This window comes from Ursus arctos, unplaced genomic scaffold (genome assembly GCF_023065955.2).
Source record: "Ursus arctos isolate Adak ecotype North America unplaced genomic scaffold, UrsArc2.0 scaffold_18, whole genome shotgun sequence".
Classification (NCBI taxonomy): Eukaryota; Metazoa; Chordata; class Mammalia; order Carnivora; family Ursidae; genus Ursus; species Ursus arctos.
The window spans coordinates 34,981,857-35,053,945 of NW_026622852.1; the positions used below are offsets into that span (position 1 = coordinate 34,981,857).

General features: G+C 35.9%; 1 protein-coding gene across 2 annotated transcripts; it reads left to right on the forward strand.

The window, feature by feature from the left end:
* Positions 1-3,627: 3,627 nt before the first annotated feature.
* Positions 3,628-51,807, forward strand: TMEM38B (transmembrane protein 38B). 2 transcript variants are annotated; one of them, XM_057313644.1, is made up of 7 exons: positions 3,826-3,910; positions 12,351-12,498; positions 16,221-16,377; positions 28,943-29,127; positions 29,923-30,010; positions 33,836-33,953; positions 49,851-51,807. In XM_057313644.1, exons 3-7 carry the CDS (start codon positions 16,271-16,273, stop codon positions 50,064-50,066), a joined length of 714 nt encoding a protein of 237 aa, XP_057169627.1. In that variant the 5' UTR covers positions 3,826-3,910; positions 12,351-12,498; positions 16,221-16,270; the 3' UTR covers positions 50,067-51,807. The 2 variants fall into 2 exon arrangements, with proteins under 2 accessions (XP_026361854.1, XP_057169627.1); XM_026506069.4 differs by lacking the exon at positions 12,351-12,498 and having other exon boundaries at positions 3,628-3,910.
* Positions 51,808-72,089: the final 20,282 nt, after the last annotated feature.

The window sequence follows — 72,089 nt, forward strand, 5'->3', positions numbered from 1 at the left end:
CATGCCCTCAGAGGGGAGGGAGGTGGGGGAATGGGATAGACCGGTGATGGATAGTAAGGAGGGCACGTATTGCATGGTGCACTGGGTGTTATACACAACTAATGAATCATTGAGCCTTACATCGGAAACCGGGGATGTACTGTATGGTGACTAACATAATATAATAAAAAATCATTAAAAAAATACAAAAAAACCCCAATAATATTTCAAATGAAAAAAAAATTAGTGGCATCCCCATAATGTTTGTACAAACAGAGGCACAGACGGCAAAAAAATTATTTATTTATAATGGTAGTTCTGAAGGAGGGGCATTTTCGCCCCAACCTTCCACTGGACATTTGGCAATATCTGGAGACATTTTTGCTGTATGTGTGTTACTGGCATCTATTGGGTAGAGGCTAGGAATGGTGTTAAACATCCTATAATGTATAAGACAGTCCCCACAAGAAAGAACTGTCAATAGTAGTGGTGTTGAGAAAGCTGGTTTATAAAAATTAGTTTCACGTGTTTTTGAACTCAGATGCTTGCTTTTTAGTCAAACTCTTCTAGATGTTCATACGAGACCAGCTTTACTTTCTAATAGATAAGCAATATTTTATAATACAGATTTGTTTTTATCTGCAATGATTATGGAACTTTGTAAACTGCTGCCAAAAGTCAGGAAAAGTTTGAATTTTCACACGTAATGCCCCCCAGTCTTGCCTTTCTCTATTACCAGTTCAAAGCCTTTCTTCCTTTCATTGCTCATTTTCTTCTATTCTGGATTTTTTTATTAGACTAAATAACTGAAGCACTGACCAGAAGCAAATACAGTGCCCATATTTATGGATAGAATTTGTCTTTTTTTAAGATTATAATTTCATTTCCCTTAGATTAAAAAAATTTTTTTTCTTTAGACTCTAGGCAGATGGAGACCCAGCTTTTTCTCAGTTTTTGAAATGAAACAAGTTTCAGATTATCAGGAGAGCCTGAAGTGATTCATTTCTTTCTGTTGGAATTAGTCTGCTTAGGGTAAGTAAAATGTTTGATTTATCTGCTTTTAAAAAAAATCTCTGATGCTTTTTATGTTGTCCTATTGGTATTAATAATTAATTTAATTATACTGCAGAATGATAGTGGCATAAACTATCATTGGAGATGTTGTAAAGATTACTTCACATATACTACTTTTGAAGTCCAAGGACAAAACACATTATTTTATGACATTTAAGATTGTCAAATGTAAAACCTTTTGGGAAATAATATCCAAGTTCTGCCCCTAAATTCATAACACTACAATTCCAAAGATAAAGGAATGTACAAAAAGTATGGAAAGAATCAACTGAAACATGGAAGTATAAATAATCACAGGTATTGCTTTTTTCCTTTAGTTTTGCTAAAGATCTAAAGACCTTTCTCTATGGAAAGTACTTGCTTAGAAAACCACGTAATGAAAAGTTTTTTTTAGCAAGTCTGTTCTTTCTTTTTTCTTTCTTTCTTTTTTAAAATAAGATCTTTCATTTATTCATTTGAGAGAGTGAGAAAGAGAGAGAGAGGGAGGACGAGCAGGGGGGAGGGTCAGAGGGAGAGGGAGAAGTAGATTCCTCCTGAGCAGGGACCCAGATAGGATGTGGGGCTTGATCCCGGGATCATGACCTGAGCTTAAGGCAGATGCTTAACCAACTGAGCCACCCAGGTGCCCCATGTTCTTTCTTTTCTTTCTTTCTTTTTTTTTTTTAAAGATTTTTTATTTATTTATTTGACAGAGATAGAGACAGCCAGCGAGAGAGGGAACACAAGCAGGAGGAGTGGGAGAGGAAGAAGCAGGCTCATAGCAGAGGAGCCTGATGTGGGGCTCGATCCCATAACGCCGGGATCACGCCCTGAGCCCAAGGCAGACGCTTAACCGCTGTGCCACCCAGGCGCCCCCCCATGTTCTTTCTTGATAAGTAGTAAAATATAGAGATTTACTACAATTTTCCCACCTTTTGAACACTTAGTGTTTAGGAAGGGGCCTCTCACATCCAGCAAAATGCCTGGTCCATAGCCGACACCCAAAAAACATTTGTTAAATGAATTAAAACAGACAAAATCTCAGATTTTTAAAAAATTAGTTTAAGTCTCCTGTGGCGGTGCACACTCCCACAAGGCTCTAACCCATCTAGCTGCTCATCATGTATTTCCAGTTTCCTGGTGCCAGCATGACCCGTTGACACATCAAATAAAAAAATGTGCCAAACTCGACTTGTGTTTTTCTTACCCAAGCCTGCTCCTCCTTGTTTCCTATTTCTTTGAATGTAACTATAATCCTCCTACTCACCCACTCTCCATATCCTTTGGCAGGTTGAGTTAACATCTAGCTTATTCTGCTTCTTTTTTATTTAAGGTTTTATTTATTTATTTGACAGAGAGAGACAGCCAGCGAGAGAGGGAACACAAGCAGGGGGAGTGGGAGAGGAAGAAGCAGGCTCCTAGCAGAGAAGCCCGATGTGGGGCTCGATCCCAGAACATTGGCATCACGCCTTGAGCCGAAGGCAGACGCTTAACGACTGTGTCACCCAGGAGCCCCCAGCTTATTCTGCTTCTATTGTATGTTTCCCCATCTCAGTCCCGGCTCCTGTTGTCCTCAACCTCTACTACCTTTTGCTGGGACCAGTGAATACCCTTTGGTTTTCCTTGTCTCTAGCCTCTTCTCACCAATTTATTCCTAAACTTATTGGTTGATTGCACATTACCACCCCTCGCCCCCCATCAAAAAGGGAAAAACCCAGTTTAGTATAACGGTTAAGATAATGGATTCTGGCTTTGATTTTGTCTGAGCATAATGTAGTGAGCAAGAGCTTAGACTCTGAAGCCAAACCGCATAGTTTATGGTATGCCATTCAAGGATTTTTTTTTTTCCAACCTCATTTCTCACTTTGTAGTACAGCCAAAATACCTCCGTCTATCACTTCTAGCCTGTAAAGGCCAGTTCGCCTTACCGCTTCCCTGAAATAGTCTTCCTCTTCTAGGAACTGCCCTAGCATGGCACCTACCCTACTCACTAACAGCTTTGTACAAATTACCTGTGACCTCAAACTTTTTTTTAATCTCTTGGGAAAACACACGCTTATTAAGGGCAGGATATGCTTGTATTCTTTTTTATACCGCCATTAAATCACGGTGTCACTTGCACATTACGGTTGCTTGAGAAATGTTAGGTGAATCAATTTGAAGACATTAATCCCACTCTGAACCTCTACCTTTCTGGACTGCATAGGTTCATCCGAAATCATGGAACTTTATATTTAAAAGGGTGAATAAAACATGTAAATTAAACCCTTAAAGCTGACGTAAGAAATTTCTTGAGGACCCAAAAAGAGTCCTCAAGACTTTACATGGGTTACATTATCATTAGTTAGTATATTAGAAGTTTTAACAGAAAATTTTAAAATAGTTCTTTACGTACTCGCTTTAAAACAATAAATGTGCTAATGTTAACATAAGTAATGTATTTTTAAATTCATTATGGATGTTATATTCATCTGCCCATTCTCCTGGATCTGGCACAGCTTCCAGCACAAAGATGCCAGACCCTTATTTGGAGAACCAGACCCGGCCCTGTGGGAACATCTGGGAAGCCGCTCGCTCCGCCCATTCCCCCGGACACGCGGCCCCGCCCCAAAGCGCGCCGGCTCCGGGTCCCAGGGCGCACGCGCAGAGCTCCTCCAGGACGCGCGGAAGGGCGCGCGACCACGGTGGCCCCCTCCCCCACATTTCGCCGCGCACGGCAGGAACCCGTCGCCCGGGCTGCTTCGCCTGTGGGGGTCCGTCGTCGTCATGGATTCTCCGTGGGATGAGCTGACCCTTGCCTTTTCGCGCACGTCTATGTTCCCCTTTTTTGACATCGCCCACTACCTGGTGTCCGTGATGGCGCTGAAGCGTCAGCCGGGTGAGTGCGGGGAGCCGCAGACTGGCCCCCTCGGGGTACCTCTCACGGAAAGGACGGTCTGAGTCGCCTGAACGGCCGAGCTGCCTCTGTCCCAGAGTCCTGTAGTAGAGCTGGAGGGGAGCCGCGAGCCGACCCTTCCGGCCCCTCGAGCGCAGGTGGGGAAACTGAGGCAGGGAAGGGAGGTGGCCCCGGTACTCGTCAGAGGAGGCACGACCTCGGGTCCGCGACGTCGCGTAAGGGGCAGGTGACAGAGAAGCCTCTGCGGCATTTCGGAGCCCGGGTCCTGCTTGCGCCCGCCCAGGATGTGCTTGGTCTCCCGGTGGTGCCACCACTTCCTTGGAAAGTACAGTATTTAAAAGTCACCTGGGGACAGAACTCCCGGGGACAGCAAGTGGGACTTGGTCACTTGGAACAGTGAGTAGTTCTGGACTGTTCTGCAGTCCTGAAAGTTGTATCAACACTAAAAAGCCTCAAGCAGGCACGCCACTATTACTCATAACGCAGCGCTTTGTCACCTTGCTTAGCATGCTGGATAAAGTGATTGTTGGAAGAGAGTGGATCCCCGTTTTCCGTCTTATGAGTGACACAGTCCAGAAGTCACTATCTGTAGACTGGTGCTAGAGTCTGAATACAGCGTTTTGAGTTTTTTTTTAGTATATGGCCAAGGAGCTATATTTGTATTTTCTTGTATTTTACATTTAGGATATGTTTACTCCTGTATTGCTTTATTTTTGCAGTTACTCTGTTTGCCTTTGGTTTTATGGATCTCTTCTTTCTTTGAGTTCAGGCATTTATTTTCTTTTCCTACTTTCTCCCTGTTCATGCTGCCTGGTCCTATAGAGAGAGTTAATGAGTGAGGGCTTGAGGAGGTGCCATACCTCTTATGGACTGTTTTTTGTTTTTGTTTTTTTTAAACTGTTTGGTCTCGGAAATATTTTTCATTTACATTGATGTTTGTAGCTCCGTCTAAAGCATTGTTTGGTAGAAGTTTTGACCTGGAAAAGGTGAATATTGTATTAAATCAGGACAAGTAATCTGCGTAACAAAGTGTTTCCCTGATTTGAAAAGAAGTACATTGTCATGCCATAGTCAGTATTTGAAATTTTCTTGTATAGACTACATCAGGTTCTCAAAGTGTGGTCCAGGAACCCTTGGGGTTCCTGACACTTACAGGTCAAAGTTATTTTCATAATAATATGCAGATGTTATTTGTCTTTTTTACACTAATTTTCTCACAAGTGTACAGTGGAGTTTTCCAGAGGCTACATGACCTGTGATACTGTAACAGATTGAATACAGAAGCAAATTAAGATTCCAGCTCTTTTCTCTTTGAAGCCAGATATTAAAAGAGATTTGCTAACATATAAAACAGTGGGACTTTTCTCATGAAATGTTTTTTACTTTGGAAAACAGTTATTTTTCATAAAGAATACATAACTTATGTTAACATGTAGTACAGTTATTATTTTTAAAATGAAAACATAAGTACTACTTTAAAATTTTCTCAGTTAATAATTTCTAATATGCTAAATATTGATACCTGTAACTCAAATAAAAGCTCTTTGGGGTCTTCAAGAATTTTTTTTTCAGGTCTGACTTTTTAAAGGTTTAATTTGCATATATTATATTCACCCTTTTTATTAATAAAGTTTATGATTTTGGAAAACACAGACATGTGATTACCACTACTATGAAGATATGCAATAATTGTTTCATCACTCATCCCAGATTCCCTCCTGCCCCTTTGTAGTCAGCCCTCTCCCAGGTCCTGCAACCATTCATCTACTCACTAATTTTTAGGGGTGCAAGGACTCCTGAGACCAAAACATTTGGGAAGCACTGGACTAATTGAATGCTAAAACAGTATTACACATGGTGTGAAAAATATTTTATATTCCAGTACCAGTGCTTATAAACAGGTAAAAATGATAGAATTCATACAAAGGAGTATACCTGTTTAAGCTTTTAAAAGAAATGTGTTGGACTGCCTGTTTCTTCCACAGTATTTGCTTTTTTCCCCCCTGCTGTTATAATTCTTAAATATTTTGTCATCCTAATGATCAGAAAAATAGTTTTCATTTGCATCTGTCATGGTTGCTGAGTGTGTGCTGCTTTAAGTTTAATGGCTGTTTGTATTTCTACTTCTTATTGAGTTGATCATATTGTTTTTCCTATTTAAATTATAATGTAATACATTTTTTAAAATGATAAATCAGGGGTGCTTGACTGGCTCAGTCAGAAGAGCATGCGACTCTTGATCTCAGGGTTGTGAATTCAAGCCCCATGTTGGGTGTAGAGATTACTAAAAAAATAAATAAAAATTAAAACTTAAAAAAATGATGAATCATCCTTACATTCTTGGGATAAACTCTATTTGTTTGAGGTATCATTTTTGTTTGAGGTATTATTTTAATTCATTAGGGATTTTGATTTGCTAATTCCTTACATAAATTTTTACTTAATTGGCAACTTTTCTTGTCCCCCATTGACTGATTCTCTAGAACTTAGACCAGTAGTACAATAAAACTACTATTCATCCATGTAGTACCAGGATTCTTCTTTTTGTTCTCTCAAGCGTTACTCCTTGAGACTCTTGACTTTTGGAATGTGCTCTACCACTGCCAATACCTCACTCTTCACTTTCCTACTATTTACATCTTATATGTCTCTACCTAGATCTTAAAAAATGCTAGTGGAGACAAGAGGGTAAAGGGGATTAACTCTTTCTTTCTGTGGTGTGAATAAGGACAGCATCCTTTTTTTGTTTGGTTTAGGTCGTAGGCCTTCAAATCCAAGGAAAGATGATGGTTTTCCCTTCATTTACTTTTCCACATGACTTGTGCTTCAAGCAAAGACATCAGGGTATTTAATAAATTGGATTGTTTTCTTTCTTTCCCTCCCTTCCTCCCTTCCTCCCTTCCTCCCTTCCTCCCTTCCTTCCTTCCTTATTTGACAGAGCACAAGTAGGCAGAGTGGCAAGCAGAGGGAGAGGGAGAGCCAGGCTCCCAGCTGAGCAGGGAGCCGGATGTGGAGCTTGATTCCAGGACTCTAGGATCGTGACCTGAGCCCTAAGGCAGATGCCTAACCGACTGAGCCACCCAGGAGCCCCTGTTTTTTTATTTCTTAATTTACCTTCATTTGTAAATAATCAACTTTAGTTCCTCCTAAACCCTGGCATCTGATTATCTATGGTTTTTAGTTTCGGTTAGTAGGATAGGTTTTGCTTGTTTTCCATTTTCCTGGGTATTTTATTAGGAAGTTGGAAAATGCTGCCTTGAGGGGTATTAGTCAGAAATCATTTAACAAAAAGTTTACATCATCAACTGTAATCTCTCTTCCATTTTTAATCTGCCTTCTCTCTTTTCTTATTTAAATCTTCATTAAAATGAACATATTTCTTCAATCATGCATTCATATCCAGTTGCTATTTTCTGTAAGACTTTCTGAAAATTTAATCTACAATTATTTCTACTTGATTTTTACACACAAAATCTATTTTTCCCCTTAATTCTCCTATCACTATTTTGCTAACCTCTCTTGAATCCCAGGGACTTCGGTTAAGCAAATATTTATTGAAACTCCACTGCATTTCAGGCACTATATTAGATATTGAGCATACCAAGATGAAAGATGTTGTTGTAGCCCTAAAGGAACTCATCTGTGCTATTGTCTTCTTTTTTTGATAGTATCCATAGGTTTTGCTACCTTTCCTATACAATAATAATATTCATTTCAGATACATGCAAAAACATTGTAGTATCTTAATTCTTATCCTCACATCACTTTATGATAGGTATTATTGAGCTCATTTTACAGATGAGGAATAGCCTTACAGGAATAAAATAACTGTATTATGTCACATTAGTTAATAAATTATGGAGCTAGGTCTTCGGCTAATTCCAAAGTTCTCAAATATTCTGTGCTCTCTTTTTGCAGGTCCATTTAATGTTTCTGGTTTCTCAATATTTAGCAATTTCTCATTAAGCTTTCATTTGACATGGTTTTATTCTCCCATGATTTCTGTCATTTCCTTTTTTTTTTTTTTAAGATTTTATTTATTTATTTGACAGAGAGAGAGAGCACAAGCAGGGGGAATGGGAGAGGGAGAAGCAGGCTCCCCCCACTGAGCAGTGAGCCCAATGTGGGACTCGATCCCAGGACCCTGGAATCATGACCTGAGCCAAAGGCAGATGCTCAGCCAAATGAGCTATTTGCATATCACCAAAGAGTTTTTCCTTTGCTTTTAGGAATTAAATCCAGGAATAAAGCTTATTATTGTGTCCCGTTCTAATTTGTGGGAAATGAAAGGATTAATATGTCAAGAATTTGTCCGTTCTGATGATTCTGTTTTGCTGTCTTTATGAATCCACACATAACAGCGTACAGAAAAGTACAAAAATTGTAAATGTATAGCTCAATGAATTTTAAAAATGAGCACATCTATTTAATCAACATCTGGAAAAAAATAGAACATTCATGAAACCCCAAAAGCCCCTTTTGTTATGTGATGTTATAAAAAGTGACAGTTTGTTCTGCCCAGTGACGGTTGGAAAAGGATGTCTCAGAAATGGCAGTTCACAGTTTGCTTCTGTTTGTTTAGAGAATCTTACTTAAATATCTTTAATTTATAAGTGAAAGAGTATTTGATTGACATGACATAAAATAGTGGTCAGGGAGTGTGGTTTGGTAGAAAGAACTCATAAAATCAGGAGACCAGTGTTAAAACACTATCACTAACTGTAGTTTGGGATAAGAGCTTTAAACCCAGTATTTTATTTGTAGAGTGAACAGCTAAGCAGTGTCCCCTCCTTAGGAGTCTCAGTTTTGTTTCTAAAGAGATGTTTTTTCAAGTTTCTAAGTTTAAATAATTTCAACCAATCCTTTGTTTCCTCAGCAGTGGTAAACTGCTTTCTGTAGTTGATACCTCTGTGATACCATAGTATTTACTTTTTACCTTTTCAACAATCTAGTTAACAATCTTATACTTAATGTGTTTATAGTAAATTCCCCCTATTAAAATAACCGTGTATTTTCTCTTTCCTAAGTAGACTCTGACTGGTACCGAATCCTAGCAGTGGAGTTTAGCTTCCTACTTTCTGGTTTGCATATGTCATGTTAGGATATCTAAAGTACTGGCTACTTCCTGCCCATAGATCCAGTCAGTGAAATGTCATCAGTGTAGTGGGCCAGTGTGATGTATGGATTCCCAATATGATCAAAATCTCTGTGGATTTTGTTGTAGAGCAGGAGAGTTGACATAGACCTAAGGCAAGACCCACAGTTGTGTACTGTTTGCCTAGCCAGGTAAAAGCAAAGTGTTTCTGGGGTTCCTTGCAAATTAATATGGAGAAAAACAATTTGCTTACCAGGTTATAGGGGTTATGTTGTTTTGTTCCAGTAAAAGTACTGCATCTTGAATACCAGCTGCAGTTGGAGTCACTACCTGTCTACATTTATGATAATCCCCAGTCATTTTCCAAGATCCATCTGCTTTACATATAGACCAAATAAGTAAGTTCAGTGGGATATGATAGCTATCACCACCTTTTCATCTTTGGTGTTTTTGGTTATGGCACCCATCTCTGTGGTATTGCTTTTTAAAAATACCTTGAGAAGGAGAAGAAACTCTAGGAGCTTCTACTTGAGTGTTTCTACCATACTGATCCTTACTCCATAGATCAGAGAATCGATACGGGCTTTGTGTCAGTTGCTGCCTCTGTCTGTTCTAGTTATACATTGAGGAACTGGGGAAATAACCACAAGGTGGGTCTATGGATTTACTTGGCCCACTATGATTCAAACTTGATCCAAAACTGGAAGGAGAATATGACTTTATTTTCTAGCTTTCATTTCATAATGAAAATATTTTGATGTTAAAGTCCATAGGTGATTATGAGTGCTTCAAAACTCATATACTTTGAATTAGAGTAAGGCCTCAATGTGACAAATATTGCTAAGAGCTTTGGGGAAAATAATTCTATTTCTAGCATAGCACAGATATCATAAATCAAGGTAGGACAGAGAGTTTTTTGTCTTTTAAATATCAGCATGTTAAAAATAAAATAACACAACTTAATTAACACAGTTTGTTAGCTAAAGGAATACATCTTTGTTTTAAAACTGAGAAAAAGATTAAAGCTATCATATTAACTTTTTTCCTACTGAAAATTATTTACATGCTGGAAAGATATACAAGCTGTTTCTGGTTAACTTTCTGTATTTTCACAGTTTAACTTCACTATAAACTAATTCTGGTACTGGTATGATATATACAAAGGAACATAACACCTAAAGAAATTTGTCATAAGATTGCCTTATACTGTAAAATGTGTTACCATAGTGTGTGTACCGAAGAGAGCTTTATAGAAAAGCCAATTTGAGTTAGGGAAATTTTTCTAGCTGACATAATTTTGAAAATTAGGCAAAAAAGATTGATGTGAGGGGGACCCTTTAATTCTGTTCTTTTCCTTTCTTTTTTCCTCTAATAAAATCTTAATATCACTGATTTAAGTCTCTTAGGGTTATGAGTAGTCTTTTAGAGCTGTGATGTTTTTTCATCCCAGCAATAAGAACTCAAAAGAATTAGGTCTTGGGCTCAGAGAATAAAAGCAGCCCAAGGGTCACATTTTGCCTGCTTTCTCTGTGGGTCGTGATCAGTCCATTCAGTAGATAAATCAACAAAGTGTCTGCCGTGTACTAGGTAGTAAGTGTGTTTTTATGTTTATTTCCTTATTTTAATCTTTATAAGTTATGTATTATTCTAATTTTATGAAAGTTGAAAGTTAAGCCAAGAGGGTTTAGTGGTCCTACAAAGACATCACAAAACTGGTGTGTAATTACAGATGCTTCTTTGATTTGTGACAATACAAAGGGAAATTCATGGTAGTAAAACCGTAATATTTGAGCGCTTGAAATACTTCAAATACATTTTTCTGTCATTCAGTACATTTATAGAGCCCTACTCTGTACTAAAGTCTCTTAGAATTTTAATAGGTAAGAACTTTGTAATGGAACTAACACTTAAAAACAAAATCTAGAATGTGATGTCCTAAGAGGAAAGAATAAAATGTGCAAGTTGAGGAAAAAGGAAAGTTATTTTGATAAACTTAATCAGAAATGAATTTTACATGAGCACATCATTTATATGAAATCATTTAGTAAATTTGATTCGGATTGTTTTAATGGTCAAAGGAAAACCTGGGTACATTTGAATTTGGCTGAGTCAGTGACTGGTATCAGATGGGTGAAGGTAATGCTAAATCTCCATTAGAGTAATACCAAGCAACACAGAGGACAGACCCCAGTGAGTATTCCTGACTGTCTGTTTATTCAGAGCAATCAGTTACCTTAGAATGTGTTCTTCACAGTGACTGTGCTGTGATGGGCCCGTTATGGCTCTCATGCAGTTAGAACTCCCATTTCCAGAACGCTTTCCCACGGCTAACCAGTAGGCCTGAGAGAGAGAGAGAAAGAGAGAGACATACATGCACGGTAGGTTTGGGAGAGAGTTAAGAGTAAGGGGGGAAAAGGGGTGTGTGTGTGTAAACAAGCATAGGAAAAAAGTTTGAAAGTTGTCTCAGACAACTCAGAATAGGAGTGTGATGGAATGGCAGAAATGGGAGAGAGTAATTTTGCTTTTTATTTTTATTTACTTATGTAATAATAGTGATAAGCTAATATTTAGTTGCTTACTATGTGGTAGGCCCCCATTCTAAGTGATTTCAAAGTACTCACTTGTAGTTGATCCTTAGTTAATCCTTACAACAACCAAGTGGTGTAGTTACTTTTTTCTTTACCTCTTCTGTGTGTGTGTGTGTGTGTTTTAAGATGTGGGAAAGCAAACAATTGTTGAATTCACACAAGTGCTGGTGCCAGGATTTATATCTGAGCAGTTAAACTCTAGAGTCTGTACCCTTAAGCACTCTATATTGCTTTTTTTAAAAAAAATATTTTATTTATTTATTAGAGAGAGGGACAGGTGCAGGCAAGTGGGGGGAGGGGCAGAGGGAGAGGGAGAAGCAGACTCCCCACTGAGCAGGGAGCCAACCCTGGGCTGTATCCCAGGACCCTGGGATCATGACCTTAGCTGAAGGCTGACAGATGCTTAACTGACTGAGCCATCCATGTACCCCTCTATATTGCTTTTCAACACGAAGATGGTGCAGGATGGGAGCTAATGACCCTTACCTAAAAAAAAGGTTATACTCATTTATTAGGCTGACTGACCAATGTTATAATCGGTTACCACCGTGTGCTGCTGTATTGCCCATACACATATTGAGGTAGGTCATAATCTTATGTGGGGGGTTGGCTTTAAAGATAGCATGATCGTGTATTATCAAAATAATTCTTGAAAATTCTTAGGTTTAGGGGAAATTGCTACACTGAAGATTGATGTCCTGTCTTTTAGTACATTTCTTATAGCTGATTTTTCTTCCAGATTGGAACAGGTCACCATTTCTTGAATTATCTCCAGATGCATATCATTAAACCTTGGCATCACTTCACTTGACAGGATATGTACACCACAGAAAATGCACATCTGCCAACTCATGTTCACTCCTGGGCACATTTTGTTGTGTGAAATGGTGGGTTGCACTATTTGACTTTTATCTCCTTCTTTTTTTTCCTGAGCACATACAGATGAATTCCTATATTAATACAAGTATGATGATGTTACTGTACTGAGCTCACACATACATTTATGTAGTTTGTTTTGTTTTTGCATAAGTGGGCCTTTTCCTAAGAGATAACAACAATTAATAGTTTGGTTATATATTCTTGCAGACTTTCTTTTATGTATTACTTATATATGTACTGATAGAAATACATGGTTTTCTGTTTTCCCCCTGTAAATTATTTCTTACTGTACATATTGTTTATATACATGATTTTTGTTTCACATCAGTGCATGTGAAACTGCTACATTCTTTTAAATAGACGCATTATATTCCACAGAGTGGGTGTGACATAATTTGCTAAAATTTTGTTTATACAATTAGTAAATGAACATTTTATTTAAAAGAATTCAAATATGATTAAATAATATAATCAGTAATTAAATAAATTTAAATCCTTTTTGACCATCCTCCCAAATCCTAGGCTTTCTCAAGAGATAATAACAGTTAACATTTTTGTGTATTGCAAATCCTTTTCTGTGCATTCCATGTATATGCATGTACCTATAGAAATGTATAGTGTTTGCATTTTTGCTCATAAATGATTCCAAAAAATAAAAAATAAAAAAATAAATGATTCCATGCTGTCATATTGGTGTTCAACATGATTGTATTTGGTTGTTTTTACTCAGTAGCATGTTTTAGGGATCTTCCCATGTTGATATGGCTTTATCACACTCTTGATTGTTCCTGTATAGTATTCCATAGCACAGATGATCATGGTTAACTGTTCTCTGATGATGGTTGTTTAGATTGTTTTCATTTTTATCACAGCATTATAAACAACACTGCTTTAGTATTCTTGTATGAAATTTCTTGAGCACTTGAGTCAGTTTTAAATTAAAAATTTTGATTTATACTCCCAAATTATTCCTCAAAATGACTTTTTAATACTCTTACAGTAGTATATGAATTTCTTCACACCTTTTCCAACTAATAAGTTAATATTAATAAATATTAAGCTGTAAATTTTTCTGCCAATTGGATGTGTGAGAAATATAACATCTTTTTAAATTTTGTTTTTCCTTGATTACAGACGACTTGAGGGAGGACTTTGTTTCTTCGTGTGTTTATTAGTCATTTATATTTCCCACTTTGTGACTTGCTCATTTTTCTCGTGTTTGTTGTCTTTTTCTGTTGATTTATTGGAATTTGCCTTATACACTATTCCAGACTTTTGTCATATAGAAGTTTTAAATTTTAGTGAGGTCAAAAAATCTTTTCTCTTATAGCTTTATTCAGGTTAAATACTTTTCTTTCTGTTCTTAGATTGCTAGATTTTTTTTTAAAATCAGGAATATTGAATTTTTAAGTCTTTAACTGTCTAAAGGGGAGATAATAATTTGTTAGTATAGTGAATGTTTTAAATGAATTTTTAAATATTGAATCCTTTTTAGTTCTTTGGATAAAATATACTTGGTCATGTTTTATTATCTTTTCAAAAAACGACTGATTTCAATTTGTTATTAATATATTTGTCCATTATACTCAGAGTTAGAATTACTGTGTCTTCTTCCTTTCCTTCTTCCCTCCCTTCCTCTTTCCCTTCCTCCTTCCTCTCTCTCTTTTTTTCGTTATTTATAATTTTTGATGTTGGGATTATGTTGTTTCACAGAATGATTTAAGTTTTTCTCCTTTGCTATATTCCATAATGGTTATATAGCATAAAAATGAGTAATCCAAAAATATTTGGTATATGTTTTCCATTAATTTATCGGGGTTAGCACCTTTCTTAAGATAGATCTTCGCCCTGTAGCTTTTTTTTCCCATAGTTATATGTATGTTCAAGTTTCTATTCTTAAGGGAATTTTGCTAATTTATATTGTCCGTTTCAACTGCATTTTCACATTTATTAGATTAAGTGCATGTTGTTTTCCTATAATTAAAAAACTCTATAAATAAACGATTTCCTTATTTTTCCTTCTAATGTTTTGCATTATTTTTGTTTCTTCCCCTGCCCCTTTCTCAGACTTGTTGAACAATGGTCTGTTTTATCGGTCTTTTCCAAGAACAGCTTTGGGTTGGCTTTATTGATTGCTCATCTCCCTCTCCCATTCTAGCTTCTGTTTAATGGATTTCTACTTTTATTTTTATAAACTGCTTCTATTTCTCTGGCTGACTTTATTATTATTATTGTTATTTTTTGTACTTTCCCTTTGATATTTCATACTTAAAGAAAAGTTGCCAGAATAGGCCAAGGAATTCTTGGATACTTTGCTCGGATTCACCAACCATTTACATTTTGCTCCATTTATTTTATTTTTTTCCAGCTTTAATTAGGTGTAATTGACAAAATTATATATATTTAAAGTATACAATTTGATGGTTTGATATGCATGTGAATTGTTAAATAATTATCACAATCAAGTTAATTAGTATATCCATTATCTCACGTAGTTACCTTTTTTTTTTTTTTTTTGGTGGTGGTGGTGACTTAAGACCGACTGTCTTAGCAAATTTCAAGTGTACAATACGGTCTGAATAACTGTAGTCACTATGCTGTACATTAGATCCCCAGAACTTATTCATTTTATAACTAGAAGTTTGTACTTTAACATCTCTTTGAATGTTTTCATTCATATTATTTTTTCAGAACCACTTGAATGTAAATTGGAAGCATTTGCCCAGTTACTTCAAATTACTTAAGTGTGTTAATATTTAAGAAGCACAGAACAGTTACTAAAATCAGAAAGTTTAACAGTGATACAACACTGTTATTAAGCCAGGGTCCATATTTAGATTTCATCAGTTGTCCAAAAAGTTCATGTATAAATATTCTTTGCGCCCTCCAGGATATGATCCAGAATATACATTGCATGTAGTTTTTGTTTCTTCAATGTTATTTAATCTGGAGCATTTCATCAGCCTTTTTTTTTTTTTTTTTTTTTTTTGGTATTTCTTGACTTTGACATTGCTAAAGTATAGGCCAGGTGTTTTTTCCAGAAGCGCCCTCAATTTGGGTATATCTGATTAGATTAGTTCAGGTTATGTATTTTTGGTAGCACTACTGTAGAAGTAAAGATGTGTTCTTAATCATAACAGGAGTCACCTGATGTTGTTTGTTTACAGTGATGTCTGCAAGGTTTCTCCACTCTAAAATTATTTCCCTCTGTAAATAATAAGTAACTTGTTAGGAGGCATTTTAAGATTATGTATATATCTGTTCCTCATCAACCTTTCACCTCTGGGTTTATTTTGTTATTCTGTTTCTAGCCTGTCATGTTAAAAGCTTTATTTATTTCAGCTTTTATTTTCTCAAGTACTTAAGATAATAAGTTTTTCTTAAAATTTGCTTTGACGTATCAACTGGAAGTACTTAAAATAGGAGGGCTGGGAATAAAAGGAGAGAGTAGGTAGGGAGATTGTTTATAATAACGTGTGCTATTAGGAAACTGGTAGTAAGAGCCTGGACAGAGTATTTTAAAGGTGCCCCAAATCCCCTAAGTCTTAAAATGTTTCCAGCCTTGCTTTAAAACCAAAGATAGAGTTTATGATGATAGTGATTGTTGCACCTGTGAGTAAGCTTTTGAAAGTTATGAAATTAAGAAGTTTATTTCTTTAGTGCCAGTGGTACTTTAGGATTTGTTTAGTATACAATTATCTCAGACCACATTTTTACTTTACCATTTCAGGAGCTGCGGCAGTGGCATGGAAGAATCCTCTTTCAAGCTGGTTTACTGCTATGCTCCATTGCTTTGGTGGAGGAATTTTATCCTGTGTATTGCTTGCAGAGCCTCCGTTGAGGTTTCTTGCAAACAACACTAATATATTACTGGCATCTTCAATCTGGTAAGCTGCCATTATGGTGAACTATGAGACATTTTAAAAATTGTTTTGTAAATTATTAGTAAATGAATTTTTTTCTTTAAAACCTATTTTATGTTCTTGAAAAGTGAATGCATGTGCAAAGGAAGGAATCCAAATAAAGCCAATGTTTTTAAGTACAAAGTTTTTTTCTTTCTCACCCTTTGCTTTTGTCCCAGAGGCAAGTATTGTTACTGTTGTTTTATGTATCTTTCATTGGAAGCTTGTCAGATGTGAAAGGGCACCAAATATTTGGCCCAAAACAGTTTAACTCATACAAACAGATATACAACAGGATAAAATCAGGAATGTGACCAACTACACAAAAAATCCAAGTGATTATGATTCATATGTAATAATCGTTCTTGTCATATTCTCTGTTAGATTTTTCAGAGTCATGGGATTCAACATTAATTTTGTTTTTAATTTAGTTTTGAAGTGAAGAAAAAATGTTAGCAGGAATTGCTTTGGATTCTTAAAAATTCAAATATTAGTTATCCTTAAGATTGATCCATCAAGCTAAAAAAAACTATAATGCAGTCAGAGTGCTTTGCTACCTCTGAAGCAGAAACAATACTTTTGATTAAAAACCCTATCAAATATATAATGTTAGGAACACTTTAAGTTCATTTTTATTGTTAATTTTTAAATGAATATGTAACCAGTCTTAAAAAGGAATATTATAAGTAGTAGTGGCAATGGGAAGAAGTAATAGTGGAAACCTGTGGCAGTGGAAACAAGTAGAAGTAGAATAATAAATTTGATAGCTAATATTTACTAAGTTGTTAACCGTATGTCAGCTAAATTCTTTATATTCATATTTCATCATAAGCTTTCTGTAAGGTAACCATTATTTTTACATTTGACAAATGAAAAAACTGAGGTATTGAGAAACTTTTCTACAATTTACATGTTTAGTAAGTGACTGAACTACGATCAAAACCAGGAAATTTGACTTTGGAGGCTTGACATTTAATGGCCACTATCTCTCATAAATTAGTTTTTTTGTTTTGTTTCGTTTTTTGTTTTTTTAAGTAAACTCTACTCCCATTGTGGGATTCAAAGTCATGACACTGACATCAAGAGTGCATGCTTTACCAACTGAGCCAGCCAGGTGCCCCTATCTCACATAACTTGTTTAACCATCTCTTAAAGTATAGTCTTCCACCTGCTATGTATTTTCTTTCTTTCTTTCTTTCTTTCTTTCTTTCTTTCTTTCTTTCTTTCTTTCTTTCTTTCTTTCTCTTTCTTTCTTTTCCTTCCTCCCTCCCTTCCTTCCTTCCTTCCTTCCTTCCTTCCTTCCTTCCTTCCTTCCTTTTTTTTGAAGTACAATTAACATATAGTGTTATATTAGTTTTGGTGTACAGTATGTTTGAAGAATTCTATATATTATTCAGTGCTCATAATGATAAGTGTACTCTTCAACCCTTTTATCTATTTCACCCATTTCCCTACCCACCTGCCCTTTGGCAACCAGCAGTTTGTTCTCTGTATTTAAGAGTGTTTTGGTCTCTTTTTTTCTTTGTTCATTTGTTTTGTTTTTTAAATTCCACATGTAAGTGAAATCATAATGTTATTTGTCTTTTCTGACTGACTTATTTTATTTAGCATTATACCATCCAGGTCCATTTTTAACAATACTAATTATCAGGAAAATGCAAATCAAAAGTACAATGAGATATCACCTCATACCTGTCAGAATGTCTAAAATGAAAAACACAAGAAATAACAAGTGTTGGCCTGGATGTGGAGATAAAGGAACCCTTGTGCACTGTTGCTAGGAATGCAAATTGGTACAGCCATTGTGGAAAACAGAATGAGGATTCCTTAAAAAATTAAAAATAGAATTACTATATGATCTAGTAATTCCACTACTGGGTAAAATGAAAATGAAAATCCTAATTTGAAAAGATATATGCACCTCTGTGTTTATGCAGCATCATTTAAATAGCCAAGAAATGGAAGCAACCCAAGTGTCCATCCATAGATAAGTATATAAAAAAGATACGGTATGTACATAAAATGGAATATTATTCAGCCATAAAAAAGAATGAGATCTTGGGGCGCCTGGGTGGCTCAGTTGTTAAGCATCTGCCTTCAGCTCAGGGCGTGATCCTGGCGTTCTGGGATCGAGCCCCGCATCAGGCTCCTCTGCTGGGAGCCTGCTTCTTCCTCTCCCTCTCCCCCTGCTTGCGTTCCCCTCTCTCGCTGGCTGTCTCTCTCTCTGTCAAATAAATAAATAAAATCTTAAAAGAAAAAAAAAAAAAAAGAATGACATCTTGCCATTTACAACAACATGGATGGACCTAGAGGGTATAATGCTGTGTTTTAAAAGGCTTTCTCAAGGACTATTATTTCTATAACAATATTTTAAAAAGATCAGCTTAGCATTTATTATAATTTTTATGATTTAATTTATTATAATTTTTATAATGCTGAAACTATATAAAAAGTAGGATATCCAGAGTCTGACACTTACTGTCACTTCCACTTCTGCTCCTGTATACCGACCACCACTCTTTCTTGCATGGACAAAGTGATTATTTAAAAATAAGTTAGAAGGGTGCCTGGGTGGCTCAGTAAGTTAGGTGTCTGACTCTTGATCTCAGCTCAGGTTTTGATCTCAGGGTTGTGAGTTCAAGCCCTGTGTCAGGCTCCACGCTGGGTGTGGAGCCTACTCAAAAAAAAAAAAAAAGTTAAAACATATTACTTCTATGCTCAGTAGTTTCTTTTCTGATTAAGAACAAAATCTAAGACTCTTACCATGGCCTATAAAATCCTACAGTATCTTCCCTTTCATTCTTTCTGATGTAATGTCTTTCCATTGTACTCCTGTTCATTCTGTTTTAGCCACCATTGGTTTTACCATTTCTTGAATGCATAAGGTGTTTTTCTACCTCAGTATGTTTGTGCTTGGCATCTTCTCTTTGTAATGCTATTTCCCCAGAAGGCATGCATGTATGTGTGTGTGTGTATACACACACACACACACTTATTTATTTATTTATTTATTTATTTATTTATTTATTTACTTTTCCCCCCCAGAGAGGCCTCCCTGACTGAAATAGCACCTCCTTTCCCATGAGTATCACATCATCCTTCTTTATTTTTCTTCTTGGGCTTATTACTGTCTGACATATTATCTGTTTATTTCTTTTTTATGTTGATCTGTCTCATTCTACTAGAATAATAACTTATCAGAACAGGGACTTTGTTTTTTGAACTGTTTGATAAGTACTTTTCTAGGTTCATTAAATACATTGCTAAAGGAATGGACTACTATGTATTGTTACAAGGGATTTCTGATTGAATAGTAAGGATTACAGGTCTTGATTATTTGATCCCTTAAAGAAATAAAATTGCTTGTCTATAAATGGATGCTTTCTTGGCTTAAAGGGTATATTAGAAATGGAAAATAAATGCATTTTTACATGGTGAATTAATAGAATAGTATTTAATGATTTGTTAACCTCAGATCTTTTATTATCCCAGTTTTATATAGGAGGAAATTTAGGCTTAGGGAATTGGTGAATGGCAGGGTCTGAATTCAATTTAGCGTTTGGATTATGATCTTAACCAAGATGAGTTTTCACCTTTTTTTAAAGATTTATTTATTTGGAGAGACAGAGTGAGAGTGAGCACAAGCAGGCAGAGGGTCAGAGGAAGGGTGAGAAACAGACTCCCCGCTGAGTAGGGAGCCCGATGTGGGGCTCGATCCCAGGACCCTGGATCATGACCTGAGCCGAAGGCAGACACGCTTAACCGATTGAGCCATGCAGGCGCTCCTAGATGAGTTTTCATTTTATTTATTTATTTATTTATTTATTTATTTTTTAAAGATTTTATTTATTTATTTGACAGAGATAGAGACAGCCAGCGAGAGAGGGAACACAAGCAGGGGGAATGGGAGAGGAAGAAGCAGGCTCATAGCAGAGGAGCCTGATGTGGGGCTCGATCCCACAACGCCAGGATCACGCCCTGAGCCGAAGGCAGACGCTTAACCGCTGTGCCACCCAGGTGCCCCGAGTTTTCATTTTAAACACTTTTCTTTTTTTAGGATCAAATCTTTTTATCTTACTTTTATTTATTTATTTATTACAATTTTTTTTCTTTAAAAATTTTCAATTAATATTGAACAGGTACAAAAGAATATTTATAAAATATATGCAATGTATAAAGAACTGTGATACAATAAAAACTGCATTTCCATCATTTAGAATAAGAATCTTTTTATTATAAAGTAAAAATTTAGAAAACCACAAAAAACAAATATTTTACCTAATGAATTATTATAAAGTATAACCTTGAAACCACTACCCAAGTCAAGAGATAAGGCTTTGCCCTTCATGCTAGAAGCCCGTGTTGTGTGTCCCATTCCGATCACAGTGCTTTTCCCACCTTAAGTAACCATTACAGCAGCACATCATTATCTTGACTTTTATGGTAATTGCTTGTATATTTTTATAATTTAATCATCCAAATGTTCATCCCTAGGCACTGTAATTTAGTCATGTCTATTAAGAAAATTGATGTCTCTTAAGTCGCTTTCATTTTATATGTTCCCCCTCCATACCTTTTTTCCCTTATAATTTATCTCTTGAAGAACTGGAGCCATTTGACATGTAGAGAGTTTTTCATAGTCTGGAATGTGCTGATTGCATACTCATGGTGCAGATCATTATATTTCTGTATTCTCTGTGTTTCCTGAAAATTGATAGCTTGATTCAGAATACATATCAGATTCAGGTTAGATCCCTTTGACAAGACCATAAGAGGCCCAAAATATCTGATTTGCTTTCTTTTTTGTTGACATTAGCACTCTTACACTTAATGAGTGAATTAATTAACTGGGAATTGCAAACTGGTAATAGTCTAATTCTATCTTTTCTTCTTATGCATTAGATGGAGTAGTATAAATAAATACTTCCCACCAATCATCTATTATTTAGTTACCCAGTTGTAGAAACATATAGGAACAGCAGGATAAATCCTTGATTCTTTATCTTTATGTACCAGTTTTCGTGATAATTATTTGGTCCTCTGTCATCCTCCAAAGGCGACCATTTTTTGTGTGTGTTTTGAGTAATTATGAACTTACGGAGTTAAGCGTATTTTATAGATTTCAATAAATTGCAGTTGTCGTTATTGATGCTCAGATTGTTTCATCTTTGGCTGGTGGGAGCTTCTTCAGATTGGTTCTTCAGGTGGATTAGCTCCTTGCTACTTAATATAAGATTCATCTTGTACTTTTCTTCTGCAACCACTCATTTCTCTAAGAAGCTCTAGTTTCTTTTAGTGAGAAATGGCATTTCAAGACCAAAATTTGAGCAGTAGAGATGTTCATTATTACTGGATTGATATTGTTTCTAAGTTTTTTCAGTGGACAGAACTAGGAAAATTAAGGATGAAAATTATTCATGAGTTCATATTGATATTTCTAATTCAAATTCAAGACCATAGAGCCTTCATTAACACGTAAAAGAACCTTAACACATAAAAGAGCCTTTTCTGTTACATATATTATATGTGTGTATGTGTGTGTGTGTGTGTGTGTGTATGTATCTCCTTTCTTCCACACTAAGAATTTTCTTTCTTGAGGGCACAAGACGTAAGAGAATTAGAATATTCCAACATTACTCATTTCTTTTATTCTTTATTTTACACACAATACACAATAGCTTTGGAGTAATAGTACTAATACTACCACTGATGTGATTACTGAGAACATTAATTTTTTTGGATATATGCTTCTCGTTCTCTTTCCTTTTTTAAAATAGATGTACTGTTCTACATTGTCCTAGTTGTAACTATTACATACTATTACTTTTCCCTTCCTAATCCTCATTCATTCTTAGTTTTAGAGATAATTTTATGTTCGATGCTTATCACTAGTCCTTATGTCTGTGTCTCTTTAGTGATTTTGGTTGTTTGACGCTTATGCTCTAGGAGATTCATCACTGAATTCCCATATGTTGATGTTTGTGTCTTTTGTACTTGAAAGTCAGTTTTACTGGGTATAAAATAATTGGATTATACTTTGTATCTTTGAGGATTTTAAAATGTTACTTCATTTCTTATGTCATAAAGCATTGCTGTGGAAAAAGTCTGATGATCATTTAATTTTCTTTTCCTTATAAGTCACATATTCTTCTAGATGCCCCAAATATTTTTTTTTCCTGTTAAAGCCTAATAATTTAAATAAAATAAATCTTAGTGTTGTTCCTTCTGGGTCAGTATTTTTAGGTATGTGGTATATTTCTTTTTAGTAGGTACATGGTATTTTGTTTTTTGTTCTTTAACTGAGAACAAATTATTTTATTATTTGTACTCTTCAGAAACTTGTGTGGTTGGTATATGGCTCTTTGTCTTTCTTCAGTGGACTTTTTAAATCTCTTTTTTTTAGATTTAAAATGTTTTTCCCTTTCCCCTTCTATTTCTTTCAAGGTATTGTTATGTTTATTTCTCTTTGTTTTCAATCTAGTTTGGTTTTCATTACTGAAGTGATTTCCTTTAAAAAAAATTTTTCCCCCCTAAGAATTGAATCTTCAGTTCTCAGTTTTTCTAATTTTGATGTATGTTGTTCTTTTATGTGTTGTATCACTTTTCTTAATGTCTTTAGCTTGTTTGGAAATATTGGTTTGCGGTTTTGATCTGTTCAGTGGACATATTTTCCTGAGTGCTTCCATTGTCTGTAGGGATTTATTCTGCTTTTTTTCTTAAAATAAATTTGTGTGAGATTTGACCTTGATACTTTTCTGTTGGTCGTTTTTATGTTGAATTGGGTTTCTTGAACTTTTAGGGTAATTCAGAAAAGATGTTCTGACTTCATAGAGCTCCTGCTTCTGTTGTTTTTATAGTGTTCAAAAGATGAGGACAGACCTTTGTTAGATTTCCTGCGTCTCTTTCCCCTTACCCAGTTTGGTCTGAACCTTCCATTTCTTCTGTTGCTCTGTACTGCTCAGTTTTGATTCTATACCAGTGTTTTCTTCACATGGGGCTTGTTCTGGGAGACAGCGTGGGTGGATCCGTTTTGGAAGTTCATGGGGACTAAAATGCTTTAACCTCTTAGGAACTTTTTACTATGGACCCTTTGTCTCACCTGGTATTGGAGAATGCCAGCGTCTCTCCCAGTTTCAGCTGTTGTTATTGTTTCCAAATTGGCCTGTTGTGCTTTCTAGTGAATACCCCTTTGCTATTTTGGAGTTGTTTTGTTCTTTGGTCCATTAGTTGCCACCTTGTTGCTTTCTTCTTCCTCAAAAAAGTATAGGTCTTATGGGTATTGGTGAATTGTCTCCGCCTGTTTGCATTTTGGGATTTGAAGGGATACCTTGTCACATAATTTTAAGTGTTGTGGATGGGATTTTGGTTTTGCTTTCTAGTTGCCCTGTGTTTATGTTGGGATTTGAAGAGATAAAGTCTATGCAGCCAGTGCTGCCACCATCTTCCCTAAACCCATGCCATTAGTTTCAGTGTCCCTTGTATGCTACCACCCCGCCTCCTGCTTGATCCCATCTCCTTTCTTCCTTTCTCAGAGGTAACCATTACTCTTAATTTTGTGCTTATCCATTCCTTTACTTTTCTGTGTTCTGTGTGTTTAAGCATTATATCCCTAAACAATATAGTTTTTGAAAGTATTATATATGGCATCATGTGTATGTATTTTTCCGTGACTTGGTGTTTTTGGTCAGTCTGTGTTCTTGAGATTCAGTCTTATTGTGTATGGTTGTAATTTATTAATTTTCAGTTATAGCATACTAGAATTAGTTGTCATAATTTATTCATCCATTCTTCTGTTGACAGAGAGTTGTTTCTAGTTTTTCTATTACAAACAGTGTTGTTAAGAATATTCTTCTATGTACTTACTGGTGTACACAAGCAAGATTTTCTCTTGGTATTTGCTTTAGAGTAAATTTATTGAGGGGCGCCTGGATGGCGCAGTCGTTAAGCGTCTGCCTTCGGCTCAGGGCGTGATCCCGGCGTTCTGGGATCGAGCCCCACATCAGGCTCCTCCACTGGGTGGGAGCCTGCTTCTTCCTCTCCCACTCCCCCTGTTTGTGTTCCCTCTCTCACTGGCTGTCTCTCTGTCAAATAAATAAATAAAATCTTAAAAAAAAAAAGAGATTTATCGAGTTACAGAGAAAGTGATTCTTAAACTGTACTACATAATGCCAGATCATTCCTCAAAGTGGTTAACGAATTTATATTTCCACTGTATTGCACCCAACCTAAGAACTGGACTTTACCAATAACTTACATATATTTCTTCTCCCCTGCCCCATTTCTTTGCACTTTTCCTACAGATAACCTCTTTCCTGTTTTTGTTTATCTTACCTTTCTAAAAAAAAGAAAGCATAATAACATATGAATATTTACACAATAAGTTTTTAGTTTTACTTGTTTTTGGCCCTATTTTAAAATGGAATATTATACTGTATATAGTTCTCTGGGATGTGGTTTTTTGTTTTTTTTTTTTTAATTTATTTGAGAGAGAAAATGAGCGGGGTGGGGGTGCGGGGCAGAATTAGAGGGAGAAGCAGACTCCCCTCTGAGCAGGGAGCCTGATGCGGGACTTGATCCCAGCACCCTGGGATCATGACCTGAGCCAAAGGCAGACACTTAGCCAGCTGAGCAACCCAGGCACCCCTGAGACTTGTTTTTTTTTCACTCAACATTATATTACTAGATTCACCTGTATCTTTGGATGTGGTTGTAGTACATTCCTTCTCATGCTGTATAATTTATTAATATCTATATTTTATTTTGCTGATGAGCATTGTTGTTGGTTATAAAACAGTAATAATAGCAGCCACTGATAAGAGTATTCACTATGTATTAGACATTTTTTTTAAGTGCTTTTTATATATTATCTCCCTTAAACCTTACAAGAATTGTGTGAGGTAAGGTACTGTTTTATTCTCATTTAGCAGATGATGTAACTGAGCAAGATGGGTTAAGTAACTTGCTCTGTTGGCTCTTATGGCAGTGTGTTGTTTTGGATTCTGGAAATAGAGACAGTATCTCTGTCCTCTCAGACCCTTGAATATAAAAAGGATACTTGTTTAAAGACACAGTATATTTTACTACTTTATTTTTAATGTTTTAATGTTGAGAAAAAATTTGTAATCTTTGCTTTATTTGATTTTAATTTGAGAGATAAAATTATATTTGGAATGTATTCCAAACTCTAGGAAGCTGAACTGCGGGATTCCGTGAATGCACTTACTGGAAAGGCCATCTTTATTTAGTACAACAGCTCATAGTGCTCACATGTGGATATTAGCACCATCTACTGGCAATGGAAAACAATAGCTTGGTGTGTCACAGTATAGTATTGTTTGGAAGACAGTGTATACCTTTGTAGGATTTTTCTTTTTGAAATCTGTTCTGGGGGAAATTAATATTTTGTAATTTTTCTGTGTACTGGGTTTTGTGCCCCAGTTTGGTTTCCTTAAACTTCCAAGTATCAACTATTAAATATTGCACATTTGCATAATCGAGACTATTGCTTTGAAGAAAAATACAAGAAAAGGTATAGTTTTATAGGTCTGTCATCCAGTATTTTTCAAAGCATACATAAAATATATAAAGTTATTAATTTGTTAGAGTAATAAGAGCAAAAGCAAACCTGTCATATTAGACTGATATGAACTGTATTTAATTTGTCATTCTGTTTTGGCTTAGTTACGTAATACTGTCTTTTGTAGTCAGAGGAGTAGAATTAATAATAGAGTGAAAACAAGGGTTCTCTGACTAACTGTGGGAAGCTTCTCTCTGCTCAGCTCTTGGTATTAACCTAAATTCTACTTTCATCTTTCCTACTTAAACTGGTTTAGGTTTCTTTGTCAGTGGCCTGACATCTTATCTGCATCCTATTTTAGGCTATCCTCTATTATTTTGAACTATACTTTGCTATTTTTTCCCTCTTTTAACCTATGTGACTTAAAAATGTATGAGAAATCATTTTCCTTCTCATTCTGTTTCTTGTCTGATATGTCCCATTTCTTCTTTTCCAGTGTGTTTTCTTTAGACACTTTACAAGTTAAAGTTGCCTTAGATGTGACGATTTTAGTAAGAGGTGAAATATAATCTTTTTAAAAGGAGGGACATGCTGATTGCTTAATGCATGTTGGTTGAGTGGTTCATTAAGGGAATTTTAAAAAGCTGACTTACATTATAGAGCAAGAATGGCTGTTTAGGGAGCCATTGGTCTGATATGTTTACTTGTGAATCTACTGAGAACAGTAAACAATTGTTTTTTTGCCCTGTGGCTATTTAACACTTGAAAAAGAGAATTGTTTTCTGTTTAAAATGTTAGCTTATTGTAGGTATACTTTAACAATATCTGATTAAACAGGATAAAGACTTGTTTATTTTAAAATAGCAATAATTACAAATTTTAGACCATATGCCATAATGTCACATAGTTGAATATAAAAAGTCCAAGTGCTAATAATTTAGGTTTTTTAACTAATGTTAAAGATAGTCTTGGTGTAGAGAATGAAAATGGGGTCATTATACTGTATTCTTTTAGTTTTTGTTGTTTCTTTGAGTATTTTACTTTTGAGCATTCATTACTGCTAAAGGGAAACCTAATTCCCCTTTCTTAATCTGCTCTATGGTGGATACCAAAGTATTTTTATTATAGTTAAAAATATTTTTAAAAATTGCTTATTTTAAGTGTGACATCTTCTCCCAGTACTTAATCAACTTCCTTATTCTGTATTTAAAGAGAGGGGTGTATTGAGGCTCTCAAAATATATGAACATGTAAAATTTTTGAATGATATGTGTTTTCAAAATACTTTTTACTACTCTCATAATTTATTCCTTTCTCTCAAACTCTTTAATTATCAGCTGATTCTTTGATTTGATATATTTTGTCTCCTGATTAACTGCTAATAAATTATTTAATTCAGAGCTACTTTTCATCATGCTGAATTTTAGGTGAGGGGATAACGAAATGAATGATTACTGCCATCTAAGGACCATTATATTTTACTATGAGCTTTACACTGTTTATATGTTATAGAGAAAAATATGTAAAGAGATATGTTGAGGCATAAGAACTGATTGTTTTAGTTGTACAGAGCCATCAGAATTTAGTCTGAACTGAGAATATTAAAATGAAACTCCCACAGTCAAATGTACATGGTAGTATTTGAGTGGGACTTTGAAGAATAAGAAGGAACTGGTAAGTGGAGATGAAGAAAGGGTGCTTCAGCCTAAACAAACCTTGCATCTTGCGTTGGATCTCTGAAGTAGTATTTTAACAAATAAATTTCATATTCCATGAATACTTTTGGGAATTCTGACTTTATGAATCATGAATTACAGTTCTTTTGGAAGAAATATATAGAATACATCACCACATATCTTCACTCCATTAGAAAGATTATGTTCTGCTTTAAGCACAAAATTGTCTGCCGGAGTATTTTAGAAATGGGAGAAAAAAAACTAGTGTTTTTTCCGGTTAACACTATTGGTAAACTGTTTGAACAGGTGCTTAGAAAAAATTAGGCTTCAAAAAATAATTTACCTGAGGAGGAGTGAGTTATTCTTAAACTAGTGTCACAATTTAATTAGAGAACAACTTTCATATTCTTTTACATGTATGTAAAAATAATTTTCCTCAACACAAATCTGTCTCCTTGAGGTGAACTTTCTTTGTATAAGTCCTAGTTAATGTGCTGCACAAAAGGGCACAGGTAAAGATGTTAATAGGGTTGAAATGCAGCCCTTCTCAGCTACTAAGGGCTCTTCTCTAATTCCTTTTTCCAGGGGACAAACACACTCTGTTAGAGAAGTCCCTATCCTAGAAGTGATTATACATTTGCTTTTTTTTTTTTTTTAAAGATTTTATTTATTCGTTTGACAGAGAGAGAGAAAGCCAGTGAGAGAGGGAACACAAGCAGGGGGAGTGGGAGAGAAAGAAGCAGGCTTCCAGTGGAAAAGCCTGTTGTGGGGCTCGATCCCAGAACTCCAGGATCACGCCCTGAGCTGAAGGCAGACACTTAACGACTGAGCCACCCAGGCGCCCCTATACATTTGCTTTATTTAGTTAGTGGATTCAGTACTTAACCTTCTAGAAGAGTATAGGCACAAATTAGGAACTCAGTAAATACTTTTTTGCATATATAGAGTATTCAGAAGTCCAAACAAGATGAAATTCCTCTTTGATCACATGTTTTTAGCAAATTATTATATATGCCTCCTGTGATTTAGAAAAATTAACTACCCAATCTGTGGTCTTTTTGAAATCAAATTCTTCGTTAATATGGATAGTTCAGTTTGTTGTGCTTTGCCAAATTGTTATTGCCAATATGCTGGGTTTTTATTTCTTTTTATTGCTCTTCTCATGATTTAATTGTTTAAAAATCTAAGCTTACTTAACTAAATTAAGTGTATATTAAATATTCATTAAATAATTTATAATTGTATCTGTATATTAATGCACATAATATACTTAACACTATTTATAAAATATTTATTAAAGTATTTTTATTGTAAATATTTATACTTTATATATTAAAATATTTAAATTTTAATTTCAGGTATATTACATTTTATTGCCCATGTGACCTAGTTTCCCAGGGCTATTCTTTCCTACCAGTTCAACTCTTGGCTGCCGGAATGAAAGAAGTGACCAGAACTTGGAAAATAGTAGGTGGAGTCACACATGCTAATAGCTATTACAAAAATGGCTGGATAGTCATGATAGCTATTGGATGGGCTCGAGGTAATATTAACATTATATGTTTGTAAATATCCCATTATTGATATACTACTGCTACTGAATGGTTGTCTGGTTATATTAATGAGGATCGTATACTTTAGTAACAGTATTTTTGGGAGGACGAAGTCTTCTCTTGGCTAGTAAAGTTAATTCATAATTGCACTTTTACTAGTACTAGTCATCAACCATTATTTTGAGCCTGACTACCTTACAATATAAAATTTTTATGATTGGTTTGATTAGTAGCTCAGAACCAGAGGGATTCATAGTTAAGGTATAGTGCCACCATAAATAAAACAAGTTGACTTAAGAAATTATGTAAAAAGATTATATTAAAAATTGCTCTTTTTTTTGTTTTTTTCATCCTAATAACTGGAAGTAGTAAATATGATTGATTATGGGTTCATCTTTACTCTACATCACTTACCTTTATTGTTGAGTTCTTTTGTATGTAGGAATTGAACAAACTTCTCTAATCTCTCGTTGTACTGCATCTAAAACCAGTATCAGGGAATGAAATGATAAAGCAGAAAATTTTATTTTTTAGGCCTGAAATAAACCTTTAGGAACATCTCTGTGCTTGAGGCTCCTTAACCTTAATTTTAACCTTAATTATGGTACAATAAGCAGTTGCCAACACTGATGAAAGGGAGGAATTACAGTTGCCTCAGTACCATAAATGTACAAGAAAACTTTTTTCTTTATCCTCAAAATAATATTTTGGGGATCTTCTTGGGTTGTTTCAAATATTTTCTCCATAAAATTTGGCTAAATATTCTTGTTTTATGTTATTTTTAGGTGCAGGAGGTAGCATTATCACGAATTTTGAGCAGTTGGTAAAAGGAGGTTGGAAACCAGAAGCTGATGAATGGCTGAAGATGTCCTAGTGAGTTGGTGTAAACTATACTGAGACCAGCTTTTTATTCTTAAATCTTACCAAATTTCTAAATATGGATACAATGGAGCTGAAAAAATAATCATGATAATGGGAAGAGAATCAGGAAACTTACCCTTTCAAAAAGTCTGCTCTCTCAAATGTAGTTTTTAAAATAAATATTGATTCTTTTCTCTGTGGGTTCCTCCCCTTAGAAAATAAAAGCAAACCAAAGCTCCTGGATTGTTGCAGATTTGTGGGAAGAGTGTGTATTTATGGAGAGAAAACTGCGTAGGAACATACTTCCCTGGATGGAAATGAATCAGTTGCAGGTTCTTGGGATTTTCATTAATGACTGCAACATTACTCAGATTTCAGATTCACATAGTAGTAAAATGTTAAGCTTATGAGAACAAATCAGTCTGTATCATAACGCCTTGTTGCTTTAAAAATGAGAGTTGAGCTTAATTACACATAAAAATAGGAAAAGATTAGAGGAAATAAACCACTCCATAATTAGTAGAGTACAGACTACCTTTTGCACCCATTTAAGAGAATCTGATCATTAAATGTTATCTAAAGACACTGACTCATTCTTAAATAGGTTACAGATGTATCCTCGATGCTCCTGAAAATGAAATAGAGAGATGTAGTTACTCTTTCCACGGTTAAAGAAGGAAAAAACTTAGGGAATAGTGGCCATAGTAAGCAAGGTGAGGAAAGACTCCCTGTGAAAAAAAGCTCGTTGGAATAGATTAAAAATGAAGTTGAGAAGCAGTCTATATGATACTTATATGTTTGTGAGAACCAACAAATTCTGGGATATTTAACTTGGAAAGTACCCCTTAAAGTGTGAATGAGGTAGTTTAGAAATAAGAACAAACAAGGCTTTGATTGATAAGTTATAAATAAGGCATTAATGAGATTCAAGGGGAATTTTTCTCATTTTGAGCATATGCCTTGAAATGTCTTTCATAAAACATTTCTTGGGCTCTTATAACCACAATCGAATTGTTTCTCCTTTGTTCAAAACCTTGGAAAGACTCCCCAGATGGCCTATAAAGCTGTCCAAGATCTGCCTTTCTTCCACACCCTATTTGCTTTGACTTCATTTCTTATTATTCTCTCTCTTGCTTGTATCCTTGAGCAAGCCAGATAACCTGCACTGTATCCTTGAACAAATCTACCATGTAGTAAAAATAAATATTAGATGAATGAAAGAATTATCAGTTGGTCAGATGGGATTGATCACTGGTTCATTATGGTATTTTGTGTATGTGTGTATATATATAAATTTTCATTTATCTATAACCAAATATTTTTGCATAGTAGAGAAAGCCTAGATGGTCTTAGAGAATACATATATTGTCATAAACACAATGTTGGTAGAATTATGAATGTTAAAGTTGCTGGTGAGGGCTCAGAGGAAAATGAGGAGCATGATACTGGAAATTGGAGGAGATGTGATACAGTTATACGGTGGGAGAAAACTTCGTTGAGTTGTGTGCTACAGTTACGTGGAAAGCATAATATGTGAGTAGTGAACGTGGGTATTTAGCTGAGGAGATTTCAAAGCAGCGTTAAAGGTCTGGACTGGTCTCTCCTTGCTGCTTTTAGTAAAGTGAGAGAGGAAACGTTGAATTGAGGGAGTAACTGCTGAACAAAGAAACCAAGATGATGATTTGGAAAATTCTCAGCCTATCCAGATTGCAAAAGATGATTAAATTATGAGATTCATTTTTAGGAAAGTCTATTGTGGAGACTTTCTAAGTTTTACTCTAAAGGTAAAGATTAAAGGTAAAGGGTGTGGCTGGAAAACTTTTGCTAGTGTTAAAGAAATTAGGTGTGTGACTCATGGATCCATTCAGCCATCACAGCACAAGCCGGGAATAAACATGAGATTATCCAGAAAAGGTATGTGGAGGACCATCTTAACTAATGTCATGGATCCCTGTGTCATATGCTGGAGACCCACAAGGTTTTTGAAAATGGTGTATCAGTAGAAACACTGTCAGCTTGCACTGAAAGGGACAGAGATAAGGTGAAATAAAAGGAGGCTGTCAGACTCCCAAAAATCTATAGGCGGGAAACAGGCTGATAAAACTGCTCGGCTGCAAACATGTGTTACCTTCAAAGAAAAGGAAAAATGGATTTTGGCTGGGGGCCATGGGCCTAGAGGTCTGAGGCCAGGCCCACAGGTTGGAGTCCAGGTGCAAAGGCCAGAGTCATGAGTGCAGAGGTTAGAGCTATGGACTCAGAGGATGGAGCCTAATGTCACAGAGGATTATTCCCAGGCCTTGAAACCTTGAAACCTAATGGAATTTGCCCTGCTGGATTTTGAAATTGCAAAGGACCAGTGACCTCTTTCTTCCTTTCCTTTCATTTTCTCCCTTTTGGAATGGAAATGTCTCTATTACCCTGTACCTATTCCACTATTGTATTTCAGATGCAGATAAGCTCATTTCCTAGTTTCATAGGAAATTAATATAAGAATATTTTCTAAATGCATCCTGATCTTCCAAACCAGTCTCATTGACATTTTCCTAAATCTCAGCCCTTCTCCAATTCCCTGTCCCATTTTATTGTTTGCAGAATCCTTGCTTTTCAGATTCAGAGCCTCTGAATTTATGCTCTAAGGGAATGCAATCCAGAATGGACTGTGAGTATGCTAAGAGGAACCCATGAGGAGGCACTATGGTACAGAACCCAAACTATTAGAAACAAAGAATAGCAAAATGACATTAAGATAAACCTAGTTCCTTTTTCTTTTAATCTCATCCTTTAAAAATGTCAATTTGGTGTACATTTTATAATACAGTTGTATGTATATAGAATTTATAAATTAATTGATAAACACATACTAGTGTCCTAAAACACTTTTTTTTTTTTTTTTGGGGGGGTCCCAAGAGAGGTGCACAGTTAAAAAGTTTTGGAGACCACTGTTCCAAAACATGAGAGCTGCCCAGTCAACTCTTATGCAAGGTCTAAACCCCTGTTGCCCAAATCTAATCCTCTTTTGAACTCAGTCCTAAGCTTATAATAAATAGGTAATTTTTCATGAAATGAAATTTGTCGTATTTTGCAGTGTGGCATTCTAAGAGTTTATCATTTCTCTTTCTCTAGTTGTAAGCACAAAGCTAAATAATGATCTGTTACTAAGATATACTTTAAATGTGTGGCAAATATATAGTACAAAAGTAATGCTTCTTCTTGTAGATCAACATCTTACTGTAGATGTTAAAATTTCAGCATTATTTTATTAAGCTACTAGCAAATGCTAATGATATTCTGTGCTGGAGTTAGCAAAGTAATGTGCTGGGTCTGGCTTATACTGTTATATGAGAGCTGATGTGTGTATCTGTCTCTTCTCCATTCTGTACAGCAGCCTGAAATTTACTGTGATGGGAGTATTTACACCATGGAAATGGGAAAATACTATAAATCAGGGCTTTCTTTTCCTTTTCCCACCTGACTGAAGGAGCTTATTTTGTACTGTAATGACTAATCTTTTTCCGAGTCATATTGTGGAACATGGGACTTTCAAATCTTTGTGAAAAAGTATATGGTCAGATGTGTTTCAGAAATGCTGTATATAGAAATGAACTCTATCAGAGAGTCACAATGTATGTATGAACATTCTAAGATCTCTGATATTTTATCAGAGTGAAATTATACTTTTTATAACTTAGCACTTCTAAAACTTCATAAGTATATTCACAGAACCAATTTTCGTCTATTAATAACTCATTAAATTAATATTTTCCAGAGTACTCTTTGAGAAGTGTAGAGATGGATCATGTTTATTACTTACTGACTTAAATCGTATTTTATTTTCAGCCCTGCCAAGGTAACCCTACTGGGGTCAGTTATCTTCACTTTCCAGCACACGAAGCATCTGGCAGTATCAAGGCATAACCTTATGTTCCTTTATACCATGTTTCTTGTGGCCACAAAGGTAAGAATTCAAAGTAGCTATAAATCAGTATTATAAATTCATATATGACTAGAATTCTGCATACTTGGCAAGTAACAGGAACGTTTATTTTTTATTGTTACTACAGTCTAAAAAGGTAAATTTTGGGTTGTTTATTCAGCGCATCCATAACTTTCTGAAACACAGCTCTTGTTTGAGTCCTCATTTGACTTATGCTGAGGCTATCAGGAAAGATTTGCAGATAGTCTAATAGTATATTGGACACCAGAGAGTAGTGGAAATAGCTATAGCTGATCAGAGACTGCAGACAGCATTGTCTCATTTGTCAAATGACATACTTGGGGTAGATGTTTTCTGAGGTTCCTTTAAGCTTTAACATTTCAGAATTTTAGAGTAGGACATATTTGTGCTTAGTCTGTTGTATTATAATTGCCTTGTTGGCAGCTTTATTCCCTCTTGAACACAGGAGATAGTGTGGTGTAAGATCACAGGTTTTGGGGACAGGCAGTCTTAAGTTCAAATCCTAGCTTTGCTATCTCATTCCTGAATAGGCAAGTCACTTAATGTTTCTGAATCCTGATTTCCTCATCTTCATTGTGTGGTTGTTGAGAGGATTGGGGAGGGTGCATATCCTTCTATCACTGTGACATATCTTATGAATTTTATTTGCATCATGAGGCTAATTCTTACATTATTAGATATTGTTCCCTATTCAAAAGTAGACAGCTGGTTTTAAAATAAGATTATTATTTAAGTGTAGAGGAATTTTATAGCTAATTCTGTCTTAGCCTAGGTATTTTTGGTTAAAAACTTACCTATGGAATTCTTAAAGGAAAACCATATATATTATATAAATGTATATCTTAGAAGAGCCAAGCTGCTCTAGGGATCATTTACTTTTGTTTCAGTAGTCTCTGTCCTGGAAGTGATCTGTGGCTGTAATTCAAGTACTCCAAATATCTGAGGCAGTCTCTTCATATGTGTCTTTCTCTTCCAGTCCTCACATTTTGAGCTGTACGTACTTTTTTGTAACAGCTTATTGAGATATATGTTACACAGCATACAGTTCATCCATTTAAGTGTACATTTCAATGTTGTTTTGGTTTTTTTTTTTTTTTGTATAGTCACAGAATTGTGCAGCTGTCACCATAATCAATATTAAAACATGTTCAGCACTCCAAAAAAAATCATACCCATTAGCAGCCTTCACATTTTCCCTCAGGCCCCCCAACTGTAGGCAACCATTGTTCTTCTCTCTAGCATTTTTGTTTCTATAAATTTGCCTATTCTGACATTTCATGTAATTGGTATCATAAATATATGGCCTTGTGACTGGTTTCTTTCATTTAATGTTTTTGAAGTTCATCCATGTTGTAGTATGTCATTCCTTTTTTATTGCCAAATAATAGTCCATTGTATGGATATACCACATTTTGATTATCCATCGCTTAATGGATATTTGGGTTGTTTTACTTTTTGGTTAGTAGGAGTAATGAGCTATGAGCATTATTGTACATTTGTGTGTGGATATGTGTTTCCTTTGGGTATGTCATATAGAAATGGACTAGATAACATAGTAATTTTGTGTTTAGCCTTTGGGGAACTAACAGACGGTTTTCTGTGGTGGTTTCATCATTTTACATTCCCGCCAGCAGTGTATGAAAATTCTAATTTCGCACACCATCATCAATGCTTGTCTTTTTTATTAGAGCCGTCCTAATGGGTGTGAAGTGGCATCTTGTTGTGATTTTGATTTACATTTCCCTGATGACTGATGATGTTGAGCATCTTTTCATGTGCTTGTTTGTAGATCTTCTTTGGAAAAATGTGTCTTCGGATCACTTGCCCATTTTTAATTGTTTCATTTGTCTTTTTAATGTTAAGTTGTAAGAATTCCTCATATATTTTGGATCTTAGACCTTTATTGGATTTCTGATTTGCAGATGTTTTTTCCCATGCTGTGAATCGTCTTTCACTTTTTTGATAATGTTTTTAGAAGCACTAATTTCTAAAATTTTGGTGAAGTCCAATTTACCTTTTTTCTCTTTTGTTATGTGTGCTTTTGGTGTCATATCTAAGAAACTTTTGCTAAATCTAAGGTTAAAAAGATTACCTCTATGTTTTCTTCTACGAGTTTTATAGTTTTAGCTTTAATATTTAGCTCTGTGATCTATTTTGAGTTAGTTTTTGGGTATGGTGTGAGGAGGAGTCAATTCCACTTCATTCTTTTGCATTCTGTGGATATGTATTTTTACATTCTTGTAGATTCTGTGGCTATCTAGTCATCCTAGTACTATGTGTTGAAAAGACTATTCTTTCCCTCATTGAATTGTCTTGGCACCCTTGGCGAAAATCAATTGTAAATGTGAGGGTATTTTTCTGGATTTTTTTTTCCTCCCTCACTTTTATTCCCTTCATCTATTTACTTATCGTTCTGCTAGTACCACACTGTCTTAATTATTTTAGCTTTGTAGTTTTTAAGTTGAGAAGTGTGAATCCTCTGAATTTGTTCTTTCTAAGGATTGCTTTGACCATTCTGAGTCACTTGCATTTCCATATAAATTTTAGGTTTAACATCACAATTTCTGCAAACAAGGCCAGCTCATATTTTCTTAGAGATTGCATTGAATCTGCAAATAAGTTTGGGAGTACTATCACCCTAACACTGTTTAGGCTATCAGTCTGTCAACACAGATGTCTTTCCATTTATTAGGTCTTTTAAAATATTTTTTCATGATATTTTCCGTGTACGAGTTGTACACTCCTTTTGTTAAATTTCTTCCTAAGTATTTTATTCTGTTTGATGCTATAGTAAATGTAATTGCTTTTTAGTTTTATTTCCAGGTTGTACATTGTAAATGTGTAGAAATAAAATTGATTTTTGATCTTGTATCCTGTAACCTTGCTAGTAAACTTGTTTGTTCACTCTAATAGTTGTGGGTTTTTTTTTTCATGTGGATTCCTTAGGATTTTATATATTTAAGATCATGTCAACCTCAAATAGAGATGGTTTTATTTATTTTTTTTTAAAGACTTATTTATTTATTTGAGAGAGAGAGAGGCAGAGGGAGAAGGAGAGGGAGAGAAAGAATCTCCAAGCAGGCTCCCTGCTGAACACAGAGCCTAGTGCAGGGCTCAATCCTAGGACCCTGAGATCATGACCTGAGCCAAAATCAAGAGTTGGCTGCTTAACCAACTGAGCCACCCAGGCACCCCTACTTTTTTCTTTCCTATCTGCATATTTTCTGTCTAATTTTCTTGTGCAATTGCCCTGGCTAGACCCTCTAATACTGTGTTTAATAGAAATAGAATGAACGTCCTTACCTTTTTCCTGGGTTTTAGGGAGAAGCCATTTAGTCTTTCACTAGTAAGTATGATATTAACTGTGGGTCTTTCACTGATGCCTTTTATCAGATTGAGAAAGTTAGTTCCCTTCTGTTCCTAGTTTGTTGAGTGTTTTCATCATGAAGGAGTGTTGGGAGCTATATAATTTCTGAGATTTTCTAACTTTAATCTTTAAAGAAGATGAACGTGTATTGTACATTTATTAGTAAGAATATGTAGTACCGGTATCTTGAATATTTTTTAATTACAGGAATCCGTTTTTGTTGAAGGCCTAATCTGTGGAATAAAAATAAATTTTTCTTACAATAGTTGCTGGACATATAGTTATTATAATGCCTAAACTTAAACACCATATTGCAATATGATAATAACATGTAGTATTGAACTTGTCTCATGATATCTCCCAGCATTTTCCTAATTATCCACCAACTTCTAAATATAATCATTTTAACCTATATTTTTGCCTAAATTCCATTTAGATTTATATTGATTTTTAAATGGCTTGTCATTTGTTTCTGAGTAGCTACTATAGTTTTTCATTTCTTAGATATAAAAAGATGAAATGACAATATATAGGGAAAGATTTGGCGTAATTATTTATTTTGTTTATTTTTCTTTACTTTGTTCTTTTCCTGTATTATTTGTATAGTCAAGAAATGTGCATTATCTGTTCGTTTTGGATAATAATCTAGTGTTTTGGCATATACAGAGATGCTGATAAATATGATTTCTCTTTTCAAAGAGAATAACTCCCCAAAAGTAAAGCAAGCACATAGAAGGCTATAATATAAGTGTGAAAATCGTGAGTTCTGTAAGAGAAACAGAAAGTAAATGCCCCCACCATTGCTCAACCTGTAGTATCTCTTTTGATATCTCAACCCACTAGCAGCCACTCTGTGGTAAGCCACAGGAGGTCTCTGTCTTGACATGTGCAGGCTAGCCCCAAGCCAAGGGCTTGTGGCACCATCCCATATAGACATCTGGAGTCTCCTCCCCTGCCCCTTGTGCCTACTCAGTTTCCTCCTATTTGATATCCTGCCCTGCAGAGCCAAGTCTGTTTAGCTTCACTGACATCAGTCTCTGCCACCTTAGTTTCAGTTCTAGCTTTCTGCTTGAGAAATTGTCCTGAGGCAGAAGTGAGGGTACACGTGTGGATCACTTTATCAGTTACTCTCTTCTCACCATCAGTCTTACACTCTCTGTTGTCCAGTGCCTAAAAGTAGTTACCTTGTTTTTTGGTCAGTTTTATGGTTTCTTTGCCTGGAGTCTAGAACTAGTTATTCTGTTGTCAAGGATCTTACTTGATCAGTCTTGTCAGAGGTTTTTGTATATTGTCAGTCTTTTCAGAGGACCAACTTTTGGTTTTGTTGTTCCTCTCAATCATACTGTTTCACATTGCTGTGTCTCACGTCACGTATTTTCATTTTTACTGTCATTCAGTTTAAATTCTTTTCTTTTTCTTTTTTTTTGGTATTTATCCATTCATTTTAGAGAGAGAGCACGGAAGTGAGTGGGGGAAGGGGCAGAGGGAAAGGGAGAGAGAAATTTCAGCAGACTCCTTGCTGAGCTGGGAGCCCGATGCAGGGCTCAATTCCAAGACCCTGAGATCATGACTTGAGCCAAAACCGAGAGTCAGACGCTTAACCGAGTGTGCCACTCAGGCGCCCCAGTTTTAATTTCTCTTAACTTACATAACAATTTCTTCTTTGACAAAAAATGCTTAAGAGTGTGTTTTAAAATTTCAGACATTAAAAAAAATCTTTTAAACTTTTAAAAACTTTTCTTTAACTGCATTATAGACAGTATATGTGGTCTGTTATTCTCTGGTGTTTGTCGAGACTTTATTTCTGTACTAGTATTGATGAGATTTTAGAATTATTTTTATATAAGAAAAGTGTGTTCTTTATTTTTGAGGTGTAAGGAGTCTGCAAATATCTACACATATGCTTGTTCATTATGTTTCAAATATATAGCTACTAATTTTTTCCATGTCTGATCTATTAATTTTCTTTCTTCCTGAGAGAAGTGTGTTAAACTTCTTCCTCCTTCTCTTCTTGTCTCTTTCCCTCCCTCTTATCTTCCTTTCCTTTCTTCGTTTCTTCCATAGCCCAAGCAAACTGAACATTCAGTGATGTTTAGCCCTGTAGGATCCCAGTTTCATTCAAAGAGGACTCAGTTCTACTTTTCCAGCTTTCACAAGTCTTTTATGATCGTTAAAATTCAATTCTCAGAGGAAAGAAATAGGTGCCAACTAAGACTGTTGGTATAGGGAAAAGCGCACGGGCTTTGGAGTGAGAATGTGAAATCCAGGCTTCACAATTTTGAGCAAGTCATTTATGTTTCTTAAACTAGAGTTATACATATCCTAAGGGATATATGGCTTTTTTTTGGCCCTATCAGTACAAAGTCACATTATAAATGTGTTGTTTTATGTACCATTGGTTGATCTCAATGTTAGTTATTATAAACATTTTTAAGTTAAACAGGAATATATTATGGGATAGAATTCAAAATTCACGTTTTTTAAGATAAGATAAAATATGACATTTTATACTTGGCATGCCTTTGTTTTGGGCTCTACCAAGTTCACTTTCTTTCATCAGAGATGATTTGAGAAAAGTTTGAGAAGCATGGATTATCTTTTGGCTCCTTCATATAAGGAGTTATGGTGAAATAGTGTTATTGTGAAATAAAACACAGGGATACTTGAGTGGTTAAGAGTGATTAAAACTGAAAAGAGGCTGTTGGATTTTTGAAATGAAGAGGTTTTTGGTGACTTGGATAAAAGCAGTTTTCAGTGGACTGGTAGAGAATAGAAAAATGATTATAATAGACTGAGGTGAATAAGAGGAATTGAAGACAAAGCATATAAACTATTTTAAAGAGATTTGGAGAGAGTATAAATAGAAATAGCTTGGGAGAGCAGTTTGGCAATATCTGACAAAGTCGAAGAGTCAACGTATCTTGTGACCTGTTAATCCTTTTCTAGGTATAATCTACAGCAACCCGTCTCTTAACATGTGGTACAGAGCCCAACTTCATCAGTATCTCTTTTAAAATATGTGTTAGCAAAGTAGCATTTTTTTCTTTTAGATCCCTCTAATACCCAAGCCACTAACTTATTCTTATTCTGAAAAAATTGGGCTAAAGGATCTCATACAGAAAGTTAATCTGCTAATTGGCAGTACATTTTCCAGAAATACAAAGGATAACTTCAAAGGGCTGTTACATTTACAAAAAACTTAGAAACAAGCTCTTCAAAAATTTTTTTAAAACCTACTTATTAAACTTAATTTTCATACAATAAAATATACTCATTCTAAGATTACATTTTGATGACTTTTGACACATTATGTGCATAATCATCACAATCAAGATATGGAATATTTCTTTTACTTCAAAAAGGTCCTTGTGTACTACTACTCCAGTAAATCCTAACTATTGCTTATAGCTCCAGGGTACCACTTACCCAGTTTCTGTCATTGTAGATTAATCTTATTTCAAGTTTCATATAAATGTAAACTATCTATCTTTTGTGTCTGGCTTCTTTTGTTTGGCATAATGTATTTTTTTTTTTAGATTTTATTTATTTGAGCGAGAGAGCACGGCATGAGTGGGGAGAGGGGCAAAGGGACAAGCAGACTCCCTGCTGAGTGGGGAGCCCAATGTGGGGCTCTATTCCAGGACCCTGAGATCATGACCTAGCCAAAATCAAGAGTTGGCTGCTTAACCAACTGAGCCACCCAGGTGCCCCTGTTTAACGTAATGTTTTTGAGATTAACCCATGCTGGTGCATGCTCCTTTTTATTGCTGAGTAACATTATACACCCCAGTTTGTTTATCCAGTTATCTGTTGACAGATTTTGGATTATTTCTAGTTTTTTATTTTTTCCAGTATGGTTATTTTGAATAAAGTTGCTGTGAACACATGTACTTCGTGTGGACATGTATTTTCATTTCTCTTGGATAAATAGCTAGGAGTGGAATTGCTGGGTCATATGGAAAGCATAAGTTTAATGTTTAAAGAAACTGGCACGCTGTTTTCCAAAATGGTTGTACCCATCAACGTTACTACCAGCAATGTATGAGAGTTCCAGATGTTCTACATCCTTGCCAATATTTGTTATTGCCAGTCTCCTGCCATTTTACATATATGTAGTGGTATCTCACTGTAGGGTTGTTTTTTGTTTTTTGTTTTTTTGGGTTTTTTTTTTTTTTTTTTTTTTTTTTTTTTTTTTTTTTTTGCATTTTCTCTGATAAACTAGAGATTTGAGCATCTTTTCCTGTGCTTATCGGCCATTTATATTATCATCTTCAAGCAGTGTTTGTTCCAGTCTTTGCCCATTTTTGAAAATTGGATGGTTTGTCTTCTTATTGAGTTGTTACAGTTCTCTGTATATTCAGGATACCAATCCTTTGTGAGATATATGAACTACAAATATTTTTTTCCTAGTTTGTGGCTTTCTTTTTTATTTTGTTAATATTAAGAAATTTTTGTTTTGATGAAGTTCAGTTTATCAAATTTTCCTTTTATGGTCCTGCTTTTTGTGTACTGTGTAAGTAATCCTTCCATACCCCTGGGCTGTGAAGATTTTTCACCTGTATTTTCTTCTTACAGCTTTTGCCTTTATATTTAGGTATGTGATCTATTTCAAATTAAGTTTTATAATTGGCGTAAGATAAAGGCGAGATTTATTTTTTCATTATAAGCATGAATTTGTTCCAGCACTATTTGTTGAAAAGACTGTCTTTTCCCTCATTGAATTATATTGGCACCTTTGTTGAATATCAGTTGCCCTTATATGTGTGGGTCTATTTCTGGACTATATTCTGTTCCATTGATTTATATGTCTATCTTTAACCAATACCAAATTGTCTTACATAACTATAATTTTATAACAAGTCTTGAAATCAAATAGTATAAGTACTTCAAATTTATTCTTTCTCAAGATTTCTTTGGATATTTTAGGTGTTTCACATTTTCATATAAGTGTTAAGATTAGGATGTCACTTTCTACAAAAAAAAACCCAACAGGGCTTCTAGGATTGTGATGAGATTGTGTTGTGTTCATAGATCCATTTGGGAGAAATAATATCTTAAAAATATTGAACCTGCCAATCTGTCAATATGATATATTTCTGTTTATTTAGGTCTTCTTAAATTTTTGTGTTTTCATTGTCTTATATATATTTTGTTAAATTTAAATTTATCCTGAAGTAGTTCATATTTTGGGATGCCTTTATAAATAGTAATTTAAAAGTTTTCAGTTTTACAGTTTACATTGCTTATATGTAGATGTACAGTTGATTCTTGTATGTTTTTCTTGTATCCTATAACCTTTCTAAATTTATGTATTAGTTCTGGTATATATTGTGTGGATTTCTTAGCATTGCCTAATATACAGTCTTGTCTATAATACAGTTTTACTTTTTCCTTTTTAATATGGCTGCTGTTTATTTCTTTTTTATTGCCTTATTGTCCTGGCTAGAACCTCCAGTACAAAGGTGAATGGAAATGGTGTGAGAGTGGACATCTTTGTCTTGTTCCTAACCTTAATGGGAAAACATTCATCATACATTAAGTATGGTGTGAGCTGTAAATTCTTATCAATATACTTTATCAGGTTACGGAAATTTCCTTATATTCCTAATTTGGTGAGAATTTTTATCACGAATTGGTTTGGAATTTTGTTAAATGCTTTGTTCTGTATTGGTTGAGGTGATCATATGGTTTTTTTCTCCTGTATTCTCTTAATGTAGTAGATTACTTTGATTTTAAAAAATGTATCAACCTTTCATTTGTGTGACAAACTGCATTTGGCTATGGTGGATCCTTTTTGTATATTGCTAGATTCAATTTGCTGATATTTTGAAGACATTTTTTTCCAGTGCGTTTATGAAGGAAGGATGTTAGTTTGTAGTTTCTTTGTCTGGTTTTTGTATCAGCATAACACATGGCTCATTAAATAAGTTGAGAAGTGTTCAATTCTCTATTCTCTGAAAGTGTTTGTGTAGGTTTGATATTATTTCTTAGTTAAGTGTTTGATATTAGACTATTCAGATTTTCTATTTTATTTGTGTTCATTTTGGTAAGTTGTATTTGTCAAGGAATTTGCCATTTTGCTTAAATTTTTTATTTTATTGGCATGAAATTTTTCATGGCAGTTCTTTGTTACCCTTTTAATGTCTGTAGAATTGTGGTAATGTCTCCACTTTAGTTCCTGGTATTGGTCATTTGTATTTTCTCTCTCTTTTTTTAAATCAGTCCTACTAGATATTTATCAATTTCATTGTTTTGTTGGAAAGACCCAGCCTTTGGTGTCATTGTTTTCAGTTTGACATTTCACTAATTTCAGGTCTATATTATGTCCGTCCTTGTGCTTACTTTGGGCCTTCTTTATTCTTTTTCTATAAAGAAAATGTTCATAAGTTTGACTCTATAACACTTTTTTAAGAAGTTGCATGGAAGAAAGCACCATGGTCAAAGTAAAAATACAACTGTCAAATTGTGATAGAAGTACTTGCAAAATATATCATAGAGGCTTATATTCATAATACACAACAACCTCTTAAAAATTAAGGGATACAGGGCCAAAAACCTGATAGAAAAATTAAAAGGAAGCTTCTCATAGAGAAGATATGATATCTTTCAAACATGTGGGAAAAATGTGCAACACTCATAATTTGAGAAATATTAATTAAAATAACATATTATTTATCTGGCTGGCAAAATTTAGAAAGTCTGGCTCTGTGTTCTATCTACAAGGCTATGGAGAATCAAACACTCTTGGAATTTTTCATTTTCAGTGTTTTTTAGATATTCTTGCATGTTTGTTTTTCTCTTCAATTTTTTTCCAGCTATTTTTGCATATTGATATGAACTTTAATAGCAATTTGTCTTAACTCCATAAAAAACTTGCTGGTATTTTTTTATTGAGATTGTGTTAAATTTATAAATTAACTTAAGGAGGCAGTTATATTACATAGGGAGAGAAACAGTGAGACAGGAGTGAGGACAGAGCTATGAGATTCTTTAATACTTACTTAGAGAAGGAAGATTCAGAATGGGAACCTGGAAAGAAGTTGTTAGTCAAGCAAGGGGAAAACCAAGATATGGTTTTAGGAAGGATGGACTGGAGAGTTATGCTGAATGCTGTTGAGAGGTATATTCAGATAGTATGTTATTGAAAACATGAATGAGGGACAGTGTCTTTAGGCCCTTTGAGGGATACAAATGGGCATATAAAGTTTGAGTAAGACCCAGACTTTGTACTTAAGATGTTATGAAGAGAAATATGAGAAAGAGAAATATAAGACATGTACACTAAACTTTTAAACTTTGTGAGGAGTGGGACTAGGTTTATTTTATTTATTACTGCATCCCTGGCAGTATGTCTAGTATTTGTAGTAGATTTTAAATATGTATTTGTTGACTGACTGATAAATGGTTCAAAAGCCTCTTTTAGAGGTCTCACTGTATTGAATTCTTCCATACTTAATTATCTAAGACTAAACTACCAGAAATGAGCAATTCATTTACCCAGTTTATTGAACAGGACATTTATAAAAATGGAAATCTTAAAATTTTAATTTATTTGACAGTCATCAGGTTAATAATTACTGATGCCTGAGTGAGTGACATCACCAATGAAGAAAGCATAGATGACCAGAAAACATGGTTGAATATGCCACTTGCCGTTGGGAGTTCATTCAAGGACAAGGAGACTTTCACTGAAGGTTTTCTAAAAGGCTTAGTGGAGTAGACACATGAGTTGCTCTGCAAAGGATTGTTTGGATCTGGGAACTCAGAGACAGGAAGAAGTATGTTCTGGGTGGAGAGAGAGTAATAATGCAAATTTTGTTTGTATAGATTCTTTCAGTTGTTTGTGTGAGGTAGAAATTATGTTTATTCCTTGTACTCTCTAGGCTCTGTACAGGATCTAAAAGTACATTAAGTGTTGTTTGTGCCCTTAAAGAACTTAGATTGTATGTCACATTTTTCTGGGCATCTTTGAAATGATATAGCATGAGATATTACATAAAGAATGTGGTAGAGCTTTAAACAGTTTATTTTCCTGAATTAGTTTATATTTTAGGATATGTTGTAAATATCAGATTGTCTTTAGAGTTTCTACTTTCTTTTTTTTCTTTCTCTTTTTAAACAAGAGACTGGGAAGTCGAATGCTATTTAATTTAAGTCTTATGCTTTTTTTGTTAATAGTTTGCTAAATAAAGAGACAGTTTTATATTTTATGTATAAAAGAATAAGGGTTCATTCCATTTGTCACCATTATATTTGTGTCACCTTGCTGAATCAAGACCTGATAAGAGGCTGAATTCACAGAAGTTTGTCCTTGAACCTCATAAGTCTATCTCAGCAGTAATTTCTGATGCCAGCAATACTTCTCAGCTGAGTGATGAGTCTACTGGGAGTGGAGATTCTATTAAAACACTCGACTTTGAAAAATACTATAGTTCATGCTCTCATGAAATACTTTAGATCCTGACAGTCTTCTCTTTTAGTGTTTGTAAAAAGACATTGCTGTTTTCCTGACAGTGGACCATTGTTTTTAACTGAATTCCTTTATTTGTTATTGGCAGTCCATGAAGTCAAGCTATGACCAAGGTAATTATGCTAGTACACCTTATTGTAACTATTTATTCTAAAGAATAATTTAGTATAAAGAAATCGTTCTTAGATCTTACACAATAATGACATAAACTTATAGAGTAACATTATATTTAGACTCTTCTTACTCTATATTCTCTCTCCAGGTGACCACATTCATATTCATGCCTTTACATTTTACTTATATGGTAATGACTTCCAAATCTATATCTCATACTTAAATATCTGTGACCAGACCTCCATCACTGCATTTACCCTTTTACTGTTCTGTAATTACTGGTTTACTCTGTCTCTGACCAGCGTGTCTCTGACTAGTCTGTAAGGACTTTCAGGGCAGGGATGACATTCAACTTTTTTCTGGCAGACAGGTGTAATACACAAGGAGATTATTTTAATCCTGTTGATAGTTGCTTTTAGGTTTTGTTCATGCTGTTCTGTTTTGGGTTTGCCCTTCTAGAATGTGACCCTTTTGGGGTCTCAGTTTAAACCTGAGGTATATCCCTAGGCAGTTCCACTTGGCTGGCCTTGAACTCCAACCTTGTGCTGGCTGCTGTTGAAGTGTCTGATCAGCTTTTAGCCTTCCAACTATTGCTCTCTGCTAGGTTTTTGAAATCTCTGTGTTTGCACAATTTAGGGTTGGTAAACTTCTCCACACAAGTTATGTGTGGATCTTTGGGCTTAGTTTTTTGTGGTTCTTTCCTCTTTGAGCTGTATTGCCCTCAAGTCCCAGATGCTTTGGCCTTCTCACATTGCAGCCTCTGTCTCCTTAGCCCATTTGGAACTTGTGTTTGCTGTGAATTGACACGTATCATTAAAAGAAAAAAGCCAGGTTGAATGTGGAGCTCACCTTACTCAGTTAACTTTCTCTTAGGGATCATAGCCCTTTTAAGTTCAGCCTGATTTGTTACTCTCCAGTGCCTTTTAATGATTGTTCTGTGTATTTGTTTTTAATATTGATTTTGGTGAGAGACTGGGTTTGATATAAGGCATTTTTTAAGTCATGGCTGGCTTGGAGCCCATGTGCATGCATTTTTTTAAAAGTTTGTTAGTTTGTTTATTTTTATTAAGGTCAAAGTCACAAAACAAATCAACTATTTCATTGTATACAATTCTGTGACATTTTGTACATTCACAATGTTGTGTGTGCATGCATTTTAATTTATCTAAATGATAGTACACTATAGCTCTTGTTCTTTATCTCATTTTCACCTAACAGTATTTTTAAGAATTTTTCCGTATTACTTTTCTTTTTTCTTTTTTCTTTTTTTTTTAAAGATTTTATTTATTTATTCGACAGAGATAGAGACAGCCAGCGAGAGAGGGAACACAAGCAGGGGGAGTGGGAGAGGAAGAAGCAGGCTCCCAGCAGAGGAGCCTGATGTGGGGCTCGATCCCACAACGCCGGGATCACGCCCTGAGCTGAAGGCAGACGCTTAACTGCTGTGCCACCCAGGCGCCCCCCATATTACTTTTCTATCTACTACTTTTAACAGTTGCACAGTATGCATTTCACTTCTGTGTTCTTCTTGATGGACACCTATCCTGTCTCCCAGCTCCTCACTACCTAGATAATACTGTAGTTAGTAAGAATTTTATTCTTGATTCCGTTTTCCCCAAACAAATGGATTGGGTAGGGGCTTCTTGTGGAGATTTGATTCCAAAAATTTCTAATTTGATTCATTATCTTAGATCTGCTGGAGGAATTGTCTTTTGGAAATTCTTGGGCTTTTGGAACCGTTTTAGTCCTTAACATTCTCCCCTCAGATCCATTTTGGTACCAATCTAATTTGTTGAGTAAATCTGAACATCTCTGAACACTGTGCGTTTTGCCAGATAAAGAATTGGTAGCGCTTTATATTCCACCTCTTAATGTCTTGGTGCTTTGTGTATAAATATACATGTGGGAAAAACTGGGTGATTAGAGACTTTCTACTCTCCCTCCTAAGGGTACAATTTACTGAAAGTCTGTGACCTTAGATAATGATAGAATGCAGTGTGTTTAGTGATTGATCTCAAAATCTGGTTGTTCCAAACTGCTTTACTGCTTATTGGTTCTGTGACTTTGGGCAAATTACTGAACCTATCAGCCTTGGTTCACATCTCTATGCCGAGAGTAATAGTGGAGTAATTGTTGGGTTAAATTTAACGAGATAAGATCATACAGAACACTTATCAAAGTTCTGGCGTATGTTAAAAGCATAGTAATGGTAGCTGTTATTGGTTGTTTGGTATAGTCTGTAGGTGATATTTTACTTTCCAATTCCTTTGAATACTAAATGTATTTTTGTGGTTATACTGCTCGTTTGCCACCCAAAAATATGGTGCCTTGTATTATTATTAATGAGTTATGTTCTTTTGCTCTGGTTAAGTATAAACTTGTAGAGAACAGAGATTTTCTAGAACCTAGCTGAGTTTGCTTCTCCTAAAGATTAAAGAATGCATTTTAGCTCAGAAATAAACCCATGCAAATGTGGTCGATTAATTTACGACAAAGGGGCCAAGAATATACCATGGGAGAAGGATGGTTTCTTCACTAAAATGGTGCTGGGAAAACTGGAGAGCCACATGCAAAAGGATATAACTGGACCACTATCTTACACCATACACAAAGATGAATTCAAAATGGATTGAAGAACCAAAACCATAAAACTCCTAGAAGAAAATATATGTGGTAAACTCCTTGTCATCAGTCTTGGCTATTTTTTGGATCTGACACCTAAAGCAAAGACATCAAAAGCAAAAATAAACAAGTGGAACTACATTAAACTAAAAAACTGCACAGCAAAGGAAACTGTTAGCAGTATGAAAGGGCAACCTACTGAATGGGAGAAAATATTAGCAAATCATATATCTGATAAGTGGTTAATATCCAGAGTACATAAAGAACTCATACAACTGAATAGCAAAAAACCAAACAATCCAATTAAAAAATGGGTAGCTCTGAATAGACATTTTTCCAAAGACATACAGATGGTCAACAGGTACATGAGAAGATGCCCAATGTCACTGATAATCAGGAAGTGCAAATCAAAACCACAAGGAGATACCACCTCGCACCTGTCAGAATGGCTGTTATCAAAAAGACAAGAAATAACAAGTGTTGATGAAGAGTGGAGAAAAGAGAACCCTTGTGCACTGTTGGTGGGAATGTAAGTTGGCGCGATTGCTATGCAAAACAGTATGGAAGTTCCTCAAAAAATTAATAGAACTACCATATGATCTAGCAGTTCCACTCTGGATATTTATCTGAAGAAAATGAAGACACTAATTCAAAAAGATAGATGCACTCCCATGTTCTTTGCAGCATTCTTTACAATAGCCAGGATAATAGAAGCAACGTGTCAGTTGATGGATGAATGGACAAAGAAGATGTGATGTGTGTGTGTGTGTGTGTATTTATACAGTGGAATATTCAGCAATAAAAAGAATGAAATCTTGCCATTTACGACAACATGGGTGGATCTTGAGGATGTTATGCTAAGTGAAATAAGTCAGAGAAAAGCAAATACATGATTTCACTTATATGTGAAACTAAAGAACAAAACAAATGAGCAAACAGAACAAAAGGCTCGGAGGGTAAAGTGGATAAAGGGACTCAAAAGATACAGCCTTCTGGTCATGGGGATGTAATGTGCAGCATGGTGACTATAGTTAATAATAGTGATTGTATATTTGAAAGCTGCTAAGAGTAAATCTTAAATCTCATCACACAAATAATTTGTAACTGTATGGTGACCTATTGTGGTGATCACTTTGCAATATATACAAATATTGAATCATGTTTTACACCTGAAACTGTCAATTATACCTCAATAAAAAAATTTTTTTAAAGAGTAAAAAATGTGTTTTTAATCTTTATTTCTTTAAATTTACTTTCTCCTCTCATTTTTGAAAAGTAGGAAACATTTGTATTTCAATTCAAAATTGAACTTTTTTTTTTCCAGATAACCATGATGATTACAGAGACTGCTACTGTGCCTTTTGCTCCTTTTGAGGATACATTGAGTCGGATGCTGTTTGGCTGGCAGCAGCAGTTTTCATCATGTGAAAAGAAAAGTGAAACAAAATCATCTTTTAATGGTACTGGTTCATCGACCTCAAAACCTATAGGTGTTGCTTCAGATACTGTTAAAAAGAAACATACTAAGAAGACTGAGTGAATTTACTTTATGAGCTGTAAAGGCAGAAATTTTTTTCTTATCTACCTGTCTGATTGTGATAAATATTTCTATGTAAATGATGTGAAATAAAGATTATATATAAGGAATGGAGGTGACAAAAAGAAAGAACTTCTTTCTGTTTCAGGGAGATTGTCTCTTTCTGGATTGTAATTCTTGAGTGTTATGAGTGTATCATGTGAAATTGTTTTCCTAAGTTATATATAAAGGATTCTGTTGTGATTATTTTAATAGTTTTATATTGATAAAAGAGGCTAGATTTTTTCCCTAATGTTAGAAAAAGTAAATTTACTATCATTGCAAAATAATAAAAATTAAAGCCTTTGTTATATTTAGGTATCTTCATACACAGTTTTAATTGAATCTATCTGAATTTTAGTTCAGCAAAATTAAACTTATACTTAACATTACTATTATAATTCCTAGATATGGAAAACAATTCCTATTTAACTTTGAGCACTGGGGAAAGTAAACCTTACCTAAACCACTTTTATTATGAACGAAAATAAATGACTAGTTTGTATTTCAGATATAAACATTGTATTTTTTAACCCACATTAAGTGGAAAATATTTGAAATTCTATTTAATTTTTTAAATAGTATTTTTCAGCAAGAACAGAGTATTGGTAATGAGTCTCGATCTGAAGTCTATTTCATGCCTTTGTTTATAATGTTCCTTTTTCTCCAGAGAAAATTAGGGGTATAATTTTTAATAAATTACTAAGCCCATGTTTTGCTTTGTAATTTTCATTTTAGGAGCTTATTTTTTTCTCTTTTAAAACAGATTCATTTTAACTGTAGTTCTTGTCAGCATTTCACATATTCTTAACTTCTTTCTTATCTTAGTTGGTCTGTATACATTAATGGTAGTATCTTTAATGATTCAGCATTTCAGTTTAAAAATTTTCCCTTGTGTCTCCTTTCTAATGGGTACGTTTCACGTTTTCTGGTTGAATGTCTCTTACTAGTTCGCATATGTTTGTTATATTTTAATCTACATATACGTATATTATTTTATTTTAAATTAAAACTAATTACCCTTATGTGGAAATGCTCAGTTCTAATGAGAATTGTACTTGGGCATTTGGTATAACCAGCTAACCAAGAAGAAACATAAGCTAAAACCTTATATGATAGTCCATTTGAATGAAGAATGGTGTTAAATCTGTCCTTATTGGCAAAAAAAAAAAAAAAAAGAGAGAGAGAAGAAGAAGGAGGGGTACTAAATAATGTTAAACTTTCTTGCTTTATTTCATAGCTTAAAAATGTAGTTATAATTTTAAAACTCTATGACTAACATGATTTTTTCTACCAAGACCCTGAACCTACCTGCAAAGAGTTAGTATGTACATAAGGCATTTGCGGATGGCACAGAAGTACTAAAATCACACCAAAGTTGGAAATTATTTGTTTTTAAAATTTTTTAGTATAAACACCAGCAAGGTACTATATACCCTTACTTGTTAAATAAAAAAAGATTTTTGGGGGGAAGGACCTTGGGATGCCTAGAAGTTTATTTTCAATATTGTATCAGAAAGCATTAAATATTTGGGTTTTGTATTATATTTGATACTCTTGTAGTTAAAAAACTTTTCAGAATTAACATGTTACTAATTATTGATTTAGTTTTGAAGTGTGGGTTTGACTATAGTTGAAATGGTAGGAGTGTTGTTTTACACTTGTATTAAAGACAAATTTATTAAAATAAGTTATTTAGCACCAATGGAGTATTACATTATTTTTATGTATTTTTGTTTTATATTTTTCTTGAGTTAGGAGTTCAGAACTCCTCTGGGATTTTGACTGATGATACAGTATTTGTCCAATGATTACTGTCCAAGTGGAATATTGGTACAAACGTTATTAATTTAGATGTGTATCCTGTAACCTTCAATTCAAGGTTCTTAGGAAAAAGCTACTGGAGAACATGGCTTAGGCTTGAAACCTCCCACTTCAAATCTACTCGTGTTGCCTAGACTAGAGACTTCACTTGGTTTGCAAAGCAGGTTGTTTAGACTTCTTTCCCAACATGTAGCATGAATGAGGTCTATGGGCCTGTTTCACATGGCCGGTCATACGTAGCAGTGAGAAAGTCAAGACCTGGTAGGTCTACTTAAGTAAGAGGAGACAAGATGCTGGTATAAGAACATGGGCTGGTTTAGCTCAGTGGTTTCACCCTCTAGGAAAATGTGGCCAAATTAATATCGAACTCTGATTTATCAGATTAGTCGCTCTTCTTTGCTGAGGGAGTAAGGGCTGGAGAGGGGCCCAGATATGTGGAGGAGGTGGATATCAGTGGAAATTCCAGCTTCCCTCTGGGCAGAGACCAAAAGGTGGAAATGAGAGAAGAAGGGAGAGATTCCTCCTTTACCGTATTTCTTTGTCCATTCCTTTGAGGCCAGACACTTCATTTTAATCGACCTCAAAGCTCAAGTGTATTGCAGTTGAGAGATATGTTGGAAATGGAATAATGTGTTCAAGGACACTTTCCTTCTCCGCACTGTTCTCTTGGAGTTTGCATTCCACTAGTGGAGAGTCTTACAATAAACAAATAAATGTGTTCTTATGGTGATACTGAAGGTTATAAATAAATATTAAGCAGGACACAAACATAGAAAGTGAGGAATTTGGGGGTGTTGAAATAGCATTGTTAGAGAAGGACTTTCTGTTAAAATTGCATTTTAGCAGAGATCTGAAGAACACATGAGGGAGCAGGCCAGGCAGACATCTGGGTAAGGGCAAGGGTCATTCCATTTTTTTACACACTTGGGTTAGATTATGTATTTTTTTCTTTTTTTTTTAAAGATTTTATTTATTTATCCGACAGAGATAGAGACAGCCAGCGAGAGAGGGAACACAAGCAGGGGGAGGGGGAGAGGAAGAAGCAGGCTTATAGCGGAAGAGCCTGATGTGGGGCTCGATCCCATAACGCCGGGATCACGCCCTGAGCCGAAGGCAGATGCTTAACCGCTGTGCCACCCAGGCGCCCCAGATTATGTATTTTTTTCTAAAAATTATTGAATTTATTTTTCTTAATAAGTACGATTTCACTCTTCTGGTTTTTAACAGAAGTATTTAATTTGTTTTTATTTTTACATTTTTTCTCTTGAGGTGAAATTTGCATACAATGAAATGCACAAATTGTAAGTGTACATTTAAATATTTTGGACAAATGCATACAACTAGATCCTGAACTTCTATCAAGATGTAGAACATTACCAGCACCAGCACTGGGAAGTTCCTTCCTAGTTAAATCTGCACCCCCACCCCAAATTATTCTGAATAGAATAAATAGAATCAGGCAATATATTCTCTTTTGCATAAGACTGCTTTCATACTCAGCATAGTGTTTTTGAGATTCATTCTTCTTGTTGCATTTATCAGTAGTTCATCCCTTCTTAATTTTTATACCACATTTTGTTTATCCTTTTGATGGGCTATTTCTGGTTTGTGATGTTCTGAATAAGCTACTATGACCATTTTTGTACAAGTCTTTTGATGAACGTATGTTTTTATTTCTTTTGGGCAAATACCTAGGAATAGAATTATGGTTAGTTTTGTAAGAAAAACTGGTAGACCTTTTTTACGCGGTGGTTGTACCATTTTATACTCCGTAACATTGTATGAGAGTTCCAGTGTTCTACATCCTTACCAAGGATTAGAGTTGTTAAACATTTTAATTTTGCCCATTTCCAATGGGTGGTTTGTGGTGTTTATGTTTTAAATATGTATTTCCCGGATGATTGATGATACAGAACACTTTTTGTGTGTGCTTATTGGCCTTTTGTTTATTTCCTTCTGTGAAGCATCTGTTCAGATCTTCTGTCCGTACTTTATTGGGTTTACCTTTCTATTACTAAGTTGTAGGGATTTTTATGTATTGTGGGTATTGATCCTTTGTCAAATACGTATTTTGCACATATTTCCTTCCTGGTCTGTGGCTTACCTACTCATTTTTATAGTGATGCCCTTTAACGAGGAGAGGTTTTTAATATTGCAGCAGTCTAATTTCTCAATATTTTATTTTACAGTTACTGTTTTCTGTGTCTTAAGAAACTTTTGCCTACCTCCAGGTTATGAAGGTATTTGCCTGAGGAACTCCAAATAAAGTAGTACCTAGCTTTTATTCTAAGAAACACTTAGAGGAGAAATCTTTATGCTATTATGTAAAGTCATAATTTTGTTATTCAGCAAGTCACTCAAGCCTAATTTTTAGTTCTGCTTCTTGAAAATCCTTATACACCTTATATCTGTGGTCACTTTTTCTGTGCTTGTGTTATAGTTCGTATATTACAGGAATTTAGTGCTTTTCTCCAGGTGTCTGTTTAGGAACTGTGGGCAGGGTTGACCTTATTTCATCACAATCCTGAAAAAGTAGAAGAGATGGTGAATAAGAATGTGGTAATAGAAAATGCTTTAAAAATGAAATAAATCTCTAAGCTCATTGTAGGTATGGGATTAGGTGGAAAGGTAGTGGTCCATGTTGGAATATATAATCTTAGTGCATATTAGTGGTGACAGAATGTGGACCAGTGATCTGGTATGAAAATCAGTAGACTTTAAATTAATTTCCATGGCAGACTGTCAGGTGACCCATCACAGTACATTTATGTGGCATGTTTAACTGAAGATAAGTATTACTTTCTTCTATGTTAAATAAAGATATTTAAGATGTAATTGGTATCAAGAAAAAGTCAATTCATTTGGTGGGATTATTATCAGCAAACAGTAGTTTGGTTAGGGAGGTGGAGGATTGGAGGGCCTCCTGCCTGACAAATGTAGTAGCTTCATATGTATTTTTACTGCTGTAGAATTATAGTATTAGTAAAGAGAATAAAGTTGATAATGGACATTTGTATTTTTTAATAAACATTTAGTATAATCATGTAATCATGACTTACAAATCCATTCTAATCAATAAAAATAGACGTAGACTGAAACCTTTGTTGAGAATAATACAAAATGAAATGATTCTGTTTGTGGCTTATAAATAGCATTTTTATATTTTGACATCTTAGCTGTGAGAGGAAGTACATAGTATTTTAATTAAATTTGCAAAGGACATTAGATGTTTTGAAAGCCCATAATGACAGGAAAAGTTCAAAGGTTTAACAGTTATGTTTGGGTTATGATTTGGCTTTAAAAAACACAAGTATGCAACAGGGAAGAATTATATAAGACCTGAACCTAAGGAAATATGCGTGCATTTTGTAATAAACTGTGATTGACAAGAATTAATGAAACATGAACATGTTATAGTCTTTGTTTTGAGCAGCCTGACATTTTGAGGGTTACCTTACTGAGGAAGAGAGAGAAATTCATGTTAGAGGACAAACAGCAGTCTTTGCCGTGACCTCTTACCTAAAAAGACTGTCTTGAAAATAATATATGTGAAAATGTTTTTAAAACATTTCACAGAGAAGAGTCTAGTTAATTTATAGGTGAAACCAGAGTTCTACACAGTTTGCAGGGCAAATCATGTGCCCCAGTCATTCATTTCCCATGTATAATATCTGACTCCCACAAGTCAGCAGGACTTGGACTTCAGAAGGCCATTGTCTTTACGCTGCTACTGTGTCTTGTTATGATGCTGTGGTGGTGGAATCTTATTACGAAGGAGCTAGTCACTCTGTATGGCATTCTGACTCACACATTGAAATCTCTCACTGCTGTCACTCCACTACTATGTCAATTACCACATTCACATTCTAAGTCTGATCTTTCAGTGTTCTCAGTTGGATACATGTCCTTAAAAGCCTACATTATTCTTCCCTATGATTGCAGATTAGGTATTATGATAAATTTTGTGGTAATTAAATCCATTTGAATACAGTCTTTAAAAAAAAAAAAAAGTCCCTTCTCTCTCCCTCCAGTCTTTCACTCTGTGTGTGTTGAAGCAGCTTCAGGTTTGGTCCCGACTCTGTCTTGAGCAGTGTTATTAATGTTACTCTTCTAAAGGAGACCTCAAGCCAAACTGTCCAGAATCTTTAAAGTACTTTCCAATCCCTCTGTCAACCAAATCTGTGGGATTCGAGGCTACCCCGGGACAGCGGGAATGGCACACATGGAGTTGATGGTCACTCCTCAGGCGGTCGCGATTTGAGTCACTAGGTGGTAGATGAAACAGTTGATAAATGTGTAAGAGCCGTGGGCAGCAGGAGCAAGGTTGAGAATTTCCTAGGAAGGTAGGAGGCTCGTTAGGCTCCAGGGAGGACAAGTGTCTTCTGTGCTGGCACAGTTATCCCCAAATATGAGGTCTGAAATAAGGTGGCAGAGAGGCAAAATTCTGATCTAGCTGTTTTTAAAGCTGCCGAGGTAAAGTTCTTTCACAGCAGTTGTTTAAAGGACAATCATCCTGGCTCTTAACATCCTAACAGACCTCCCAGAAACACCACCTTGCAGTACACAAAACTAGAACGCTTATTCCTACTTCCTCCTCAGTGACTACCTCCACAAGAGATCATACTTAGAGCCGTTCAGATGCTGTTAGTTTTGTTAATAGTTTTGCTAAGTCCTTCTCTGAGGACAGGAACCCACGCAAGAGATTCTTTGCAGGAAAGGGAAGATCTGCTTCAAGGTGACTTTTAGTCTTTGACTGTATCAAAATGCAGTTGACATCTCACCGTGGAAGAGAAATTAAAACACATATTTCAGTTCTGACAGAGCACTGCTCTCAGAAAGCATCCTACTACCTAAAGGAGACAAATGAGTTCAATTCAGGCAAGGATGAGAGGAAACTGGCAAGGCAAGTAATCTCCATTAGAAACAGGAAAATTTCTTCAAAAGGACATTTATCAGATTTGCATTTAAAAATTTTAATTGATGTATAACATTCAGAAAAGTGTACAAATTGTGTTTGTCTTGTTAAATTATCACAAAGAGAACATACCCGTGTAACTAAATCCCAGGTCGAGACATGAAACATGATTAATATCTCTCTTTTCTAATCACCACTCTTCTCAGAGGTAACCGGTATCCTGACTTCTAATATGAGGTGTTTGTTTTGACTTTTTTTGAATTTTATATGAATGGAATTACACCATATTTGTCCTAGTGTGCCTGACTTCTGCATACGTTTGTGACTTTCATCTACGTTACTTTGTGTAGCTTGTAGTTCACTCCTCCTCATTGCTAGTTTTCCACTGTGTGATTACACCTCCATTTGTGTATCCTGTCTGATGTGTTGGTGGGAATTTAGATTGTTATGGGGGCTATTGCAAATATTGCTGCTATAAAAATATTCCCTTGCATACCTTTTGATGCACTTGTGTACACATTTTTTTCTGTATGTTCTTAGCCAGGTCATGGAATATGAACATATTCAGCTTTTGTAGATAGTTCCCAAAAGTTTTACAGAGTTGTCGGCTTAATTTGCACTCCTATGAGCAGGGTTTGAGAGTTCCAGTTCCCCCACTTCCTTACCAATACTAGGTATTCTCCATCTTTTACATTTAATAATTCTGGCAAATTTAGAGTAGTAGCTCATGGTTTTAAATTTGTATTTCCCTGACGACTAGTGAAGTTGAACATGTGTCAGACAAGTTCATTGGCCATTTGGATATCCTCTTTCGTGAAGTGTCTGTTCTAGTTTCTTGCCCATTATTTTCAGTTGGGTTGTATGTCCTTTCATTTGTGTATAGGGTAGTGTGTGTGTGTGTGTGTGTACATACACTATGGATATGAGCTGTTTGGCAGTTTCATGCATTGCAAATATGTTCTTCCACTCTGTCAGCTTTCATTTTCACTCTTAAGTACCATGAATAGAAGTTATTAATTTTAATGTCCAGTTTAACAATAGTCTCATTATAATTGATTAATGACTTTTTGGTTTTATTTAAGAAATCTTTCCCTATCCCATGATCATGAAGATACTCTCCTATATTATCTTCTAGAAGCTATATTATTGTATCTTTTATCCTAAAAGATTCTCAAATTCCACTTGGAATTTATTATTTTTGTATGGTGTGAGCATGGCGTCAATTTTCCTTTTTTTCTTTTTCTATATGGATATCCAGTTCACCATCATTTATTGGAAAGTGCTACTTTGTTGTAAATTGGACATACATGCATTAAAATGTTCAGGACCCTGTTGTATTGTTCTCTTTATCTATCCTTACACTATATCACATATATACTATATATTGATTATGTTAACTACAGTAGCTGGATAAGTCTTCATATCCAGTAGAAAAAATCCTCCCACTTTGATCTTTTCCTTCTTCAAAGTTTTCTTGTCTATCCTTGGCCCCCTTTGCTCCTATATTAATTTTGGAATTGACAGCTTCCACAAAAATAACTTGCTTGAATCTTTTGAGATTTTTAAAATTGAGATTTAAAAAATTTTGGGGGGGCACCTGGGTGGCTCAGTCGTTAAGCGTCTGCCTTCGGCTCAGGGCGTGATCCTGGAGTTCTGGGATCGAGCCCCACGTCAGGCTCTTCTGCTGGGAGCCTGCTTCTTCCTCTCCTACTCGCCCTGCTTGTGTTCCCTCTCTCGCTGGCTGTCTCTCTCTCTCAAATAAATAAATAAAATCTTTAAAAAAAGTTTTTTAGGTACTTTCATTTTACTTTCACTTCGTGTTTTTCTGTGTGTTTGTTTTTTTAATTTTAGAGGGAAAGAGAATCTTAAGCAGGCTCCACCACCCCGCACGTAGCCCAATGTGGGGCTTGATGCGGGAGTCGATCTCAGGACCCTGAGATCGTGCTGAGTGGAAACCAGTCGGTTGCTCAACCAACTGAGCCACCCCGGCACCCACTTCACTTACTCCTTGAATGCTCTTCCTTTATTTATGTAGTTCTGAGTTCTGCCCTGTTTTCTTTCTCTCTAAGGAAGTTCTTTTAGCATTTCTTGCAAGGCAAATCTGGCAACAAATTCCCTCATTTATCTGAGAAATTATTTCTCTTTCACTTTTGAAAAATAATTTTGCAGGGTACAGAAGTCCAAGTTGGTGGTTTTTTTTCTCTCAGCATTTAAGTATTTCATTCCATTCTCTTCTTGCTTGCATACTTTATGAGAAATTGGATATCGTTCTTATCGTTGTTCCTCTACAGCTAAGGTGTTTTTCTCCTGCTCTGGTTTCTTTCAGGATTCTTTGTCTTTGATTTTCCATAATTTGAAAATGATATGCTTACTTGTAGTTTGTTTTTTTGGGGGGGCGGGTATTTATCTGGCTTGTTGTTCTCTGAGCTTCCTGGATCTGTGGTTTGGTGTCTGACATTGATTTGGGGGGAAATTCTCAGTCATTTCATTTCAAATATTCTGTTTCTTTGCCTCTCTCTTCTGGTATTTGCACACATGTATGTTATGCTTTTTGTGGTATTCCCACAGTATTTCAATATTCTGTTCCTTTTTTCAGCCTTTATTCTCTTTGCTTTTTGGTTTCCAAGGATTTATTGATATATTTGCTAGCTCAGAGATTATTTCCTCAGTCATGCCCATCCTACTGAAAAAGCTCATCAGAGACGTTCTTCATTTCTGTTAGTGTTTTTGATCCCTAGCATTTGTTCTGGTTCTCATTTATGATTGCCATCTTTCTGCTTGTACTGCTTGCCCATCTAATCTTGCATGCTGTCTACTTTGTCCATTATTATAGCCCTTAGCATACTAATCACAGTTATTTTAAATTCCAGCCTAGAATTCCAACATCCCTGCCATGTCTGGTTCTGATGCTTGCTCTGTCTCTTCAAATTGTGTTTTGACTTTTGGTACGTCTTCTAATTTTTTCTTGATAGTCAGACATGATGTATCAGGAGGAAGAAACTGCTGGCAGTAGGCCTTCAGTAATATGATGGTGAGGTGTGGGGAGAGGGGAGGTATTTTATAGTCTTGCGATTAGGTCTTCATCTTTCAGTGAGCCTGTGCCTCTGGACTGTGAACATCACGTTTCAGTTATTTTCCTGCCTCTTGAAATGAGACAGAATGGCTAGCATGGGCTGATGTTAGGTATTTCCCTTCTCCCGATCAGTTAGGCTCTGATAATACCCCAGCAGTTTAGGCTCTGGTTAACTGGATACTCCTTAGGGCAGGCCTTGTTAAGAACAAAGTTCTCTGACTTATTTCAAAATTGTTCCTTTCCCCTGCTGGAAACTCAAGGAGATTTTTCTCCTGTATTTACTGTGGGAATCCAGTTGAGCTTCTGCAGGTAAATCTCACGATATTGTTGGGGCCCACTTATGACTGGGTCCCCCTGAAGTTTTTAGCTCTCAGAGTTGTCCACACTGAGCCTTCAACAATTCATCGAGTACAGTTTAGGTTTTCCTACCTAGCACTGATTTTTTGGCAGTTTCTGCTGGTGAGTCTCTGCTCTGGTAAACTGTGACTCCCTCTAGTTGCCTGTTTATTTCTTCAATCTTGGGGGGCAGTGTTTTATTCTTTGTCCTCTCCTTTCTTATGGATCCAAGAAGTGTTCATTTTTCAGTCTGTTCAGCTCTTTACTTGTTAGGACAGAGTGGTGACTCCAAGCTCCTATGTGGAACCGGAAATTGGAACTCTCATTTTTTTACTCTGTAAAATACATGAAACATAATATTTACAATTTTTAAAAAAGATTTTATTTATTTATTTGACACAGAGAGAGACAGCCAGCGAGAGAGGAAACACAAGCAGGGGGAGTGGGAGACGAAGAAGCAGGCTTCCCAGCAGAGCAGGGAGCCCCATGTGGGGCTCGATCCCAGGACCCCAGGATCACGCCCTGGGCCAAAGGCAGACGCTTAATGACTGAGTCACCCAGGCACCCCATAATGTTTACCATTTTAACCATTTTTAATTGTATAGTTCAGTGGTATTAAATCTGTCTAAAATGTGCAACCATCACCACCATCCGTCTCCATAACTGTTCTAATCTTATACAATCTAAACTCTATATCCATTAGGCAATAACTCCCCATTTCCCCCTTCTCCAGCCTCTGGCAACCGCCGGTCTACTTTATGTCTCTATGGTTTTGACTACTCTACCTTATAGGTGGAATCATACAGTATGTATCTTTTTGTGACTGGTTTATTTTGCTTAGCGTAATGTCCTCGAGATTCATCCATGTTGAAGCATATTTTAGAATTTCTGTGCTTTTTAAGGCCAAATAATATTCCATTGTATGTATATATCACATTTTGTTTATCCATTCGTCTGTCAGCAGACACTTCGGTTTCTTTCACATTTTCGCCATTGTAAATAATGCTACTATGAACGTGGGTGTACAGCTATCTCTTTGAGACCCTGCTCTTAATGCTTTTAGTTATATACCCAGAAATGGAATTGCTGGATCATATGGTAATTCTATTTTTAGTTTTTTGAGGATCTGCCATACTGTTTTCCACAGTGGCTGTACCATTTTATGTTCCTGATAGTGGTGCATAAGGGTTCCAATTTTTCCACATCCTCTCCAACACTTTTTTTTTTTTATAATAGCCATCCTAACCAGTGTGAGGTGATATCTCATTGTACTTTTGATTTGCATTTCCCAAATGATTAGTGAAGTTGAGAATCTTTTCATGAGCTTATCAACCATTTGAATACCTTCTTTAGAGACATATCTATTCAAGTCCTTTGTCCATTAAATTTGGTTGTTGTTTTTTTTCTTCATTCAGTTTTAGGAATTCTCTCTATAATCTGGATAATAATCCTTTATTTAGTATATGACTTGCAAATACTTTATCCCATTCTGTTGCTATTATCTTTTAATGTACACGGTTTTTAAATAATCACAAAGCCCAATTTGTTTCTTTTTTCTTTTGTTGCCTTTGCCTTTAGTATGATATCTAAGAAATCATTGCTAAATCCAGTGTCATGAAGTTTTTGCCCTCTGTTTTCTTCTAAGAATGTTATAGTTTTAGGTGTTATATTTAGGTCTTTGATCTATTTTGAGTATACAGTGTTAGAAAAGGGTATAGCTTTTTTCCTTTGCATGTGGCCACTTAGGTTTCCCAGTATCATTTGTTGAAAAGATTGTCCTTTCCCCATTTAATGGTCTTAGCTCCCTTGCCAAAAATATATGTGAAGTTTTATTTTGGGGCCCTCTGTTCTATCCAATTGATCTGTATGTTTGTCTTCATGCCTGTACCATGTGGGTTTTTTGTTGTTGTTTTGTTTTTGTTTTTGTGGTAGGTGAGTATTTTTTTTTTTTAAGATTTTATTTATTTATCTGACAGAGAGAGAGACAGCCAGCGAGAGAGGGAACGCAAGCAGGGGGAGTGGGAGAGGAAGAAGCATGCTTCCAGTGGAGGAGCCTGATGTAGGACTTGATCCGAGAACACCGGGATCACGCCCTGGGCCAAAGGCAGACGCTTAAGGACTGAGCCACCCAGGTGCCCCAGATTTTTTTTTTTTTAATACCTAACAATGGGGTGCCTGGGTGGTGCAGTTGCTTAGACATCCGACTCTTGGATTCAGCTCAGGTCATGATCTCAGGGTTGTGTGATTGAGCCCTGCGTTGGGCTCTGTGCTCAGCGCAGAGTCTGCTTACAACTCTCTCTCTGCTCCTCCCTCCCGTGCTGTCTCTCCCTCTCTCTCTCTTCCTCTTCTCTGTCTCAAATAAATAAATCTTTAAAAAATATATACTTAGAGGTATTTATTTTTTATTTCATTATTTTTTTAAGTTTTTTCCCCTAAGTTTTTATTTAAATTCAAGTTAGTTAACATATAGTGTAGTATTGGTTCCAGAAGTAGAGTTTAGTGATTCATCACTTACATATAACACCCAGTGCTCATCACAAGTACCCTTCTTAATACTCATCATCCATTTAATCCATGCCCCACCTCCTCTCCTCCCGCAAACCTCAGTTTATTCTCTGTAGTTAATATTCTCTCCTGGTTTACCTCTCTCTCTGTTTTTATTTTATTTTTCCTTCCCTTCCCCTATATTCATCTGTTTTGTTTCTTAAGTTCAACATATGAGTGAAATCTTGTAGTATTTGTCTTTCTCTGACTTATTTCTCTTGGTATAATACACTCTCGTTCCATCTATGTCATGGCAAATGGCAGGATTTCATTCTTTTTGATGGCTCAGTAATATTCCTGTGTGTGTGTGTGTGTGTGTGTGTGTGTGTGTGTGTGTGTGTGTGTGTATCACCTCTTCTTTATCCATTCATCTGTTGATGGACACTTGGGATCTTTCCATAATTGGGCTATTGTTGATAATGCTGCTATAAACATCAGGGTGCATGTACCCCTTTGAATCTTTATTTTGGTATCCTTTGGGTAAATACCTAGTAGTGCAATTGCTGAGTTATACAGTAGTTCTATTTTTAAGTTTTTGAGGAATCTCCATACTGTTTTCCAGAGTGTCTGTACCAGTTTGCATTCCCACCAAAAGCAAAAAAGGGTTCCCCTTTCTCTGCATCCTTGCCAAAATCTGTTGTTTCCTGAGTTGTTAAGTTTACCCATTCTGATAGGTGTGAGGTGGTATCTCATCGTGGTTTTGATTTGCATTGTCCTGATGGTGAGTGATGTTGAACATCTTTTCATGTGTCTGTTAGCCATCTGGATGTCTTCTTTGGAAAAGTGTCTATTCATGTCTTCTGCCCATTTCTTAACTGGATTATTTGTTTTGGGTATTGAGTTTGATAAATTCTTTATAGATTTTGGATACTAACCCTTTATCAAATATGTCATTTGCAAATATCTTCTTCCATTCTGTAGGCTGCCGTTTAGTTATGTTGATTGTTTCCTTTGCCGTGCAAAAGCTTTTTATCTTGATGAAGTCCCACTAGTTCATTTTTGCTTTTGTTTCCCTTGCCTCGAGAGATGTGTCTAGTAAGAAGTTGCTCCGGCCAAGATCAAAGAGGTTACTGCCTGTGTTCTTCTCTAGGATTTTGATGGTTTCCTATCTTACATTTAGGTCTTTCATCCATTTTGAATTCATTTTTACGTATGGTGTAAGAAAGTGGTCCAGTGTCATTCTTCTGTATGTTGCTGTCCAGTTTTCCCAACACCATTTATTGAAGAGACTGTCTCTTTTCCATTGGATATTCTTTCTAGCTTTGTTGAAGATAAGTTGACCATATAGTTGTAGGTCCATTTCTGGGTTCTCTGTTCTGTTCCATTGATCTGTGTATCTATTTTTGTGCTAATACATACTGTCTTGATAATTACAGCTTTGCAATATAGCTTGAAGTCTGGAATTGTGATGCCTCCCACTTTGCTTTTGTTTTTTGACAATACTTTGGCTATTTATGGTCTTTCCTGGTTCCATTCAGATTTTAGAATTGTTTGTTCTAGCTTTGTGAAAAACGCTGGTGGTGTTTTGATAGAGATTGCATTGAATGTGTAGAATGTTTTGGGTTGTATAGACACTTTAACAATATTTGTTCTTCCAGTCCATTTGGAAGCTTTTCCATTTCTTTGTGTCTTCAATTTCTTTTGTAAGTGATCAATATTTTCCAGAGTACAGATCTTTTACCTCTTTGGTTAGTTTTTTTCTTAGGTATCTTATGGGTTTTGGTACAATTGTAAATGGGATAGATTCCTTGATTTCTTTTTCTGCTGCTTCATTATTGTTGTATAGAAATACAACTGATAAATGTGCATTGATTTTATATCCTGTGAATTTGCTGAATTCATGTATTAGTTCTAGCAATTTTTTGGTGGAGTCTTTTAGGTTTTCTACATAGAGTATCATGCCATCTGCAAAGAGTGAACATATGACTTCTTCCTTGCCGATTTGGATGCCTTCTATTTCTTTTTGTTGTCTGATTGCTGAGGCTAGGACTTCCAGTTCTATGTTGAACAATAGTGGTGAGAGTGGACATCCCTATCCTCTTTCTGACCTTACAGGAAGAGCTGTTAGTTTTTCTCCATTGAGGATGATATTAGCTATGGGATTTTCATGTATGGCCCTTATGATGTTAAGGTATGTTCCTTCTATCCCTACTTCCTTGAGGGTTTTTATCAAGAAAGGATGCTGTACTTTGTGAAATGATTTTTCTGAATCTATTGAGAATCATATGGTGCTTTTATTTTAAAGATTTAATTTGAGAGGGACTGCAAGTGAGCAAGCACAAGCAGGAGGGGTAGAGGGAGAGGGAGAAGCAGACTCCTCACTGAGCAGGGAGTGCGATGCAAGGCTCAATCTCAGAGCCCCGAGATCATGACCTGAGCTGAAGGCAGACGCCTAACTGACTGTGCCACCCAGGCACCCTGAGGATCATGTGGTTCTTATCCTTTCTTCTATTAACGAATACCACTCTATTTTGATTATTGTAGCTTTGTGGGAAGTTTTGAAAGTTACAAAGTGTGAGTGTCCCAGGTTTGTTCTTTTTCAAGATTCTTTTGGCTGTTTAGGTTTGCCTGAGGTTCCATATAAACTTTAGGATGGGTTTTTCTGCAAAAAAAAAAAGAAATTGGGATTTTGATAGGCATTGCATTGAGTCTTTAGATCATTTTGGGTAGTGTTGCCATCTTAACAATATTAAGACTTCCAATCCATGAACATGAGATGTGTTTCCATTTATTTATGTCCTCTTTCACTTCTTTCAGTAATATATTATAGTTTTTATTGCGAAGTCTTTCAACTTCATGGTTAGTTCCTAAGTATTTTACTCTTTTTCATGCTATTGTAAATGGAATTGTTTTCATGATTGCCTTTTCAGATTGTTCATTGTTAATGCATAGAAATGCTATTTGATTTTTGTGTGTTTACTTTGTATTCTGCTACTTAGATTTATTCATTTATTTAACATTTTTTGTGTGTGCAATATTTAAGGTTTTCTACATATAAAATCACCTGAGAACAGAGATAATTTTACTTCTTTCTTTCCAGTTCGAATGCCTTTTATTTCTTTTTCTTGCCTAATTGGTTTTGCTAGGATCTTCAGTACTATGTTGAATAGAAGTGGGCATCTTTATCTTGTTCCTAATCTTTGAGGAAAAGCTTTTTTTTTTTTTTTAAGATTTTTTTAAATTAATTTATTTATTTAAGAGAGAGACAGCCAGCGAGAGAGGGAACACTAGCAGGGGGAGTGGGAGAGGAGGAAGCAGGCTTGGGGATCACACCCTGAGCCGAAGGCAGACGCCTAACGACTGTGCCACCCAGGCGCCCCTGAGGAAAAGCTTTTAGTGTTTCACCATGGAGCATGATCCCTGGAGGTTTATATATGGCTTTTATTTTGTTGAGATAGTTTCTTCTAATCCTAGCTTATTGAATGTTTTTTGTCATGAAAAGGTGTTAGGGGTGCCTAGGTGGCTCAGTTGGTTAAACATCCAACTCTTGATTTCGGCTCAGGTCATGATCTCAGGGTCTTGGGATAGAGCCCCGAGTTGGCTCTGTGCTCAGCACAGAGTCTGCTTGTTCCTCTCCCAACCCCCTCTGTCCCTCTCTTGTTCTCTCTGTTCCCCTCTTGCTCATGCATGCATGTGTGCTCTCTCTCTCTCTCTAAAATAAAATAAATAAAATCTTAAAAAAAAAAGGTGTTGAATTTTGTCAGATGCTTTTTCTGTGACTATTGAGATAATTATGTGGTTTCCCCCCTTCTGTTAATGTGGTATATTAAATTGATCAATTTTCATATGTTGGGCTATCCTTGCCTTCTGAGAATAAATCTCAGTTGGTCATGCTGTATAATAATTTTAATAGGCTGTTCAGTTTGGTTTGGAAGTGTTTTGTTAAAGATTTTTGCATTAAAGTTCCTAAGAGATATTTGTCTATAGTTGGTTCTCCCCTTGTAGTGTTGTGGTCTAGCTTGGTATTAGGGTAATCCTGGCCTCATAGAATGAGTTAGGAATTGTTCCTTCCCCCCTTCAGTTTTTTTGAAAAGTGTGAGAAGAATTTGTAAGGATAAGTATGTAGTCAGAATCAGAGTACCCTAATACTGTAATATTGTGGTATGTTAACCACTTAACTCTACTATAGATGTTAAAGAACAATAGTATTAAAAATAACTATAGTTACAATAATTTGTTATGAATACACAGTATAAAATGAGGTAAATTGTGACGTCAATAACATAAAAATGTGAGGAGTAAAAGGGTAGCATTTTTGTATGTGATCTAAGGTAAGTTATTATCAACATAAAATAGGCATATCTATAAAATATTTTGCATAAACTTCATGGTAACCACAAAGCAAAAATCTGCAGTAGATACACAAAAGATAAAGAGATGAGATTCAAAGCATACCAATAAGAAAAATAATCAGCTCACAAAGAAAGGCAGCAAGAGAAGAAGAAAGGAATAAGGGAACTACAAAACAGCCAGAAAATAATAAGATGTCATTAATAAGTCATTGCCTACCAACAATTATTCTACGTATAAGTGGATTAAATTCTCCAGTGAAAACTCATGGAGTGGCTGGGTGGATAAAAAAACGAGACCCAACTATATCCTTTCTACAGGAGACTCACTGAAGCTTTAAGGATACACATAGGCTAAAAGAGATAAAGATATTCCATGTGAGTGGACACCAAGAGAGAGCAAGGCTAGCTATGTATCAGACAAGACAGACTTTAAGCCAAAAACAGTAACAAGAGACAAAGAAGATCATCATCTAATGATAAAGAGATCAACATATTGAGAAGATACAACAATTGTAAATATATATGCACTCAATATTGGAGCACCTAAATATATTAAACAAATACTAATAGATCTGAAGGGAGAAATAGACAACAATACAATAATAGTAGGGGACTTCAGTCCTCCACTCTCAACAACGCACAGATCATCCAGACAGAAAATCAGTAAGGAAACAGTGGATCTGAACAACACTGTAGAGCAAATGGACCTAACAGACATATAAGGAATATTTCATCTGACAGCAGCAGAATACACATTCTTCTCAAGTGCACGTGTAATATTCTCCAGGATAGATCATATGATAGGCCACAAAACAAATTTCGGGAAATTCAAGGAAGTACAAACATTGCTGAAAGAAATGAAAGGAGAACCAAATAAATGGAAAGATATCCCATGTTCCTGCATTAGAAGACAATATTGTAAAGATGGCAGTATGTGCCAAAGCAATCTATAGATTCAGTGCAGTCCCTATCAAAATTCCAATAATTTCTTTTTTGCAAAAATGGAAAGACTGATCTTAACTTATTTGGAGGTTATGAATCTGTTGTCAACAAATGGACATTACTCACCAAGGCCAACCTGGCTACAGCCACTGCTGATGCCCAATTTACCAGCAATAGAAACCAACACTGAATCCTCAATATGGTACCAGTATGATTACATTGGACTGCTTCTAACATGGAAGGGGAAGTGCTTTGTTCTTACTGGAATAGACACTTTGGACACAGATTTGACTTCCCTGTGCACAATGCTTCTGCCAAAGCTATCATTCTTGGGCCTAGAGAATCTATCTATCTATCTATCTATCTATCTATCTATCTATCTATCTATCTACCTACCTACCTACCTATCAATCGTCTATCTGTCTACCTACCTACCATTATAATATCCCATATAGCATTGCTTCTGATCAAGGAATTCCCCCTCACAGCAAATGAAGTGCAACCATGGGCCCATGCTCATGGTAATTCACTGGTTTCATCATGTTCCCCATGTTTGTTGTATCTCATCTCTTCCCTGTGAGGGTGCAGGGGCTCAAGTTCTAAGCCTCTCTCTTAAGCATTGTAAGAAGAGCATGTACTAGATTGGAACTCAGAACACCACTAACAGTGTTTTTAAACCGGATTAACTGAAGTTTTATCCAGTTTCAGGAGTTCCCAATTACCCTAAAGAAAGCACTTTTCACATCTACTATCACAAGAACCAACTAAAAGAATCTATTCCAGAAAAGTAAGGGAAGTCAGTGATACATTGGGATTCTTTTGGGTCCTCCCTTCTTTCACAGAGGGACACTGAAGATACACTTAGATTCTTCCCTGCTGAGGGATGCCAGTCAAGCCATCTTTGGATGAGCAGATTAGGAGAAATATGCCCAGGCTGTGCATGTAGGTGTACACTCCCCTATTTCCTTGCCATAAATCTAGCTTTTTCCATCCTTGAACCCGTAGGTACCACATGTGCTTCCTTAGATGGGATTGGCAGATAAGATGCTGGGATCTAAGCCATCCATGGTAGGAAAAACCAGCAAATTGGGACTGAGCACATGGCCAGAGAGGTTAACTCGTCAATGAGGATGGTCTTTGTGGAGGATTCTCTAAAGGGTGTTACTTACTTGATCCACTTGTATTTGTTGGATAGGCCAACTGCAGTAACTGAAGTCTCCAGAATATATAATGGCTCAAATACATTCAAGTTTATTTTCACTCACATGAGCCATCTAAGACCTCCAGGTGGTGTGGAACGATGTTCTGCACAGGCATTCAGTGACCCAGGTTTACCATTTTTAATACATGGCTTCTAAGGTTGCCCTGGAAATTAATACCCAGCCACTGGAAGGGGAAAGAGGCACATCCAAGGTTTTTATGGGCCAACCCTGGAATACCATTTCTTACTTTCCTTTAGTAGAACTGAATCATATGGCCACATCTCACTGCAAGAGAAACTGGACTATGAGCCCAGGAAGAAGAGAAAAATCAGTTTGTGAGGTCTAGCAATGTTGGATATATAGCTTGTGTATCCAAAGTATAGGGATGTGGTGCCTGGAACAGGGCAGCAGGAGCTAAAGCCAAGAGTTTGCTGGAATTCAAGCAGAAGGCAGCATTCTCTTTGAACTGTTTCGGCGAATTTAAAGTAAGATGTTATCTAGCTGCAGGTTTGGAGATGGCTGTGGTGGTGGAAGTGTTAATTGATGATAGACCCTGCAAAACGGGCTCCAAGAGGGTGGGATTCTAGGACCTGAGCCAAGAAATAAGATTTTAAGTCCAAGCTCTAGTGATGATATTGAAGGCCAGTAGTATGGACAGAGATTTAGGAGAAGGCTTACATGTGAGGGTTTGCCTTGAAGATGCTTTGCGTTTGACTACAAGACTTAATCCCAGGTCACCCCTGCTGGTGGGCCTGGCGGGGTGTGGGCCAGGCATGGCTCTGGGATAGTTTGAGGATGGTCCTCCTGAAATTTTCTTTTAACATTGTCTTTTCAAGAAGGGCACTCATCTATGCTCTTCAAAGGGCTTAATCTCCTTAAAAGAGAGTCGTCCTGCTACCTTTAGTCAGCCATATTCATACTCCCTAGCTTTTAGGAATTTACATTAGAATAATGCTGGGACACAGGTCACAATTTCTGGTGTCCTGTGGTCTCATAGCACACATTCTGTCTCGCAGTTTAGGCATGTAACCTAGAGGCTAAATAACTACTAGATTTTAAATAACCAATAGATTCTTTATGGAAAACTTGCATGAATTACTTGCTTTGTTTACTTTCTTCTTTGGAGGTGGCCAAAAAAATCTTAATTGTTTAGGGCTTTCTAAAAATTGTCTTTTAAGGATGATACTGCATGTACTGTCTAGAGATGTTGTTGGAACAGATGTTGTGAGGCTCTTACACTGTATTATGCTAAGAATGCCTATGTATCCCCCAGGTGTTTTCACAGAAAGTCCTCAAACACATTCATAGCACTACAGGGCGTTGCCTTCCACTTGACCCTTCCATTCTCTTGATTGTTCAATGCACAAGGGTTATTAAGGAGCTGAAAGATGATTATTATACTACATCATGGTTGCCAGCTCTATGCTGGCAGATTTTTGAAAACAGATTCAGGAAACCACTGTAGGTTAATGACAGGATATAGAAGATTCCGGTCTTGGAATAAGCTAGCCTATTTCATGGACCAAAACACGGGATAGTAAAGGAGACAATATATATGATATTATTTGAGCACAGACTGAAGTAAATCTACCATTTAATGGCAACTTGATCTTGGGCTAATTTTAACCACTCAGTGCCTCAGTTTCCTCAATTGAGAAATGGAGATTATAATAGTACTCACCTCCATAGAGTTACTGATAGAGCTAAATGAGACAATACATTGAAAGTGCTTATCATGACGGCGGGCATATAATAAGCCCTCGAAAAATAATTTACCTGTTATTATAGGCTAAGGTTTTTAAAAAACCTAAGAAAAAAATGGGAGATTAAGCAGCCACCAAATCCAAACACTTGTTCTTAATGGTTAGAACGGAATCCTTGAAATCTTGCTGGTAAAAGGGAACATCTTTGATCATCTCCACCTGCATCAGCCCTTTTGGTTACCGTCTCAGAGAAAATATCAGAGCAAGTAGGAGAACAGTCCCCAAAAAGTCTAAAGCAGAGATTCTCACAGTGTGGGCCCCAGGTCAGTCATGTCAGCATCACAGGGAACTTGCTAGAAATATGAATTCTTGGGTTAGGTAAACTAGACCTACTAATCTGGAAATCTGGAAGTGGGGCCCAGCAGTCTGTGCTTTAACAAGCCCTCTAGATGATTCTTAAGCTCAGTTTTGGGGACCACTGGCATAAGCCACCAGAGGTAAATCTGTTGATAAAACTCAGCCTGCAGTCATTGCAGAGAACTTGTGGAAGTTAATGAGGCCGGGCCTGCACTTCCAGCTGCCTCCCGTAATCTCCACCTGAGCCCTTCCTGCCCCTCCTCTGCCTCCTGCGGCATCTTGCCTCCTAGTCCTGCCGTCCATGTGCTCACTCTTCTGGATCCTTCTATTCTCTCACTTGTCATCCAGCCTGGCTCTAAGCACCTGCTGATTTCCCTTCCCGAGAGCTTGTATCTGTGTGCTCGTCTCTCCCACCGCCTCTGCCTTCATTCAACTCCCACTACTTCTCACTGGCGTTAGGATGACTGCGTCACATGTTTGTTCTTTCTCACCTCTTTTTCTTCAGGTTGCCAATTCTTCTCTCCGCACTGCCATAGAGGGACTGTACGCACGAGAGCATGATCTTATTCCACGTCTTGACAATCTTCAGATGCTATAGATTAAGTTCCTTACCGTGATAATCCAGGTTCCTCACAGCCTAACCAGAGATTACACTTCCAGCTTCCTGCCCGTTGCTCTCATACCATATGCTCCAGCCACCTTGCCTTTTGCCTTCTATTCTGTCAACTCCAAGCTCTCTGCTCTGCATACGTAATTGTCCCCTGCCTTACATGTTCTTTCTTTTTTTTTTTAAAGATTT

Excerpts from the sequence above, each read along its gene's own strand:
- TMEM38B (XM_026506069.4), top strand. The coding sequence starts at position 3,799 with ATGGATTCTCCGTGGGATGAGCTGACCCTTGCCTTTTCGCGCACGTCT. Across the intron at positions 3,911-16,220 it reads GGCGCTGAAGCGTCAGCCGG|GAGCTGCGGCAGTGGCATGG; the intron begins GTGAGTGCGGGG and ends TTACCATTTCAG. Across the intron at positions 16,378-28,942 it reads TTACTGGCATCTTCAATCTG|GTATATTACATTTTATTGCC; the intron begins GTAAGCTGCCAT and ends TTTTAATTTCAG.